A 52,500-nucleotide genomic window follows, 5' to 3' on the forward strand; every position below is an offset into this window, starting at 1 on the left:
AACTATATCTATATATATATATAAATAAAAATATATATATATTATAGATATATGAATATCTATATAACATATATCTCTATGTATATATAAAAAATATATTGACTATTATATATATAAATATTCTCTCGAATATATATATATATCTATTTTTTATATATATATGAATCTATATCCCAACATATATCATATATGACTCTATCCTATCTGAATCTCGCTCCCCATCTCATCATATAATCATATCTTCTCACTCCCCAAGCTCTCTCTATCCGACTTCATCATATCTCTCTCTCTCTCTCCCTCTCTCTCTCTCTATCACCCTCTCTCTCATGAATCTCTCTCACCCTCTCTCTCTCTCTCTGTCTCTCTCCCCCTCTCTCTGACTCGCTCTCTCTCTCTCTGACTCTCTCTCTCTCTGACTCTCTCTCTCTCACCCTCTCTCTCTCGTTCTCTCTCTCCCATTCTCTCTCTCTCTCACCCTCTCTCTCTCATTAGCTCATTAATTTGATATTGATCTTCTCTGAGTTTCATGGCACACAAGATGCTTTTCCCAAACTGGCACATTAATTGGAAACAGGTTTCTGTGACAAACGGATCAATGAGTCCATGTGACCGTTCTTATGCAGAAGAAATCAACCTAACAGCAACCGCACAACACAACAGAGCTTTCCATTGCATGATGTTAGATGTGATAAAGGATGCAGGTTCGTCACAACACAGAACGACACTAAGTAACACGAGCAGCCATTCCTGTTGTTCACATTCTCTTAAGTAGAACATTTACCAGAGAAGAAGTTCTTGGCTCGCAGGTAGCTGACACTCAGGCGGAGGATGGAGAGCTTGTCCAGACTGGCGGTGACCTCCTCGGGAAAAGGCAGCAGGCTGGCCAACCGCTCCAGCTCCCCGTTCAGCCTGTCTCGATGTCGTTTGGACGGGTTGGACTTGGCTCCTTCAGTAGGCGCCTGCTTCACCCTGACAAACAGAATAAATGGAGAAAGAGCGTTCATTCAGAGCCCATTTAGGGCCCTCGGCCACCAGGGGACCAACAAACAGACTTAAAATGTGAATTCAGTTTGGGTTCCTTTCGTTCTTGTGCTGGGAGGATTGCGATTGTGAACTATTAAGATTTCTTACTCCGAATAAACATCCTAATGATCCAATTAAGAGTTGGAATAAGAAGATTTTGGGAAAGGGAAATTTATATTTCTACAAAAACATAATTTTATAACGATATTTTCAAAAATACAACACAAGTACTGCAGGAGGAGGCGGATTATCTTCAGTATTTAAATGAGTATTGTTTAGTTCTGTAATACAGCAGTTATACAATATTTACTAATGAATACATAAGAGTGTGCCTCACTATGAGAACTCACTTTTTCTGAAATAATTTCTGAAATAATTTGATACAAAAATTATTATTTTTTAAACTTGTATATATTAATAATGAAATGAGGTTTTATTGATATTTTGGAACAATAATTCCTCCATAATGTTAAAATGTTACGGTGTCAGAATACAGAAAACAATAATCTCTTCCCCTTGGGAGGGCGGTTTTGCCAAATTGACCAAATATGTTTATTCTCTGACGCTGCACATTATAGTCTGTTTAATGCAGCAAGAATGAAAGACAAACTGGTTCTGGTGTGTGTGTGTGTGTGTGTGTGTGTGTGTGTGTGTGTGTGTGTGACTGCATCCCATCTTTTCTACAGAGCAGCCTGAATTCACTCGGTTTGTTTTAGGTAAAATAATGTTTGTGTGTGAAAAGGTACAGACAGGAGCACCTACAGTATGTTAATTGTTAATTGTTAATTATAATAAGACATTATTTTAAAAGGTCACAGCTGATGTTATTTTTCATTTTGCAGTGAATTGAAGATGCTATAGTGCTGCCAACATGTAAACTAACTCTTTAGTTATATAACATATTATAGTTATAATTACATAGCTTTTTTATTTTTAAATCATGTTTATAATTCTGTTCTCATTCCTTTAAGGTCCATTATAACTGATAATACAAATACTGATAAATAATATTGATGATATAACAATAATAATATTAATATTGATTGGACTATCTCTGCAGATCAATACACATTATTGTTTGAGAGCGGATGCCAGAATTGTTGTTTCTTTTACACTTAGCTGTTTATTTATATTATCTTAACCCACTTTTCATTATTGTTGTTTGATAATAATATCCATTCATTATTTTGACCATTCTCCTGTTTTTATTCATCATTTCATTCTTATTTTTTGGTTTCTAAAAAGGTGTTAATTTTACCTTTAATAAGTTTCAAGTTACTGATCATTATGAAATGAGTCATCTTCTATTACAATGAGAATATGTATTGACAGTAGTCTATAGCAACATCTCCCAACTGAGGTCTGGGATCCTGCAGGAGAGCTCAACATGAACTGGATCAATAACAAGAAGAAAGAAAACACATATTTCTGCTTCGGCATAAACAGTGAAGAGCTTTGACTCTTCAGGCCTGTGAGAAGAAACTCCAGTGAAGAACCTGGAAGGAGTCTGTAATCACAAAACCAGTCACAAGCCGAAACGTTTGAGTGTCCACTGGTCCACGTCGCCTCTTCACGGCAACACACAGATGTGGACAAAACACACAGGACACACTTTGACTTGTGACAATAGAGAAAGTAAATAATGAGAATAATGATGGCTGACGGGGTCGTGCATGCTGGCGTACAGAAAGGAGTCATCGTTAGTGTTATTAGTAACACCTGTGCTGTGAGAAAGGCCTGGCGTGTGTGTGTGTGTGTAACCTTCTTTACAGTCAGTTTGTGTTGCTTCATATAATAAAGAGAATAAAAAAAGGGACATCAATAATAAGTAATATTAATAAATGTGCTGTTTAAAAGCATTACTTATATCGGGAAACATGTAACATAATCAGACGAGATTAAGAACGTGGATTTAGTTGCCATCTTTTTTCTTTTTTCACACACACACACACACACACACACACACACACACACACACACACACACACACACACTACTGTTCCTAACTCATACACACTGACACTGTCACATTTCATCACTGGACATATATGGAGATCTGGTCACTGTGTGTGTGGCTATATATATAAATAAATAAATGTTTTAATCATGATTAATCCAGTGATTTTATATATTGTTTCTGTTCAGTCTGTCATGAAATCAAATTAAATATTATAAATTGTCAGAACAAAGTAACGTCTGCAATCTCATCAACAATCCAAAAACTCAACAGTTTCCCAATCTGGAGATTTCAGAGCTCATGGGACATCTCCAAACTTCGGGTCAGTACTCAGGGGGCAGACCAAGCTTTCCACCACATTTGATTATTATGGGATCATTGTGATTTTAATGTTTTTAAGGATGAATGAATTGAAGCTTGATTCACAATATGAAACACAGTGAGCGCAGAAAAGCTATACATCTTCAGATTAGGAAACGTGCAACCAGCAAACCATAAAATCAATCAAGTATCAGTCATTGGTCGATCATGTCTTTACATGAAAAAGCCTCGTCATAAGCTACAACTCTCCTCAGCAAAATAAAAAAATAGATTCAAATGTCAGCTTCTTATAACCAAACGTGTTTCACATCCAGTTTTAGTCTTCCATGAATCCGTCTCATCACAAAGGAGGATTATGGGGATTCTTACATTAGCAGACTGAGTTTCCCTTTTATGAATGATCATGCACTCGATAACTTTCTGCTTTAAATTTCTCCCAGATTAAAACATTAAAAATGGATCAAGCTCCACTGCCGTAGCATGTCTCACTCGCAGGCTGATTTATTAATTTCTTATATCGAAAATGAGTTCACTAGTAGAGCAGAAACTACGGCAGCCAGGTGCAGTCATGTTAGCAGCAGGTCACTAACGTCCTCATCAGGCAGCAGAAGCTGTCAGACTGACTGCTGAGTCTCACTGTGCAGTTTGGAGCTTTTCCAAACTCAGTCACATATGATCACATCACAGAACAAAGACGACCCAAGGGCCGACTTTGGATTCATTGTCTGGGTTTGCATTTTAATAAAATGTTTGGACATTATTTTATATTTTAATATTGGCAGGGAAATGGCGTCAGTTTGACTCTGCCCGAATATGACGTCACACCAAAACACACTGCTACTGACTTTATAATAACAAACTGTTCCCTCTTTATTTACTTTCTATCATCAATACTGAGGAGTTAATCAAATGCAGGCTGCAAAAAAAACGTTTGTGGGTGTTTCAGTGAAGTCAAAGCTCTAAACGGGTCAATCTAATAAAATAAGAGTCAAGATGTGTAACATATTAAGCCTAATAAATACATGGTTTTATTAAGAAACGATGGATCGTTTAATTGCCTAAACCAATCAAAAACAACCTGACGAGAGAGAGAAACAGAAAAGGTCCCTCTGATCCTCCGAAGGGCGTTTTGACAGAAAATGGCGCAACACCGCGCGCGAGGGTCCCGGTGACTCAGTGACGTTTTGCAGAAAAAAACAACGAAAAAGAAAAAAGTTGAATTGTGTGTCGTTTTTGTTCATTTGCAGGATTATGTTACAAATAGCACATTAAATAAATATCAGAAAGAAGCATTGAATGTTAAAATCAGGCCGCAGTTGCAGGCCTGCAATAATCCGCAGGCATTAAAGCAACGCACAGAACATGTCCACCGTATTATATTTAGGTATAGAACATAACTAAATATCCTATACAATATGTAGAAATGTGTATCACCTCGCAGGTGCATTGAAATTAATGTAGGTTAAGAAGCAAACGAAATCTTGACTACAATCTATTTTCTAAATCGATTAAGAAACGGGTTTCTTTCCAATGTATGGCTTGTAGCAGGTTTGTGCATTTGGAAACTAACATCACAATTCTACATGATCTTCAACTCGATTTTACATTTCAATACGAGGCTGATTTTAAAATCAATATTCTATCATTGGAATTAACAATAAAAACAAACACAATAAAATAAACTTACGCTCTCTGGACTGGTTTTCTCCTCTTGCGTCCTGCATACATGACGGCTTCTTCTTATATAAGCCTCTGATGAATCCCTCAGAAATACACACTCTTTCTCCGCTACATGTAAGCCACCGACAATATCGTGCCGTAATCCTCCAGATCAAGAATGTAAACACATTCCTCAGAAAAATATCAGAGAAAACGAATAAAAAACACCGAGCGAAATAAGTTCGGTCGCGCAGGACAGGACGCCTTTCGCCTGGTTTGTGTTATGGGCCGCTCCACTTAGGAGTTCAATGTAAATGTGCAGGAAAACAACAAACAGGAGATTCAGCACAATCAGATTCGCTATAAAAGGACCGCACGAAAAAATAACGAAACGGGTTGCTGTCCCATTAGCCCTCACAGAAAGATGAAGTTGTTCCAAGTAAAAAGGCGATGTTGAGTTGTCATCATGAAGAAGAAAAAGGATGAAATGATGTGAGATGAGACTCCGTCTGCAGAGAAATCCTCCTCATCCTCCCTCCTGTTTGTAAATACAACAAAACAACTTCAAATAAAAGTAGAGAAAGCTTCAGATATTTTACATTTTATAATCTACATCAGTGGTGCACTCCACTTAGCGTCGGACATGAGCTGCAAGGGGGGCTGGGAAGGGGGGGGGGGGTGGGGGGGTGTTAGCGGGTGCGCGCATTCCACTGGCGGGCACGCGAAGCTTCTTATAAATTACAGCACAGGGGCAGGAGGCTCGCGCGGGCACGTAGAAGAGTCTCCTGGAAACACAGGCAGCGTGTCCACGCCGGCGCGTTCACGAGCAAGTCCCACCGTCCAATCAGCGCTCAGATGGAGAGCTGGAGGTTTATGTTGAGCCTGCGGTGGCCCGTGCTGAATGTGGGTCAGGGGTTAGACTTTTAAATAATGTAACTGAATTAATTTCAACATTTAGAGGAACTCTGTGTGGGTGTTACCTGCAGTGAGCTTTGCTGCAGATGCTGGGAAATAAGAAGAACCTGCAGTCAGTAATTAGGAAAAGAAACATGCTAATTGATCTGCGACAGACTTATTAAAAGGATTAGGATTTACAGCGACCACAATTGATATTTGTGTAACAATGCAAACCAACAGAGCATTATCACGCGAATATGAAGCTCCACTCGGCTTAACAGAGCTTTGTAGTGAGTTTTAGCTTATGGTTTAGCTGTCAACCTACAATACTGGCTCACTCTCATTGCTCTCAGTGTCTTTTGGCTGCAGCAGGCAGCTGTTTTCAGTTTAAGAAAAGCTCTAAAAAGCCACTCTACACTACCTGCTCAGAAGCAAATAGACAGACGGACACAGCAAGAGATGGTGAACTTATGCCTAGTGGAGCATTTAGCAGCTAAAGAGCCAGAAGTTTCCCTCAGGAGTGGATAAGAGACCAAAAACAGAGCTAAAAGAGAGTGAATATTGGATTTACATTCTCCAGGTAGCCATCACGTCTTCAGGAAATATTAATGTTCTTCTTAAGAAGGTCCAGTCATCATGCAAATTAAAAGAACAACATTAATTGGACGTCCTAGGTATTTTCACAGGAGAGTTTGACATGTCAGGAGGTGGAAATAACATTACAGAAGGCTCTGTTGCATTTAGAAATTCTTGGAATAGTGCATGCTGGCTCACCGTCATGGCTTACTGGGACAATGATGGACCAGAGACATCATTATTTGTTATTCATTTCACCCTTGCTTTTCCTGTTATTGCCGGTCTATTGTTAGAGAATTTGCTGCATCACAATAGACAGAAAGTGAACGTACCTGCAAATCCAGTCCTCACTCGTCACACACTGTCCGTGCCTTGTGAACAGTAAAAGTGTGTTTACTTTGCCTGCCAGCTGCTGTCAATCAAACACAAACACACCCCTGAGACCAAAAAGAGCATTTCTGACATTTCCCAAAATACACTTTTTTTTCACCTTCCTTTTAAACAGTAGAAATGATTTCAGTTGGACAAAGAACAAATAAATATGCCAACAATGTGATCAAGCATTCAGCACAACGTTTGATACACACTGTATACAAGTGTGTGTGTGTGTGTGAATCTTTCAGTTTTGTCGTGATTAGATTTCAATTCTTGGCGTCACGATTCAATTCAAAATCAATTATTGAAGCAAAACTGATTCTGGATTCAGTACAAAGGGTGCCGCTTCAGGATCTACTCCAGTCCGCTGTGCGCTAATAAAGGAGGTGTGGCCAATTACGACATGAAAGCAAAGCGAGTGTAATATTATGGAGTTTTTATATTTGAAACAGTTTATCAACTGCATTAATGCAAACACACCCACACATACACATACACACACACACACTGGATATACATACTTTACATACATAATTTGCCTCGGGGAGATTTGGACTTTGGAGTCTAATCTTGACACATTGTGTGTTGACAGCAGACAAAGACAGATGTGTCTAGATGTTCAGCTATGGAGCCGCATACATTGAGTCACATGACCACATCAGACCCCCTCAGGGTGCTGAAGACCCCCACAACACATATAGGAAGAAAACTAGGCCAACATGCTCTCCTCTTTTTCAGTGACTTAAGATTTTTATTTTTATTTTGTAGCTTAAAGTTACCGAGGACGGGGATTTTGGTCAAAGATTTTCTTCCAGAGCAAGATATCTGGACAATAAATTCAAGGTTTTCAGAGGATTAACGATTTTACATTCGACACTCTGTGGCCTTTTCCCCTCGGTCTCATCCTCTTAAACAACAGTTTCGGTTCATGTGGATGTGAGCACTTAAGTTCAGTTTCTTTCATCCCCTTTAAAACTATTAGTCAAATGTGGACATCAAAATGACTCTGACAATATAATATTTAATACATTTGAGGTTAATCATTTGGCTGATGTGTGATACCTATTTGCGTTTGCCTGTTCAGGCACTTCGTTGTCGAGTCCGAGATATCAGACGATTGCAATTTGTAAAACCTTTCAAATAGTTTTGAGGGGAAAAAAACTTTCCCTTTCTGGAGGTAGCAGTGTTGTAATGTATGTACAGCAAACCAGGTAAGTATGATCATAGTATTTGTATTGGATAATGATGTCACTTGAAAAACAAACGCCTGTTAACCCTCTTTTTAAAGTCTTAACCAGCGACGCTCTTGGCTTGGTGAACTCTTTGTTACAAATTGGATGCTTGAAGAATATTTGCTTCAAGTCTACTACCGGTACTATTTTTTAAATACATTTTATATTTTTTTTGTAGAGCAAACACACATACTGTCTGTCCAGTGTTATTCCTATGGATATATATTCATGACCTAATGCATTAACATGGAACATGCATGCTACTATGTTAGCATGAAGCTAACTCTCTTTTTGGCCACTTCCTCCTCGTTCCCCAATTTGTGATTAGTTGGGAATGACACAACCTTCGACACATCCATACTTTACAACAGATACAACTTTTATTATTATTATTATTCATGGTCCGATAAGCAGTATTGGCCAGACAAGCCTCAGTCCAATCCTTGTGTCTTATCACGTTTAACCATAGTGGTCTTCTTCTTGTCCTTCCATTCTGACACCCAACATCACAGCAAGATGACGTTTTAGATGTGTAACTTTAGTCTGCTGCTTTCAGGTGATTCGTGTTTGCCTCCGGTCTCTCTTTTGTTTTGCATCCAGCTAACACCATGACGTAATCATGACATCGTCCAAGTTTTAGGACACTGAAAGGGTTAAGCTAAATAAATCCAGTTGGACCTTCCTGCGATTATTCTTACAATATTATGAACTCTAATTCTTCTTTTTCACCCCCCATCTATAATATACCATTGTAAATATGCAATATCTAGCATGCATTGATGGAGTCAAAAATGGGTAACTATTACAGCCCACTGTCCTGAACTCATTCAAACACATGGGGCAAATACAAACACAACCTCAAGCCTTCAACCTTTTGTGCCCACATGTTGCCTGCACTCATTCTTCAGTCAACAGTTTTAAATTAAAAGGAAAGGCTATCAAAGAGAACTGGGAAATCAAATCATACAATAAACTGTATAATATTAGATTACCACGCAGGCTCTTTGTCCTCAAATCCTACATAGAATGTGCCTTTGCAGTGGAAAAAAAAATTAACTACTGAAAGATGTATGAGGGTTGTGGCTTTGTAAGTCATCATTTAAATTGTGGCTTGGGGTCCACTTCAGTTTTGGGAAAGAAAAAAAAACGGCCTGTTATTTTACAGCTTTCAATAAAAATACAAACTATTAACTTTGGCTAGTGTGCTTTTGGCATTAAGAGCATTGTGACTCACTTTACAGAAGTTAAACTAAGATACATGTAGACTCAATAAGTACACGGGCCACACATGTGTATTTTCCTTTTCTTCTGAATAGAAAACCAAAACCAAAAATCAGGCTTGAACGACTGATATATTGCAAACGTATAGCCTAGTTGTTTTTGAAATAAATAAAAAGGTATTCTTCATGGGGGGGAAATGAGTTAGCAATGACAGAATGATATCGGGTGCCTCAATAACAAGCATCAAGGCCAACATGTGTTACTATAGTACAGTATGCAATACTGTGTAAAGAAAACAGAGTCCTCCATTTGTTGGGCAACAACAGCAAAGTAAAGTAAAGTTTGACATGTTTAAAATCTACAGCTGACATATTATTCAATAACATATTCTCAGTTTAGCTCAAATGTCACATAGGCAGCACACAAGAAGTGAAATACATTTTTAAAATGCTGAATTCACACAGTTTGTGATTTAAATGTATTTTAATACAGGGACTAACGTTACGTAATGTTTTCCAAACGCAATTAAAAGCCCGTTTTAAATCAGTATTCTTTGTAAACGCAGCTAAAACAAACTAACAAACATATAAAAGTATATTCTGCATCTTTCAACTCCTTCATTATACATGCATATGCTCACGGAATCTTAACCCTGGTCACCAATGTGTTTTAAGAAGCAAGTAAAGTAACCACAACTCAGGGAAGCTAGCTAAATAAATACTTTGGACAGATGCAAAACCAGCAAATGACACCATTTTATTTCACATTCCCCACACAGCCGGACTGGGCACGTACCTGTCCTCCTCAGTTAGCCGTTACTGCTCAAATGCCCGTATGTAACGTCAGGCTAGCGTTGTCAGTTTGGGTAGCCATGTTTGTCCAATTTTACAGTCCATCTTTTTTCATGTTTTGGAAATCCTTTCAGAAAGATGTTTGAAGAGGATGAAAGCCTCTTCTTGACCAGGTACCATCTCCTCCGATTTAAACACACACCGGAAGCAAAAAAAAAAAAAAACGAACAATGAAAAAAAAGCGTCTTCGCTAACAAGCTAACAAGCTAGCAGTTAGCCATTGTGTTCCTGGCGAACCACTCCCGAGTTAAATCTGATTTTTTTTTTTTTACCAGAGGTTTGGTTTATAACAATATCCCTCGGCTGGTGGACATGGAGGTGCTTAATCTCAAAAGGTAATTTTAATATGTGTGCCGTAGAAGATAATCCACATCGTTCACGGTGAGACCAGCAGTAACTTTCTTATTTAAAAGAAACGCTAACGTCTGACAACTGTTTTGAGCCAATGACAACAACAGTAGGCTACTTGGAAACAGCCAATCAGATTGCAGCTGGGCAACAGGTAATAGCCCCCACGTGGCCTCCTCTCTTTATACATCCACAATACCCTCCCACACTCAGTGCACTTGACATTGTGAGCCTGCGGTTATCAATTAAAACACCATTTTGAAATTATTATATCAGCCACTGTAGGATATTGACAACATATTATTGTTTATGGCATGCATTAATCCAGAATTATATTAATTTCCAAGTTACTGAGTGAATAACACCAAAACCAAATGTTTGTTTCTGTTGCCAGCAGGTGGGGCTATGCTCCTGCCCGGGCTGAGTCCAACCTGCAGACCGCCGGCGCCTGAGCCCCTCAGAAGTGCCTTAATACCTGTTCATACAGTGGCAGCTGATTTATAAGCTCTTACTTCAAATGTAGAGTGGCTGCAATATTTCTATAAAAGATGTGTTGCCATAAAACGTGGCAGATGCTAGTTTTCTTTATTCTAATATGTGGCTTTTTAATTATGTTGGCAATTCAGTCAGATTACAGGATAGGATACATTGTTTAAAATATAGCTTTGTTTATTTTATGTTAAAGGAGGCAAGAGCTGCTTTATTATCCTCAACATATTATCTAATAATAATTGTTTATTCATATAGTAACTATTTATTTTGGCAATATTTATGGACCCTAGAACCACCTCTGGGATAGTTGCTGTTTACATGAGATACTGGTGGGGAGGAGAGGGAGAGTGAGCCCTCTGGAGGACAAACTGCCTAGAATCCTTCTCTAAACCATCCCTTGTTTTTGTCCTTCTATAATTGCTCCTTCTACTTCTCATTTGGGAGCTTTCCATTCAGCTAATGTGCCTCCTGGCCTCCCTCGTCTGCATCACTTGCTCACATCTTATGAGGAACTATATTTACCAAATGGGACATCCTCACTCACTCTTAGTCATTTACATCTAATAATATTTGCTTAGTGAATAAAACAGAAAATGTTATAGATGCTATTGATGCTGTAGGCACAAGACTAGTCCCTCAGCAGCAGTGTACCGTTGTGGAACCACCCATTGAAATGAATGGGTCGAAGAGTTTAAGCATATCTAACTATCTCACTGCTTATAGAAATTCATGAAGCAGTTCTTCTCAGCAGTGAAGTACAGATAAGTGACACACTTTGAACTCTGCACTTTCCATATACCCTTACAAACAGGGTATTTGTACCGGCTCCTTTTCCCCCACCCACAGAGGCCTAAGGTCAGGGTTGACCTCAGCCAGGTCTCAACATTCTGTGATGGTCTCCCCTCTTCTTCAAGACTTTCCTCTCGTTGCAAAGGCAACTTGCAACTTCAGCTTTGAATTTCAGGAAGCTGTACACTTTTTTCTTCGGGCTGCCAAAGTCTTGCAGTCCCTGCGGTACAGGAGCCACGCTGGAGTTAAATCCATCATTTATCCAATTTACCTTAATGGTACGGTGTTGCCTTTAAAGTACATTAAACTATTAGAAATGAAGCTTTACTCATCTATTATTGTGAAAATTTCTTTTTCCAGATTGAAGAAGGAAATGACGTTTTCAGACCATTTTTGTGCAGAGAAATGGCTGAGCTGATCCTTGTGCAACAGACTGCAAAAGAAGTCTTCAGCATGGCCCCCAGAGACTCATGTGAGACATTTAAACACTGCAATTGGTTCCTTATGGTCCTGCCTCTTATTAAAAGTATTGCATTATACCTAGGGATGTATTGTGTGAATGTAAAAGGCCATAAATGGTTATGTTGCCTCGAGGCAACGAGGCACCATAGAGGGTTAAGAGTACAGGCCATTTATGCTCACTTATGCTTTCCTCTCTTGAGGACTCACTTTAGATGCTTCTCTGCTGTTTCAAATACAATTAAAATACGGATGAATAGCATCTTAACAATGTTGCTTAAGTTTGTGATCAAACCACTTCATCTATAATGGACACAGCCGCACAACATAAGCAAACAACTGACCCAATTCTGTTCCCGTCTGTCCCTTTCCTCCTTCCTCTCGCTTCCCACAAAATCCCCTCGTAACATGACACAAGTGGACACAAGGGAGGGACTAGTCTTGCTACAGCATCTCCACATTCCCCTTCATGGTTTGATAAAAGTTTCATCCGATCTTACATTTAACATCGACTTTTATAAAGAAATGAGCCAATCACAGTTTTGATCATTGCACACATATATTTATGAAAAAAGCATTTAACAGTAGACAAAAGCTGTTGTTTTAATACATACATTATGATATAGATACTATAACTACTTGGCTAAAGTGGATTACATGAAACTGAACAGTTGTGATTTTTTTTCAAAAATTTTTTTATGAATAACAGAAATATGGCAAGGCACATGTTAGCATAAAAACATCAACACCGCTGTGAATAAAACATTTGGCTCCAGGTTTTTTCATAGTGGCTACAGTCACGACGCGTCTGTATTAAAGTTCAATATCCAAGGCGATTTATAGGCTGTCCTTATAGCCTCCAGTCCGCTCTGAGATCCTCAACAGGAGGAAGAGTCCACGACAACAAACAACGATAAGTAAAAAAAAAACAGGACACAGGAAAGGAGGCCATATTCATCTGTGCCCTCAGACTTTTAGGATTTCAAGATGTCACCAAACATACACAATAGAATTCTCAAGCAAAGCTAAAATACTGAGTGATTTCCCACAGTGCAGCAGGAATACGGTAAAGCTGCCAGGTTAATGATGTTAATCCAAATCATTAATGCTGTTTATTTTTTTGTAGTGTGGAGATTACAAACACCTGGTAACAAACAAAAGCTGATAAAAAAAAAGGAGCCAAAACAAAAGACAAAAGTGAATATGAATGAATTGTTCGACTAGTTTAAATCTCCAGTCTTGATGCTAAATACGCTGCTCATCGATGAAGGAAATCTCACCATCTCTATGGCGATAGGTCAAGTTAAGCGTGTTCCCTTGTGTCCATTGTGAAGGATGGGACTTTAAGAAATTCCTCAGAGCCTTGAAATGCACAATGCAGGATCATTGACAGTAAAGATACTGGACATGGCTTCCCTTAAGTTAGTGAAGTTCTACAGGTTTGCCTTAGAAAAACTAGTGAAGGAAATATTATATTAAGATGCTTCATACATCGAGGCACAGATATATGGACTGTATATGAAGATATTTCTAAGCTGCCGATCCGGCATGAAGGCACGAGAAAGTGTATATGGTCACGCTGTATGCTATCGTATAAATTAATGTTTGGGTTTAAGCAATATATATATTTTAGGCTGTTCCTATGTAGGGCCACAGACTGTGGGGGTGAGGGCTGCTGCAGAGTTGTAGCTATGAGCTGCATCCAAATGTAGCGACTGCATCCGTTCCTTCTCAAAAGGCTTTGAAGACGTCCGACAATCGTTTAAAACGTGGATTCAGGTCGTCCGTCAGCTGATTGCATGTTGTATGGATGTTAAAACATTAACGTTATAGTAACACGTTATCTGTTGTTTCTTTCTTGCAATCACTGAACCTTTCGTTGAGTAGTTTGGGGGGGGGGGGCGTGGCGTGTTGGAGAAGAGTCGAGACATTTTTGATGGACTGATTTCGTTGGCTCAGGACTTGCAGTTTCCTTTTAGTTCCATTTGCTTTGTAGACATGAGTGAGATGCTTCCTAAAGTTACCCACAAGTAAAGGTCTTAGTTAGCAGCAGTGCATTTGAAATAACTGCAGCGTTGCTTATTTTCACTTTAAAAGACGTCACTGAGATGGAAACAAAGCGACCCTCAGATTGGTAGTTCTTCCTGATTGTCGGACCTACATTTTGGGTCCATGCGTCCCAGACTGACAAATCACTCTCCAGAAAAGCACATTTATACGGCACGGATTAACACATGTATGACATGAGGCATTCTGTACATTTGTGGGATCTTTTGGTGAAACAAATAACTAACAGTCTAGTTACAGATTGTATTCATACACTTAAATCGACCACATTTAAGGTTTGATTGATCCGTAATAATATTAATTTGAAGGTACAGATGTGCTTTCAGGTAGCGATCACTTTCAGTGATTCTTTACACTGATGACAAAGTCTCCACTTTGTCAGCGAAGTTTAGAATGATTATATATATATATATATATATATATATATATATATATATATTTACATATGTATTTTATTAAGGCATGTATACTGGGTGGATAGATGAATGTCCCTGGCTGAAAACAAGGACTTAACAACACCTGGTTTCCCTTATAAAAACCTATTTCTTTGGCTATTTGGATTTTCTTGACCAATCCTCTTAGCTGGCTCAAGCTCCATCCTGGTAAACGCACTTGTGGCTTTATACTTCATTATTACTATAGTGTATCTTCACTAAAAACTGAAAAGCAAAACGTTTAAACATTACAGACTGGACAAAATATAAATGTTACAGAGTTATATAAAACATATGGCAATACGGGTAAGCATGAGAGTGGGTAAGCACTGATACAGGCGAACTATACTGAGTTTTTGTCTTTCTCCGGGATTTCTTGGCTACAGAAATAAGAAGATGGCGTGACTCGACTCTGTCGGGCACACGGACGCATCGCCAGCAGGAGTGGCAAACATCCCTTTGCATTCAGCGGAGACTCTTTCATCCTGCTGAATAGAGAGAGGACACACGGTGTTATTTATAAATCATGATAATTAAGCCCGAATATTTTCTTTATAAGAATGATCCGTGCTTAATGCAGCACACAATGAAATAACATTTTCCGTCACTGTTTTTAGGTCATTTTGGTGAACTGACCCTTTAAGCTTGTTACATTTTTACCTTTAATATTACCGTTTTTCAATTTTCTCTACTTTATTATATTCAATTAGTCCCAGAATAATTAGTTAAGTGAATTATATATGTGAATTAAATATATATATATTAAAGAATTATCAGTAATATGCTCTGATTGCAGCTTCTAAAATGAGGAGAATGTGTCAATCTTCTTTGTTTCACATCATGATAAATACATTTCTAGGTTTACAACTGTGAGACAAAACAAGCAACTTGAATTTCCCCCTTTGTGTTCATGGAATCTGTAAATGGCATGTGTCACTATATTCTCACATTGTATAGACTTAACAACATATTGGTTAATTTAAATAGTAAATCAACAGATTTGACAATACAAATAATGTTATTTGAGGCACTAAAAGTGGTCCAACAGTATTTATTTATCATGAATGATCTTGTTTTAGTTTACCTGTGTCTGTCTGTGGCATCACAGGTAGTGCTGAATGTTGAGTGTGTGCTCTGAAGTGGACAAGTTGGGCGGAGCAGTCAGAGGACTGATGTTGGCGTTCTCCTGGTTGATGGCTGATGTTCCCACCACAGACTCGCTGTGGCTCCACTGGAAGTAGCAGGAACCTTGAGGAGGACTCTGATCCAGAGACGTGTTCGCCCCCCTCAGGCCTGACAACCCAGAGAGAGCCAGGACGTCGCCTCCTGCTGGACTGGAAGAAAAGTGCTGGTCGAACATGCAGCTGCTGTGAGTAGCTGTCTGGCCACATGTCAGCCCTCCCTGCTGAGGATGGTTCATGCCGGTGACACTCCTTGGCCAAAGGCCAGCACGCGGGAATGTTTGGCTTTCTGACGTTTGGCTGTGACATGCTGGCATCAGCTCGTGTCCGTTCTGCATGATGCCAGCATGAGGCAGCTTCTGCTGGCTCTGCGGCCACTGCTGAACCTGGTGGTTGTGCGTTTCAAAAGTTGTGCTCCCTTGCAGGGAAGTTGTGGCAAAGGGAACGGTAATATTAGGTGTGCTGGCGGAATTAAAGTCCCTGCAAGGAATCAGGGGTGGCAAAATGTCCATCACACCGGGTGCTACATTGTTTGGTTGTTGAACAAGGCTCTGCAGTAACAGTCCATTTGCTGCCACAGCTGGAGCTTGCAAATTGTTTTGAGGGCACCGCAGAAGTGGGTTGGACTGCGTCTGCGCAGAAATCCCACGAGCTCGGCCCATGTGGCTGATAGACGCCTGCCTACAGGATTGAAAAGGGGCTGAGGCGGCACCAGCTGAGGCGCCAGGGACAGTGAGCTCTGGGAGCTCTATAGACGGGCTGAAAATGTCGTGGAGCTGCAGCTGTTGAAGAGGGCGCAGGTTGGTGTCAGCCTGAGGAATCAGGCAGCCATTGTGGGAGAGTTTCTGGGTGCTGCTGAATATCTGAGCAGACTCTGCTAAGCTTTGGCCTGCAATCACTGGGCCATTCATTGTATTGTGCTGGGGAGCGTAGAGTCCATTCATTGGAGAGTAAGTAAGATCAGAGCTGTGTGTCTGAAACAACTGCGGTTGAGCAAGTCCAGCAGCTGAGAGCTGGGCAGCCTGAGTGAAGGGGTCTTGCTGATTGTTGTTGACTGCTGTGAGGCAGCTGGGAGGGCTGGCGTTAAGACAATCTTTTTCCTTCTCTTTGAACAAAACGGTATCAATGTAGTCAAATATGTCATTCGTGAGGATGTTGTCCAGCTCGGACCCGACATTGTTTTGCTGCTGCTCATCCTGACTTAATCTCTTGAGGGCATTTTCCCACTCCACCAGCTCTGAATCGCCGACCTCCAGGCTCTGCAACGCTGCACAAAAGTCACCATCTTGAGTCAATTTCCCCAGGTTGTCAAACACAGCCATCACTGACTGCTTGGCTTCCTCTTTCACTACGACAGGTTCTGATGTGAATGTAGCTCCACCTTCCTGCCACGAGTCGCTGCCGATGCTGACCAGGGCCTCGCTTTCCATGAACACCTGATCCACAGATACAGAGGTGTCCACTGTTTGCATGTAGGCCGCCTCGTCCTGTTTCAGGAAGCAGTCCACCAAAGAGCCGGGGAGCACGTCCTCCATGTCATTCATGCTGCCAAACATTTTATTGAATTGAAAGTGTGCGACGTCCACGATGGGGCCGGTGTTGTAGAGGACGCCCTCTCCTGTGGTGCAGCTGAAGGGAAGCTGCAGCCTCCTCTGACGCAGATACTCCTCACCCTCAGCGTTGCTGAAACAGACCAGAGAGCACACGTTGCATTACTGAACCCAAGATCAGAGTGTTATCAGCTCAGTAAGGAACGCGGTTCGAGAAGGTGTCTTTTTTGCCCTTTTTAGCAGGACATCTACAGGACTGTCTCAGAAAATTTGAATATTGTGATAAAGTTCTTTATTTTCTGTAATGCAATTAAAAAAACAAAAATGTCATGCATTCTGGATTCATTACAAATCAACTGAAATATTGCAAGCCATTATTTTAATATTGCTGATTATGGCTTACAGCTTAAGAAAACTCAAAAATCCTATCTCAAAAAATTAGAATAGTTCCTCAGACCAAGTAAAAAAAAAAGATTTATAACAGCAAAACAAAATCAAACATTTGAAAATGTCCATTAATGCACTCAGTACTTGGTTGGGAATCCTTTTGCACGGATTACTGCATCAATGCGGCGTGGCATGGAGGCAATCAGCCTGTGGCATTGCTGAGGTGTTATGGATGCCCAGGATGCTTCAATAGCGGCCTTTAGCTCATTAGCATTGTTGGGTCTGGTGTCTTTCAGCTTCTTCTTCACAATACCCCACATATTCTCTATGGGGTTCAGGTCAGGGGAATTGGCAGGCCAATCGAGGACAGTAATGCCATGGTCAGTACACCAGTTACTGGTGGTTTTGGCACTGTGGGCAGGTGCCAGATCATGCTGGAAAATGAATTCCTCATCTCCATAGAGCTTTTCAGCAGACGGAAGCATGTAGTGCTCTAAAATCTCTTGGTACACAGCTGCATTTACTCTGGGCTTGATGAAACACAGTGGACCAACACCAGCAGCTGACATGGCTCCCCAAACCATCGCTGACTGTGGGAACTTCACACTGGATTTCAAGCAACTTGGATTTTCCTCCTCTCCAGCCTTTCTCCAGACTCTGGCGCCTTGACTTCCAAATGAAATACAAAACTTGCTTTCGTCTGAAAAGAGGACTTTGGACCACTCTGCAACTGTCCAGTGCTTCTTTTCCATAGCCCAAGTCAGACGCTTCTTCCGTTGTCTTGAGTTCAGAAGTGGCTTGACCATGGGAATACGGCTATTGTAGCCCATTTCCCGGACACGTCTGTGAACAGTGGCTTTTGATACCTGGACTCCAGCTTCAGTCCACTGTCTTTGAAGCTCCCCCAAATTCTGGAAGCGACTCTTCTTCACAATGCTGTTAAGGCTGCACTCATCTCTCTTGGTTGTGCAGCGTTTCCTGCCAGATTTCCCCCTTCCAACAGACTTTTTGTGGATGTGCTTTGAAACTGCACTCTGTGAACAGCTTGCTCTTTGAGACATTTCTTTTTGTGTCTTACCCTCCTGATGGAGGGTGTCAATGATGGTCCTCTGGACAGCAGTCAGATCAGCAGTCTTCCCCATACTTGTGATTTAGTTTACTGAACCAAGCTGAGTGTTTTTCAAGGCTCAGGAAACCCTTGCAGGTGTTTCGAGTTAATTAGACGATTCAAGTGATTCGTTGAACACCCTACTAGTATACTTTTTCATGATATTCTAATATTTAGAGATAGGATTTTTGAGTTTTCTTAAGCTGTATGCCATAATCAGCAATATTAAAATAATAAAAGGCTTGCAATATTTCAGTTGATTTGTAATGAATCCAGAATGTATGACATTTTTGTTTTTTTAATTGCATTACAGAAAATAAAGAACTTTATCACAATATTCTAATTTTCTGAGACAGTCCTGTAATTCCAGAATTGTAGCAACCAATGCACTGACAGTGAAGGTCTTGAAGGATCAAACACTCACACTAAAGCTCTCTGATATGCGATGATGAATTCAGGTCGGCCTCCTTTGTAGATCAGCTTGGCGTTGGCCTTCACCCACACCCAACCAGAAGACTTACTGAGGAGCCTGAAAACAGTCAGACCGCTCTCTCCTGTTTTAATCACTGTGACAAAAACACAACAAGAGGTGATCAGTCAGGTGGCAGAACATGTCTGTTGGAACTATTCTTAAAAAGGTGAGTTTAACATGTTATTGGGTGCAAATGTATTTCATTTGTTTAGTCGTTTTATACATTTTAATGCGGACATGTTGTTGCTAACATACTGCGGATGTGGTTGTTGGCGCAGTACATCATGTCAGCTGCGTGGATGAATTGATAGCCGGATCCTTTCATACACAGTTCAGTCTCTGAATAGCCCAGAACAATCTTCCCCCTGGAGGGAGAGACAAGAAGAAACATTACGTTTCTTGAACTGGAATAAACTTTAGTTAACAAGCAACAGATCTTTTTTGAGAGGTAAAAATGGAAGGATTTGTACTACCTGCTGTCGACGCCCATGGGTGTGAAGTCCAGCTTGTGTTTGGTTTGAAAGAGCAGCATTTTAGATCTGATCTCCACAATGGTCGGAGGCTTGACGGGCATAGCGATGGTGAAGAGTGCCAGCTGAGGTTTGTTACAGGTCCCGTTCTCTTTTAAAACCCTCTGGCCATGGAGGTACTTAAGTCGCCCCTGGAACTTGAGAGCCTGGTTTAGGTCAAAGAAAAATGAGATGAGTAACTGGTGGCAGCCTGGTATTGAACTCCCGACCTTCTAGTGTTTTGTTTGGAAGGCGTACCACTAGGCCATCACCACCCGGTGATATTGTACTCACCAGAAAGCCAGAGGAGTTGTCCAGGAGGCAGCGGAAGCGACACACAAAGCTCCTCTCCAGGAAGGACGAGTTCTCCGGGGGAAGCTGCTCGGGGTTGTACATCACTGTACTGCCATAACTCTGCAAGCCTAAAGATCAAACATCACACGTCACAACCAATTTACCTGAAACATTGATTTATGTCAGCGAGTCATTCACGGTTCTTACCATCTCCTCCCGCGCCAGCAGAGCCGGGGGGGTTCAGAGCGAAGTGAAGCTGCTGTCTGAACAAGGCTCGGTCATCAGTATGGATGAGCTCGAACACGCTCTGGTGAACCACATCGGACTGAGGAGCGGAGATAGCACACGACACTTCATCAACAGTTCACAATATTTAGACATGAGATGTGCCCAGCTCCTCTGAAAGTGTTTTTCTTGCTCAACCATGTTTAGAACATATGACTGACAGCTCCAGAGTGGTTTCTACTGCAGGAGTAATGTATATGTCCATGCAGGACACGAGGGGGTCTCTACATGGTTTGAGGAATAACAGCCACCTTTCAAGTCTATAAGGGATGACTATTTAATACTCAGGGTTCACACTTTTTCCAAGACTTTCCAGGCCCTATTTCACCTCAAACTCATGAACCCAACACGGCGTAGTTTGAGTCGTTACTACACAGAAGCTCCCAGACACCAAGAGAGAGGCTTTAAAATGTGAACACTACTCAATTGTGCTGTACACCGCACCGAAAAACAATGTGTTGTATATAAAGACTTGTATACGAGTTGAAGAGAACTTCAATTACTATTCTTGCACAAAATATATCAATTCTAATTTTTTCGCCTATAATTCCCAAACTTTCAAGGATTTCAAGGATTTCATAGGAAGCATGAATAATACTGCATTTAATATAACATTAGCCAGAATCTCACCTGATGAAAGCCCAGGTAGTCCTTGACTGTGGCAGAGACATAAAACACCGATCCGTCTGACGTGACCACGATCACAAACCCGTTCAGCGCCTGCAGAGAGAACTCACTCAGTCAGTCAGCACTCACAGAGGTTTCTTAAAGTAGCTTTAAAGCACATACATGTCACACACACACACACACACACGCAATATGGATTTGTGATTTTGGGGTGAACTGTCCCTTTAAGTCGTAGTGTTTGCTGTTACCACAGGGCAGTTCGGCCAGTTTACGGTAAACAGACAGAGGACAGCTCAGAATATATTCAGTCCCCAAAAAACTAAGTATCTTTGTATAATTCAACTTTTGTTTCTAAAAAAATGTAAATAAATTCAATTTAAATCTGAAATCCTGCTGCCAAAACAACACCAACAGCTGCGGATGCTCAAAGGCTCTTTGTATCAGAAACAATCACTCCCTGTGGTGATCACTCTGCAGTCCAAAGTGTGGAAATGTACCTGACAGGTGAGCGTCAATAAACAAGACGTAGGGTACTTGACAAAGCGCTGGTTGTGTGAGGAGCCACAGAGCGTGATCAAGCTTTGGCAAGAGACACTAAGACGAGAAGCTCCACCTGTCAAAACTTCCTCCTACATAGATAGACCTGGATTAGTTTTACTCAGCGCCACAAACTCACAAATAAACAAAGTCTAGTTCTGCACCTGCGGGCCTCAGGCTGTTCATCAGTTCATCACACTATGTTTTAATCTAGTGTGTGTGAGCTTGTGCTCTTTGTGCTTTCAGACTGACAGTTACATAGATCAGAGCGGGTAAATGCGTGTCCTCTGACCTTTGCTTCGTGACCCTGCTCCTCCTGATCGTGTGTTAAATTGGTTCGCTGTAGGCGAATTCCTCCATTACTTTTTACATTGTAAGTGTCATTTAGTGTATGCAACTGCTACAGGACAAACACAGCGAGAGAAAGAGTAGTGAGTTCAAGCATGTTGGAGATAGAAACCAAACCAAGATAAAGCACCAAATGACTTGATTTCATGTGTTCTGTGTAATATTGTGGTGTGTATGGAAGTACAGTTGCAGAGTGCAGTCTCTGTACACAGTCAGTGACCGCAGCGTGACATGAACAGATCAAATAAGCATTTACGAGCTGGACTCTGGGACTTGGCTGACGCTTGCTTTGTTACAAGGGTGCATGTTACCGAAGATCTGTGTGGAAATCTAGTTCATATCCCTCTAAAAGTTACAGTATTTTTGCTGCTTGCTGTACAAATAAAAGCCATAAGTAACAAGCATTACGATAAATAATAAGCATATGATAAAATATGAACTTTAAAGACACATTTATGTCTGAACGTTTGTTTTCCCCCAGAGGTTAACTTGTACCTGGAGCAGTAGGTCCCCCTCAGAGAAGCCTGCGGTGTCCATGTTGTTCCCAGGAAACATCAGACTGCCGTTACTGTTCTTTATGGTCGCTGCGCAGAAGGTGACAAAAAAAGAAAATTCAGCAAGGTTATGCATTATATCCTTCAGCGATGTCAAGGATTGTGTGGGGAACCTGGGAACACAGTAACATCCCCCCATTATCTAAGAAACTATGGTAAGCACAGTAGGTCAAAGTAAATGTCTTACAACGGACAGTTTGGGTTACACACTTAGGATTCCCTTTCACTTGGTTTGAATAATTTGGTTTAGATAATTGCAGTGTTTCCCCTTGGTTTACTGCTTTGGGGGGGTGCTGACCGTACCCTAAATGACCCCCAAACAATGTTAGAACATGGCTCACATGGGTGATTCCTCTGCTTTTTACCTGAAAACTTTATTTTATTATTTTTCCAAAGTCAGTTTTTCTTCCGGAAAGGTTGAAAAAGGCCAGTTCACAGATCTGCAGTTTCGTCTTTAATATAAATAAGAAACAATCTCTTGATAAAATGTCAAATCAGAGGGTGCGCAGGCCACTACAGTTCTTTTTAAAAACAGCTGATTCAAAGAGATTTCAAAAAAGTGACTCTTCTCTTAATCTGTACTTTCTTATCACTCATCGCTGACTTTAATAAAGTAGAGAGCCATAATCACATTCAGACAGCACTACCAACAGTAATGCCTGACATGTAGCTTTCTTCCACTGAAATAAATGACATGTTATTAAAGTCGTACAGTACTGCGGCAAACTTCTGGAAGTTCTCATTTGACGGGTGTAAAAGCACAAACGCAGCAGGCAAGTTGTGATAAACGGTAGTAGCCTGTTCCCCTACACATGCAGCACGGTGGAACAGATAATGACTCTTTCATATAGTCTTTGCAAACTATCACATGGCAGCAGCATCTAATCTTACATCTTGCCTGAAGAAATACTGCTTGTAGTCTCTTTTCCTGATGCACAGTATGTGGCTTTGCTTAATTACTCCTTCAGAAGTCAAATCTGATTGCCGAGAACTCGTTTCATATGCCTCGGCATGTTTGAGGCGGAGATCGGCAAAACAGGTTTGTTCTCTAAGGCTATAAATACAAACTCCTCTGTTAAGTTAAGAGGCCTGTCCATCACACACACACGTTACTGTAGTCAAACGTTATCTGTGCCATTCGAGAGGTCCTGTGACTGACAGAACCTGAAGTAACAGGACACTACGAGCGCTCGTATGAGCCGCTGGATGTCGAGAGCATGTCATCCAGAGATCAAAGCCAGTTTAGACAACCACTTCCAGGTATGAGGTTACGAAAAACAACAACTTGGCAACGTCTCTGTCGTGGTTTCATATTGGGGAGATGTGTGAGGCGCTTGGTTGCAAACACACAGGCTCACCAAGCGTGCAATGTCGGCAGAAGTTGCATCACTTTGTTAACGCCGATCAGTCAGCGCAGCCTGCACCGAGTACAACAGCGACTCAGCTCCACTGTTGGTTTTCTCTTTACTTTGGCATCCTGGTTAAGTCGCTCAGCCTCTCTGCTGAAATCCTTCTCACTGCTCAGCATTGTTCTCTGGGCAGCCTCACCGTGTCATGTCATGTTTCCACTGCTTCTCAAATTCAGAAGAGTCATGCTCTGAAAGACGTTGGCATCGGAAACAGTTTGCATGTTTGTGGTTGAAAATGCTCGTGCTGCAAGTCTTAAGGCTGGATACGATGCAGAAATAAGCAAATACAGACTTATTATGACTTATGACCAACCACAATAAGTGACATACTTTATAGTAAACTGTTTCCTTTCGCTGTCACAACCATGTGAAGAAACTCAGCTTCACAGATTTGAGTGTCGAGTGTCAGTCCACTAAGAATTTCTTTAGTTTGGGAACCCCGTAGGCCACGTTTGGACAAAACTCTTCTGCACTTAAACAAATCCTTTGAATGGAAGATCATGAGTGTGTAGCAGCAGCAGCAGCAGCAGAAGAAAGAAGTAAAGCAGGCTATCTGGTCGCGCTTTAATTGTTGGCCCCCTGCCAGAAGGTTTTCTCATTGCTGGTACACTGATCTGGCAGCCTGCATATTTGCACACACGTACGCAGACATAACACACACACACACACACACACACACACACACACACACACACACACACACACACACACACACACACACACACACACTCTGACCCTGAGGTTTTTATTGTAAGCAATAGCCGACAAGAGCGCTTTCCTTTATCTGGACGGCGACTACAGGAAAATCCCAGGATATGGCCTCTCCCAACCCGTCCTTCCAGTCCTGTCACGCAACTTCTTTAAGGAGGTAAGGGGCCCCTGAACACTCCCCCGCAAACACAGACACACAGACACTCCCCACCCTTCAGCTAGAACTCACACAGTGTTTACACAAACACTCAGACCTGCACAGCCTGACACGTCTACGCCGCACCAAGCTACAGGCCTGACACACAATGCGATCCATGCATACAACTCCTCTCAGCATCTAATGTGAGCTACACGTGCAGCCAGTGCGGGATAAAAAACCATCAAACAGATAGAAATGAACATGCACGCATTCACACACACACAAAAAGTGTTTCAGCCAAACGTAGACCACGCCACTTTAAGTCGAACTGTTCTTCCTTTCTCTATGCAGTGTTTGCGTGAGTACGTGGGCCTCTCTGTGGCAGTCTGCTTGTTTTCATTCGAACTCTGCATGATGTTCACCCTCCACTTCTTTTTCCGCTGCTCAAAGCTCAACAGTTTGTGGCTCTGTAGAGTGGTGCACTCACAGTTCTCCATGCGGTTGCAGGAGAAATATGTTTATTGATACTTTGCCAGAGCTTGACCAGAAGTTGGAAAGACATAAACTGTAAGTTTGTGGGAGGCAGTGAAGGAAGAAAAGCACAGATTCCCACTAACATCAAACACACACACACACACACACTCACTCACACACACACACACACACACACACACACACACACACACACACACCGCCTCCACAGAGCAGGGAAGCGTTTGTTCATGTGTGACCAAAATACCGTTGCACAATCATTGTTTTCAATGCTGTTTGATATCTTTTGATGGAATCGGACGGTGTTCGAGTCTGAAGAGAGTTTAGAAGCCGTCTTCCTCGCTGTGGTCGCCGTGGATAGCTCGAGAACTGATATACGGTTCAGCGTGGGACTTTCCCAGCACCACTGCGATACTAGATAGATGAGCGTCACGGCTACTTAACTGATTAGTGGATCGACAGAAAACTGACCACAATGTCCGTTCACATTTTCCGTTATTTATCACGCAAATATGCTTTCGACATTCTCAGACACAGCTTCTGCGTTGTTTTATGGAAAACCCCGGTTCTCTGTGGTGGGGTTTAATCCAGGAACAAACATGAACCCCTCAAGAGAAGTACGTTTTGCATTTGACGTCCGATGACTAACAGCAAAAGAAGTCTGATGGGAAATTTACAACGTGTAGCTCTTTGCTAAAACAGCCCGTAGAACAGGGGGGTCAAACTCAGTTTAGTTCAGGGGCCACGTGCAGCACAATGTGATCTCAAGTGGGCCGGACCAGTAACATCACAGCATAATAACCTATAAATAACCACAACTCCACATGTTTCCCTTTGTTTTAGTGCAAAAGAGTACATTCTGAAAATGTTCAAACTTAATCTTTTTACAAAACATTATGAACAACATTTCTTAAGAAACAAAATGTGCAATTTCAACAATATTATTAGTTTATCATTTTCACATGTGTGTTACAACTTACCGATCACAGTGTGTCTACAAAGGCTTTTACTTTATGATCAAAACAACTCATTTTTACACTTTGCAAAGTCATCCCGCCGGCCGGATCGGACCCTCTTGCAGGCCGGTTTTGGCCCGCGGGCCACATGTTTGGCACCCCCGCCGTAGACCATATTTCACAGCGGTAATACACTCTCATACAAAACACAGCCGCCCTAAAAGCTTCTTCTAATACTTTCAAAAGGTGTAATTGGACACCGAGAGAGGTCACTTTTAAGCTTCTAACTGCAGCTTCCTGTTTCAGAAAACAAGCCATTATAGGATTGATGAAATGCAGAGCATGCCTTTGATGCAAGATTCACTCCAGGCAAACATCGCTGTCACTCAGGCAATGAGGTAGCCTTTTCATCATGGGGTAATTAAGTGAAATCCAAAGAACTGTGAGGAGCCGAGGAGTTTTTCTACATGCAATCAAGTCTGACTATTCGGGGGGGAAACATGTTAAAGCAGAGTATAAAGTGGTGCCACTGAAGCGTGAAGCGCTGGATGGTAAGAATAAAACACAGACATGACTGGCTTAAGCTTTTTGGAAATGCTTAAAATAAACAAAACTATGTGCACACTCTTCTTTATAGTATTAGCATGTGAATGTGGGAGACACTTAAAATAAGGAGGGGGGAACAAAAAGGAAACGCTGTCACGGCCTGGAAGTCTGCCAGGTTGAGAGAGTATAAAGCATGCCAGCAATGCATAGGGGAATATTATCTTGATTTGAAAACATTTAGTTCCAGTAGATCCTGTACAGAGATCTCTGTTCTCACGCAGATGTGCAGGAAAGGGCAGTGCCTGCGACAAATAACAACCAATGAGCTGGGTGACTCCGTCCACAGGCTCAACCTCCCATTAGTCTTCTGATTAATGTCCCCGCTTACGTCCATGGCTTAAAGGAAAGGAAGGAAACAGCCCAGAACTTTTTTATGATCTGACAAGAGCGTCATGTCAAGGGAAGAGAAGGTCAGAGCAGCTTTGGATGGAAAACAGAGGTTTGCACTATTATAGATATGGAGGCAGTATTTTGGGAATGTACATTGCAAATTGTTGCATTTCAAAATGTTATTACCACATTAGGGGCGAGGGGGGGGGGGGGGGGTTGCATGTTAAATGGTTTTGTTTAGAGCATCCAAAGTCTCTTGAGCCAGCCGGTGGGTTTAAATAGGTTTGTGTGCTGCAGCACAGAACCCACAAGCAAAACCTTGATGATTAAAATAAACACTGATTATATACTATTCAAGACACAATGTCTGTTTTGGTGTTGGCGGTGGTGGAGTCTGGGGGCATCTGTTTTTTTAAATCAACACTTTAAGCTATTTTTGGCTCTCTGGGCTCCTTTTATCTGCTTGAGAAGTAATGTCATCGCGTTTGGACTTGGCACAGACGAGAAAACAAAGTCAAATTCAAGATGCTGTGTTCGGCATGCCGTGCGTATCATATCACTGAAAGGATTCTTATCAGTCTCCAGGCGGTCGTCAAAGCTCTCGGGGGGGGGGAAGGATTCAGGTACGGCAACAGGCACAAATTCCAACGTTACGTTTGGCCCGATGTTGAAACCGCCGGTTGTCTGGAAATATATGCAAATTACAATCAGCGCTAGAAGCTAATTAACGCTCCAGGATTTAAAAAAAAAAAAGCAGTGTTTATAATTTTAAATCCCTTCCAGACTGGTTTGAATCACAACCCTTAAATAAATGAAATAATATCTTCTGATCCATCTTCCAAAATCTCTGAGTGGGACGACGGCTGATTTTGTTTCGGCACAAAAACAAACACAAGCATTTGTTTTTGGAAGACTCTAAATGTCACAGAAAGCCTCGGTGGGCGCGCACGGCTCCGGCCAACAGAGGGCCGGGGAGGGGGGGTGCTGTGGTTTGAGAGCTGCAGAGAGACTGAGAAGAGAAGCTTCCAGAGAGGGAATTGAAGAAATGATACAATATACTGAGACGTGAATCTCCCCCCGGAGAGTTGACAGGTGAATTACGCCGAGGTTTTCAGGACATGTAGGTAAAACAAACGTCTTCCAAAGAAACAATCCTCACAATGAGCCCATCGGGATTCAATACCGAACAACCCTGGGCTCTCCTCCCAAGCTGCATGCGGTCGCCAGGACTCTAAATGTTGCTCTTACCTCTTTATTCCTTCTGTTACACTTTGTGTCATGTGTACGGCTTTGTGCGTACATGGGTCAGATATCCCAAATACCAAATTATATGACATTATAGCACATGATACGGTGTCACCACATCAACTGTGATTGCTAACAGGCCCTGGATGTTTTCAATAAACTTGGAGAGCAAATCCACATTTTTCAGCAGCAGCGAGCCACAAGCCTTTCAAAATATCCAGTATTGCCTCATAAAGTCACGCAATGAGGCGAACAGTGCAGCTTTCTCTCAAAGATCTGCCATTTCAAGGCAGCCATATATAGCTTTCTTTTGAGTTATCAGGTCTTTAATCTCACTCGTGTCCCCTGAAATGTCTGATGTTTGTTCTTTTCTTTTACCTAATGATATGTGGGATCTTACATTCTAGGCAGGCCCACACTTGAACACCCATCATAGGCCTACGTTTAGACTGGGATAACCCCGGATCAATCAACCATGGGGATTTCGGTTAGACATATACTGTAGCAAACTCACCGGTAAACATGCAGTGAGTGGCACATGTCCGTATCAGGACATCTGTACCTGCTGTACCACCAGAAGGCAACATGAGACACTTATGTGTTCCTCCCCGTCTCATTGTCTTTCCAGATTTCCCTCTCTGGATTAATTTAAGCTCATTTAATTTGGACTCCATACGGAGCAGCTGCAGCAGTTTGTGCTCAATATGCTTTTTTTTAAAGCTCTCGTTAATAACTTCTGCAGCAGACTCCATAGTTCTCCACCAACAAAGGGACGAATGAAGTCTCGACACACAAAGACTCTTTGTGAAACAGAACAACGAACCTCCAACACCTTTATGCTAATTTACACACGACTAATAGCATGAAATCATCTCTGTGTTGGATGTGTTGGATGTTGGATGTGTTTCTTTTTATCATATTAAAGTGAAAACACAAGACGTATAAAGACGTCCCCTTGGACTGGAAGCTGATATCAACATCGTTCACTATTTTATTGAGCAAACTAATAATCGATGAATCCAGAAACCAAGTGAGTTGCAGCCATAATGCAAATCACAATAATCTGGCAATAAGGAATATAATATCTGAACGACTTCTGATCAAGCGTCTGTTATATAATCAGATAGTAATCTGTCCTACTAAAGACTTTATTGACAGGATATATATTACACCGGATCCTGCGATCAAATAACCCATCTAATAATGAATTTTTATGGCTTCCATTGTGTACTCATCAAACAGCTGGCACTGCATATTGTATCACATGTCACATCCATGCCAACAGGTGTCTGAAAGTGTTTGATGCCTGTTAAAGCATCCAGGTGCTTTCTGATCACTTTCACACAGGAGACAGGCGTTGGAGCTTTTCTTTGGGGGACGACGTGGGTTAATGTCTGACTGTGACTGTTAGTAGAGACTCCAGTCTGCAGTGTTGTCAGATAGCTATAGTGTACTGCTAAACCATGTAATTATGCACAATTACAAGTTAAATGTCCTTTTCTCTCCCACACATGGACTATTTCTCTCTCTCTCTCTCTCTCTCTCTCTCTAACTTTTTTCAAGGAGTTAAAATGACTTTTAAAGATCAATATCATTACCTTAATAGAGATCCCACGGTAGACAGACAGGGTCCCAGAAACTTTCAACCCAGGTCGGGAGGAGTGTCATGAGGAAGGGTCGACCCAGATTTGACCCTAATTACTGTCAAACTGGCATCCTTCACATACATAATGATGCAATTAAAAGTGTAGTATATTTATTTATTTCCATAAAGTTAGGGTGCTCACAAGAGACCTACATTTCTCATGTTACTAATAGCAAGAAAGAAAACATCTTTGTAACTCAATGTTCCCAGTTAGTAACTAAATTGTTCTATTAAAGCTGAGATCTTAAGACTTAGAGGGTATTATACAACGGTTACATGCATAAGGCAGTAATGTGGGGAAAGAGCAGCCCACATTCTACATATGTCCATGTGATGATGCTCATGATTGCAGTACGCACAATGTGCAGAACTCAGATGTCAGAGTCATGAAAGGGCCAGTGAACACACTGAACCATTTATGACTCTCAGTTTTCTCACGTAAATATACCAAAGATGTTCCGCCTGCTTCAAACTTATCTCAGTCATTGTTTAAATGCTCTGAAGGCTACAACACACTTCCTGTTCTTCCAGCTAACACACTGCAAATAGCTATTTACTGAGTGGTGCGTCTTTCTTTCAGAAAACAATGAATATCTTCAAGTGGGGGCCAATGACCCGCAGGCTCGCCAGCACTGAAACATCACTCGATAAACAACCAATTTTACCCAGAGTACTGCTGTCTGATTATTAGCCATGACTGGCTGATTTGATGTGTATTTACACAAACTAATGAGTAACAGACCATTTAAATGAATAACGTAGGTCAAAGATGATTTCTTTCTTACTTCTGAGACAGCAAAATAAACGAAACTTGTGAAAGGGTCTACGGTGAGCTGAGATCGGCAGTGAGAAGCAGCAGTGTTTACGGGGTGATGTGTTGCACGTGGGCTGTGTGATGTGACATGTGATTTTGATCCTGCCCTGCGTCGCTACAGGACACAGACCGTCTTCTCAGTGTGTGTTTCTGCTGGTGTCAAGTGAAGTGAAGGAGAGGGGTGAGCAGTGAGGCACTGAGAAACTGCAGGACGATGTCTGCCATGTGTAAAGTGCTTTTTATCCAGGTGTGGGGAATAACTGTGTTGATTGCAAAAGAAAAGTTAATGTTCTACAATTTGTGCTTAAAACACCAGACTCAGCGAGCAGCATTCACAACCTAAATTTAAATTCCATGTTGTCCATGTGACGTATAAAGAAATACTTTTGGGTTGCCCAATATTGGAAACACAGTTAGTGGTGCACAGAGCTGGTGGAATATAAAAATAAAAACAGAAAAATGCATTGTCCATTTGTTGCATCAGATATATAAAGCCACACGCACATTGTTCTCGTTTACACTTTTAGGCTGCAACATGCACTCAACTCAACTTTAGATGTTAGATCTTCACTTCTTTTTATAGCGCTTGTCTGGCACCGTCTCGAGTACACGTGATGTGCACACATTATGACTGCGTGTTCCTCATTTATCAACATGTTAGTTTACGTGTGAAATATTGCACGTGCATAGTTTTAGTGTTTAAGCGTCGATGCAACATCTGGCTCCAGGTGTTTAATAGGACTCCACTGATATTTCACATGTGCTGTCTGTCCATATATAAACAGTAAGAACCATGTAGACGCTTTCTTGCACGGAGAACTCCTTTTTTTTTTAATGGTTTTAAACATTTGAATGAGTCACAAACTCTGTACCTGATTCTGAACAGAGAGGAATATGCTCTTGATAAAACACATACTGTACTCCAGGGGTGTCAAACATGCGGCCCGGGGGCCAAAACCGGCCCGCCAGAGGGTCCAAGTTGTTCAGAATGTTTTGTAAAAAGATCAAATTTGAACATTTTCAGAATGTATTTGTACTTTCTTGCACTAAAACGAAGGGAAACATTTGGAGTTGTGGTTATTTAAAGGTTATTATGCTGTGATGTTACTGGTCCGGCCCACTTGAGATCATATTGTGCTGCATGTGGCCCCTGAACTAAAATGTAGAAATCCAAACTACATTGTATTTAAAATAAATCTCTGAAACATCTACGATACATTCTTGGGAAGTAAATTCCGCATATTCATCCCAACTGTCTATTAATAGAGAAACACATATACCACTGCAAAATGACTTAAAGGCAGTTTATCAAAGGTTAGAAAGGTCAAGCAGTAAATGCACTTGTGCAAAGCTTATGGAAACTATTGTGTGAAACGCTCGCATTGCAATCAAGTAGGCGAAAGGGTGTGAGAACAAGCAGCGCTGGAATGTCACAACTCCTCTGACAGCATGTAGCGCGTCCATTCATACTGGATGTTCACGCTGCAAACAACTTGGCTAATTATAGTCTGCCGCTACAAACGTTCTGATTTATTTTGGCTTTCTTAGGTTTGTGTTTCATCGCTAGCTATGTCAAACTGGCTGTGTGATAACAGTACATGTTGCACAAAATACATTTCTGCTAATATGAACTAGCAACAGCTGCACATGACAATGAGAAAAGTGAAGATGAATAGGGCCAGAAAGATGTCTAATCATGATACGATCATGGTGTTGTAATAGATTCTGTGCACATTGAGGCCACTGCTTCACTGGCGTGCGATCTAGTCTCTAATCCATTCGGGATTCAGTGGGTTTTGTTGATGGAGAAAGCAGAGATTCAGTCCAACTACAAGATGACACAGGCGAAACAATGCACAAAAAATGTATGAAAAAGCAGACAGACATACATTCTAACAGCGTCAGTGAAGCCTGAGGCAACACGCTCAGCAGTCTGCCAGCACCTTGGCTACAATGTCTGTGAAACTCAACAACAGCAAACTCATGTGCGGGTGGTAGAGATGTCATATGCTTGACTCACACATGACTCATCAGCTTTTTCAAAGCCAGGGATCTTGCTAGTTTAATCAACTTACAGTGTACACTTCATAATTCATCATTTGTGTTTATAGTAACTATTGTAGGTGTTGCTGACAAAGAGGGTGGCTTAAGGTTGCAAGAGTGAGGATGTGGTTTTCCTAAAACCAGATTCCTGCATGCCTCTCATTCCTGAAGTGTCTGTCGAACGCACTGCCGGTTCATTTGCATTATGTTACTTTCAAATCAGTACCGGTTCCAACGATTGTTTGTGCTGCTATTTGCCCCGGGCTGGTCCTCACCTTTGAAGTAGCCCTTGACCCTCAGGTAGCCCACGCTGAGGCGAAGGACCGACAGTTTGTCCAGACGAGAGCGAATCTCCTCGGAAAAGGGAAGGAGGCCCGTCAGCCGGTCCAACTCCCCATTCAGCCGATCCCGGTGGCGCTTCGAAGGGTTCGATTTAACGACTTCATTGCCTTCAGAATGCTTCTTTCTGCGGAGTAAAAAGAAAAACATACAGTTGGTTAATGAGGAGTTAAATATGCTGATTGATAAAGTCTGTGATAAAGACTGGGAACCGTCTCTGAGTCCTTCAGGCTTGGCTAACCGGCCCTCCCAGAGCATGCCATCTGTTGTGCAGGGTGACACATGCCAATTAAACATGAGCCATGTGTACTTGTAGCAATGCTTCAAACCTACTCAGGGAATAAAGATGTGACTAATAAACAGTGCAGGTGATTCAACAGTGCCTTTGATGACTTCAGATGCAGGAATACTCTCGAAGCCTCATGAGAGCCGGAGAATGTTGAATGCCAGCAAAATAATCGTTTAATTTGAACTACAATACACGATCCTTATTTAGCTCGGAACAAGACAACAGTGTCATGTTTCATCTTTTCAAGTTAGCTTGGCTCTCTATAAATACCAGGTAGAAACTCACTGGCAGAGAAACAGGAAGTAGCTCTGTGTTGGATTGACCTACACAGTGTGTAAACTCTTTTGACAGATGAAGCAGGGGCCCAAAGCACGAGCTACTTAATAGCGTGAAATACGAGCAATAAGGCGATAACAATGAAATCTTCTGTTTAAATATTCAACTGGTGGATTGTCCACTCAACAACGGAAGATAAAATGAGGCGAGGTTGTTTATCTTGAGAAAGATTGACCATTATGTTATATCGCTCCACTCTCTATCTGTACAAACAGTTTCTTTTTCTCAAGGACAGACTCTTCAGCACAAAGTAAACAGCACAGATACCAGCGTGCACAAGTACGTGACACCACGAGTCATTGCATTGGAAACCATCTTTTGACATGACAGCGGCTTTATTGTTGATTCTGCTTGCCGCTCACTTTAAGGGCGACAGGGTTTGAGACCACCCATGCTCAAGTGCAAAATACAAACTCACGTGGCTCGAGGAGTCATTACACACAAATCAGACACACATGCTACACTGGGAGTGAAACCAAGTGTCAGTGAGGGGGTGCAACGGGGACGACACATAACACCCCTGTTGTCACTCCTTCACTGCAAACACTTACAGCTTATAATACATATGGAAGCTCATTTCTGACAAAGTAGACCAAAGCTATGACAGCATGAACACATATAGAGTATTAAATAGTGTCTCCTACTTATGACTTATTAGGTCAAAATGAGTATTTCAGAATTTAACTTCATCATTCTTAACTTTTTAATGTCTTTATTTATCAGGGACAGTGCACATTTATCCTGTAAATATGCCAGAGTACGCTAATACGCACATTTTCTATCTGTAGTCAGCTTCTTTTGTATAAAGCAGAAGGAGTGGGGGAGGGGGGGGAGTCTAACAAGGGTATTCACCAAATGAGACGAATGTGAAGTTAATAAGCATGAGCCAATCTGTAGTGTAGTTTAACCACGTTTAATGAACAAATCCTGTCAAACCGTCTGCCAAAAACATGTATTTAATCTACGTACTGACAATAGCTTCCTTGTGTACACTGAGAAAGCAATTAATATTATGAAATGTGAATTATCAAGGCCAATAAATTGAATTGGCAACTGTTGGTCTGACCAATAATTTACTACGCCGCCATTTACGAGCTGAGCATGAGACCGATAGTGGACTCTAGTCCCCGTTTAATTATTCAAGCAGGCGTCTCCAGCTGTTTAAACTGACTGACACCCAGCTGACAGCAACAGGCTGCTGACTGTTGTCAAATCCGTGTGATCGAGACGCAGCAAGAATATATGTTTAATTTGATCTGTTTACATTAAAAACTCCTGGGCCGTAAAATCATTGTTGATGGTGTTGGATGTATGCATGCTTGATTTTTTATCAATCTGTAAGTGTTGCAGTCGTCTGCACTCGCAAATAACTTTTATTTGACAGTTATTTGCATTTTCTACTTGTGTGATTTTCGGGTCAGTATCCATTAAAGTTTAAAGACATTTGAGTCGAGCACACTAGTGTCTTTGTTTGTGCTATCAATGTGTTGCAAAGCCTCATGAGTAACTCTTAAACATGAGGCCGTAGCTCTTAGAGATGTCCTTAAGCAAGAGTCATCTGTCTCAGACTGACCACATATAATCACATTAAAACAATTGGTTCCAGCCCTAAAACGCATCCTTAGCATCAACAACTCATCCAGGTCTAGAACTACCAAAGCATAGCTGCAGTTTCAGATTGCAAATTCCTCCCTAAATTTCTCTCTTTACCGAAACTTTGGTTAATGACAGGCTATAAAATTTCCTCCTCTGCCACTGAATAGTCTGCAGGGAATGTAGCCTGAACTTGATTGCCGGCTTCAGACCCGAGCTGTACCTTCTCAGAAATGGAGCGGGACTGATCTCACTCTGAAGAAATGCCTCACGGAGACAAAAGCCAGCATTCAGAACAATTTTTTCCACCTTGATTTGCTATGGATCACGGCATTGAGCAGCAGACATCAGGACGTCCATTGTAGGGAAAGGCAGATGTTTTACCTCATCCCTCGATTTCTATTTGGTTTTCTTATCTCAAGATCAAAAGAGTAGAGCTCTGAACCCATTCACCTCTGTGTCAGAGTCATGGCAGCCCATGTTGCACTCAGTTTGCTGTAATGACACTGACACACATTCGCCTGCTAAAGGCGGACGGAGCGTCTGCCTGATCCAGAGGGATGACTAATTGGCTCAAAAGTAGGAAAAGTGTGCTTTATATAAACGTTTGACTGCTGGGAAGAAAACAAAGTAGGATAGTTTACAAAAGCCGGCCGAAGCTTACAAAGAGCTTTCAGGATAGAGAGGTAAAACAATAGAATCAAGAACTCACACAAAGTAACATGTTGTACAAAGATGATGAGTGGGTTTCAACAAAAGCAGTTCTATTTAAGTTTATGTTACGCTCATGCCGAGAGAAAAAACACTCGTGCTCACACCGCAGACTATGTGGTGCGCTGCTCTCCAGTTGCATCATACAGCACAAAACTAAATTAAGCAGCAGAAAGAATGCATAGAAAAAGGACAGATATGATCACTTCGCCAATAAATTGATCCCGTCGAAGGAGCTTCAGAGATATGCAGAGGCAATAGTGTGGCAGAAATAATCTATTCAGCGATGACTAAAGAGAGTTTTCATGTTTGTTTTTTTGCCGTGACTCTGGGGGACACCATGGGAGTCCATTTAAACCACCGTCATCTGGGAGGGAGCGAGCTCCAAACTCTTCAGAGACGACTTTCAAACACTGGCTTCAGCTCAGGTTTGCACCAAACGTTTTTTTTCAAAGCTCTTGGACTGGGACTGGTTTTGGGCTGAACTTTCTGGCCAGAGTTGTGCTTTGGGAAAGAGCCTATTCTGTTTTCCAATAGGGACGGGAGGGAGGCCCGCTGGCTGCTTCTATCTTAGTGTCACGCATGCACTTTTAGAGATACTGCTTCACAGTACTCGGACAGTACTCGTGTCTGGGAAAGAAATCCCAAAGTTCCCAGTCTGAGCCATTATGTAGATTACATTCATTTGGCAGACACTTCTGTACAAAGCCACATTTTCTTCTACACCTACACACTTCAAGTGCAATTGTGGGTTATGTGTCTTCCTTTAGGGCTCTTCAGCATGTGGACAGGAATAGCCGGGGATCAAACCTCCAACACTACTGTTAATGTCATACCAGCTTTACCACTTGAGCAACAGCTGCCCTCGTCTGCTTTGCCCGACTCGACCATGTAGATAGAAATAACGAAATATTAGACCGATTGAGAAACATTACACCTTTCAATATTGTTCTATTGTTAGCTGGCCCACAGGTTTTATTTCAAGCTCTGCCATAAATTGAGACATTTTTCCAGTATAAGTGTTTGACAATGATACAAGTATTTAAAATGGTATTTGTGAAGACGTGTCTTTGGAAATGAAACAAAGGGCATAGAACAAAGGCCGACTTTGTTGCTGTTCACCGGGAGTGTTTTGGCGCACTGCCAAACCTCTTATCAGCACTTCGGCCTGTGTGTGCGTTTCTCACAATCCCTTTAGATTACCGTGCAAAAAAACATTTGCACTGGTGAAAGCATATTATCCCTTCTTATTAAGGATACCATTGTTTGCTAAAGTAAATGCTTAGTCACACTACAAAGCATATAACTTATAATGCACTTACCCAGTGATGAGTACACATTACCATTGTACCATGTGTGTGTGTGTGTGCGGGCGGGGGGGGGCTTTAATGAGCCATATACACTATAATTAACTCATATTTTCACAGCAACCTGTAGGAGTGCTGCTACTGTTGAAAAACAATAATGTCGAGGGCTGAGAAAAAGACAAAGCATCTTCCATACGAGTATTATTCAGCGGTTCTGCACTGCAGGTACATACAGACAATATGGCTAAGGCAATACATCAGTCAGCTCTTGTACTTTAGTTGTCAATTTGGGAGACGACAGTTTCGGTAGAGTTTTGGCCATTGTCATCTTGATTTTTTTGCAACCAGAAGTGACAAATGTCAAGCGATCAAAATGTTATTATTAACTTTCATGAACTGAAAACACAACGTGAAAGGGTTAAAGTTGTAAGACAAAAACCTGGACATCACCCAGACCGTACAAAGCCTGTCGATCACATAGTCCTGTCCTAAAGCATACTTTGCTTTATCGTCGAGTTTACTGCACGTGGGAACATCACTTACAAAATGAATACCATGCTGTATTGAAGAACACTTGAAACTAGCAATTGAGACCATAAACTTGTCAGGAAAATGATTACTGAGGTAATAAATCAAGTGGGAGTGAGGGTAATTGTGTCATAGACTTCTATACACTCTTACTTCTAGAGTTGCCCCTTGCTGGATATTAGAGAGAAAGCAAGTTTAAGACACTTCCGTGTTGGCTTCGCTTTTTTTTTAGACCCGGAGGTTGCTGCCTGGTGATGACATGAGGAAGTTGTAAGTTTATGTGGAAGTTGTGAGTTTGCATTTTTACCATGGGAAGTACAAGACTCAGGGTTCAAGCAGTTAAATGCACAAGAACAATGTGGCTTGCAAGTTGACTAAAATGGAGAACTTTTTCCTCTGGTGGCACGTAGAATACATTACATTTTAATAATGTAGTAGGATGCATGGCGAAGGACACTGGCAACATACACAAAAGCCGTCTATGGTAATAAAAGAGAGAATTTGGATGGCCAGATCGACCATGGAATGCCCCTGTGTAGTGACCACAGCTTTTTACAGTCAGGCTCAATGGTGCCTTTGTGCAGCTGAGCCCAGCTGGCTGTCCAGGAAACCTCGGTCCTCACTGAACAGAAACACAAGCGTCTGCACACAGGCCACCTTTTTATTTTAGGAGTTACACTGGGAGCAGCCAATACCCAAATTGCCATATCACTATAAGCATATATATCTATACTGCGCTTTGTTAACTCATAGTGCATCTGTGTTTAGCAATAGGATTTAAAATCACTTGTTAAAATTGTACTCTTATTCGTTTAAAAACTTTACACATTTATAAACATGCTTTTAATTAACAGAAGTACCGTGTAACTATATACTATTGCTAGAAGTTTCGCATTTAAGTATGAAACTTTGGGTCAGCTGACGAATGTCCAATATTCACCTGGACAAGCTCCAACATTAAAACTAATATTTGAATTAATTTGATAATGAAGTACAAACTAAAACCCAGACTTGTATATGTATTGCAGTTTCTCTAGTGTATTGATACTTTTATTAAAGTACAGCTTTTGTGTAGTTGTACATACATGTAGTGTCACGGTTTGCTGTGAAATAAACTTTTAAAAGAGTAAGAAACAAGAGTTGTAAAAAGAAAAGAGAGGAACAGGCACTACAGCGCGCACACACACACACACAGCCAGCAATGATCCCACAACGATGGAGCGCGAGGCCGTATCAGATTACAATAACATACTCAGAACCCGCGAGCCCTCTCCTTCCTCCGCCCTCCTCGGAGCATCGCGTGAGAGCAGCAGCCGACTCTCCAACTTGATTGTGATTAATGCGCGAGGGCAAGATATCCATGCCAGGTCCATGCGAGCTCGACACATTCTTAAGGTAGTCCACGAGAGTGGAGAAACAAAGCCAGAAGAGACCGTAATCGCCAACACAAAACACAGGACCACACTTTACCAGGCGGTGCTCGTTATTCTGAAACAACTTTTCTTTTAGAGTTATAGATATATAATTAACATAAAGATGATAAAAGTTTACAGAAGGATGCGGTCGACCTTAACTCGGTTTCTATGCATTTTCGCAAATATGTCTAATAATTTACCGAATATGACCTAATCTAATGTATAAATCACAAATTAATTGTAATGCCCATCTTTCTAAATAACCTACTTAATATAGGAAAGTGTATGTGGTGCGTCTACGGACTTTACTTTACCTTTAACTTCTAAATGTATGCCTATAGGTGCACATACTCTCGGAATAGCCATAACAACTGAATGCATAAAGCACATTTTAAGTCACACAACAACAGTTTCTGACAAGTCTTACTGTTTGAGAACAGGCTTCTTCCTCTTCTTGTTAGCATAAGACCCTGGGTTTCCCAACATGGTGTCACTTCGTTTATCGCTCATAAACTTGACGTTATGTGTTTCCAGCTAATTCACTCCTTTGTCACCGAGGCTTCCTCCATCCGTCCAGCTACAGTATGTAGTGGGACCGTCGTTTTCCTGTGACTCCAAAAAAAAAAAAAAAAAACCTGCCGGGGTCCACGGAGGTTTGGTGCCGCGTTGCCAGTTCCCGTGGGCGGTCACTGACGCTGACCTTGGTCGGCGGTGCGGTGAGGTGATACTGAGGCAGTAGCGTGATTATAAAGTGGGGAAGTTTTGTGAGGGGGGAGAAAGGGGAAATTTTGAAAAGTTTGGCAGAAATCAGCCTATGCCCAACCCCCCTTTCTTTGGATAAACAAGGCAGCCTTATTATTATTATTATTCAGAGTCACTTGAGTTTTCCTTTTTTCTCTCTCCTTGCACGGGGCGTTTTCAGGAAATGTGTATGAACAGTCTGCAAGAGCTGTGTTTTAAGGTGGACTGGACTCTTTGTGACTGTCAAGCATGTTTAGCTTCTGCTTTTGTAATATCCAGAGTGTGCAGTGATTTCTTTGACTTAGTTGGGGAAATATGTTCTTTGGCTGAGTTTTCTCACATACCAGGAAATGTTATAGAAATATTTCCCTAAGTATCTTGTTTTTGTAACTCACTACAATCTGACTTAAGTGTCATTTTTCCCACTAGCTTGTATCACTGTATGCATAACAGATTTATTTAAACTAATAAAAGAAGACAAACAACTTATTAGAGAGAGGTTTAAAAGCGTTTCTTGGCATGTTAATGATTTACATTTCCAGATCCAGGATGGCCACTTAGCTGCTGCAGATTGTATACAAGAGTCAAAAAGTTTTGTTTGTTTGTTGTGAGTTAGGGGTAAAAAAGCTATATGTTAAAGGGGGCTTTCAACTTGTAAATGATGCCCCTATTCTATACTACGTTCTACTTTATTAGATGGTCAAACACAAAATATGTGTACACCCAAACATTACATATTTTTTAGCATCTCATTCTAAAACAAAAAGCATAAAATCAGCCTCCACTCTTCTGGAAAAGCCTTCCACGAGATTTTTTTGGTCTGCTCCCATTCAGCCGCACGAGCATTAGTGAGATTGAACACTGGTGTCGGGCGATGTTACCTCCCCACTGGGCTGGAATCTCTTCCACTCCAAACTGGAAACCCATTTCTTTATGGACCTGACTTTGTTCATAGGGGCATTGTCATGTTGAAACAGGAAAGGGCCTTACCCAAACTGCTGCCACAACATTGGAAGCACACTATTGTCTAACAACTACCATTGTATGCTGAAGCATTAAGACTTCCCTGTTAAATTCCTTTGAACTAAGGAGCCAACCCCAAACCATGGAGTACAGCCCTAGACCAAAAGTACTCACAGATGTGTCCACATACATTTGGCCATATGCAATTTCCAATGCATTTCTAAGCAGATTTTGAGTACAGTAGCCTATGTAGTGCATTCACACTGGCAAAGCAGGAACATTTATTAGTATGCATACACAATATTATGGATTGTTGAGTATATGTTAAAGGATAATAGTACTTTAAGCATTCATAAGCAGTATTTAAACATCTCATAAATGGTTTGGAAGACACTATAATGTGGTTTGAATCAGCTATAATGACAAGCGTCATAATAAATCTATAACCTTTTCTATGAGGACACTCTATATAAGTGCATTTATTATCTGTTTATGCAGCAGCCTATGGGTGTACCATGTGGGCTATACAGAATGATAAAAGGTGTCCATAGGGTTATACATTAATAAACACATTGACTTACAACAACAGGATTGTGCCATTCTGTGTCAAATCAGATGGAGGTTTTTGTTTACATTTTAGATTTAGATCAAACCTTATGTAATGCTATTTGTGACAAAATGTTTTTTTTTTTAAAAGGCATGATTTTGAGAATTGCATAGTTTCTTTCCACCAGTAACGTTCTCATTTTTGCCCCCTAAAAAAACCGAAAACGTTTTATACAGGAAGCCATTTTAAGGGCACATAACTCCAACAGCCATGAACTTTGGTAAGGACACAGACAGAATGGTGTTCAGCAAATCTAAAGGATTTCAGATATTTTAGAGAGGAGTTAAATTTAAATTTAGTTTTGGAGGGCTGTAAGGTACTGAAAGATGTTTCTATTATTTTGTCCACCCCATTTATATCAATGGCGGCGGACTAAATAAACAAACGCCCCACTGTATAATTGTTTGATATTTTGAGTTACTTAGTTATTTGAAGAGCAGCTTTCTACCTCACCTCGCCACTTTCTATTCAGCTCGCCACTTTTTATTCAGCTCGACAGCTAGCGACATGCTGCCAACGGATGCCAAGACTGTCCCCATCTAAACTGTCCCCATCTAAACTGTCCCCATCTGAACTGTCCCCATCGCTCCTCTGTAAACAGCAGTGTGTATCTTGGGCACACTGCACTTCCTCATAACAGCCATCTGTCATGTTCACATTCCCTGCTTGATGTTTGTCCCTGGTTCAAATAATAAACTCTGTTTCCTTGATGGCACCAAATAAAGCACTTTTACTTTGTATGGATAATTGAAGCATCCCATCAAATAGGAACAAACCCTCTGCATGCACAGTGCAGTCTCCCATCACATGCCCACACTACTGCACTGTCTGAGCCAAAAGCCGGACAGTTTGACTGCTGGATGACTGAGTAATAGCTGAATTCTCCTGATGTTGAGGTCTGGCCCTGTGAAGGCATTACATTTTTGCATCGAGCAAACATCCAAAATATGTTGAATTGAAGGAATAGTTTTTAGATTTTTTGTTTATTGACAAGCCGGTAAACCAGTAACCAGACAGGTTTAAAGATAAAATCTGTTGAACTCCTTTGTAAAGCCTCTAAGATCTCATTTCACATCATTGTTTCATATCACATTACCACTTGTTTCAGTGACGTAGAGGTGTTTGATTTCCAGTAATTACACTCATTTACCGCCACATACCTGTGTTAACGTCACCAAAGGAAATACATTTTTGGTTATTGTCCACTGTGAGACATCGCTGCGCAAGAAGCCTCTGCAGGAAGTAGGTTTATGAAAAAAGCAGAAAAAGGAAAATCCGATCGTTATTTTGAATTTACATTTAACTTCAGAATATCGGCACACAATAAATAATATAATATTATTCAACACAATTGTGTCCAAGTCTCCAATAATATTCCCACGGCTGCAAACTCCACAAGCCCCTGATCAGTAAAACATGCTCACAGCAAGGTGTTGGAAAAAGAGCCACTTCCTGCCAGCATAATGGTGAGAACTGCCAGCTCCGCTTACACAAACATATTTCAGACCTTTCTGAAGAGTCAGACCTTCCTAATGTTGCTCTGAGATCAGTCTTAGATGTAAACTGCAACTTAAACTTTCACAAAAATGAAGACCAGCTTTTTTTTAAGCTTAAAAATGTTTCTCATACCACACCCGCAGGCTAACTCAGCCATGTTTCCATGGTAACAATCAGTGGTACAAAATGTGTTGTTTACAATATTGTGCAGCAAGCAAAGACAAAGGAGAGAGACTGTTGGAGATGAACAGCAGTGAGCACATTGTGAGACGTTTTTGTCTTTAAGTTTCAAGTCTTTATTGTTACATGCACAACAATTACTGAGCAGTCATTGGCTTTATAATTCTTGTTCTCCCTCCAACAATGTTACTACAAAATAAAAACATGGATATAAAAACACACAAGTAAAAAATGAGAATCCAAGACATACAACTTAAAATAGTGCTGAAGTTAAAATATAGAACATTTATAAAATAAAATAAAATAAAATGAAATGAAATGAAATGAAATGAAATGAAATGAAATGAAATGAAATGAATGAAATGAAATGAAATAAAATAAAATAAAATATAATAAATAGCCAATAAATCAAATCAAATAAATCAACCTCTCTGGGAACCATCACCTTATCGTGGTGGAGAGGTTTGTGTGTCCCTATGAACCTGAGAGCTGTGTTGTCTGGAGCCTAGTGCTCCTGGTAGGGTCTCCCAAGGCAAAGGGGCGAGGGGCCAGACTAAGAATGGTTCAAAAATGACTTCATGAAAAAAAGGGAAAGGAAAGGAGAGACCCTGCCCGGAGGAAGCCCGGGGCCCCCGTCTGGAGCCAGGCCCAGAGGGAGGGCCCGACAGCAAGCGCCTGGTGGCCGGGTTTGCCACGGAGCCCGGTCGGGCACAGCCCGAAGAAGCTATGTGGTGCCTCCCATCCATCCATCCTGTGGGCCCACCACTCATGGGAAAAACTGCTGGGGTCGGGTGCGCTGTCACACGGGTGGCAGTGATGGTCAGGGACCTCGACGGACCAGACCCGGGCAGCAGAGGCTGGCTCTGGAGACGTGGAGCATCACCTCTCTGTGGGGGAAGGAGCCGGAACTAGTGCGGGAGGTGGATTGCTACCAGTTGGATCTGGTGGGGCTTACCTCTACGCACAGTCTTGGCTCTGGAACCGTACTCCTGGATAGGGGTTGGACTCTATTCTTCTCCGGAGTTGCCCAAGGTGTGAGGCGTCAGGCCGGGGTGGGGATACTCACAAGGCCCCGGCTGAGCGCCGCTACGTTGGAGTTTACCCCGGTGGATGAGAGGGTCTACGCCTTCGGGTTATGGGGGGGAAAACTCTGACTTATTGTTTGTGCCTATGCCCCAAACCGCAGTTCGGAGTATTAGGCCTTCTTGGAGACCCTGAATGGAGCCCTGCAGGGGGCTCCAGTAGGGGACTCCGTAGTCTTGCTGGGAGACTTCAACGCACACGTGGGAAACAATGGAGACACCTGGAGAGGCGTGATTGGGAGGAAGGGCCTCCCTGATCTAAACCCGAACGGTCGTTTGTTGTTGGACTTCTGTGCTAGTCATGGAATGGCCATAACAAACACCATGTTCGAACATAAGGATGCTCATAAGTGCACGTGGTACCAGAGCACCCTAGGCCAAAGGTCAATAATCGATTTTGTAATCGTATCATCTGATCTGAGGCCACATGTTTTGGACACTCAGGTGAAGAGAGGGGCGGAGCTGTTGACTGATCACCATCTGGTGGTGAGTTGGATCAAGGGGTGGGGGAAGACTCTGGACAGACCTGGTAAACCCAAACAGGTAGTGCGGGTGAACTGGGAACATCTGGTGGAAGCCCCTGTCCTGGGGATCTTTAACTCACACCTCTGGCGGAGTTTCTTAGACATCCCTGTGGAGGTTGGGGGCATTGAACCTGAGTGGGCGATGTTCAAAACCTCTATTGATGAAGCTGCGGTGATGAGCTGTGGTCTCAAGGTCTTAGGTGCCTCAAGGGGCGGTAACCCTCGAACACCGTGGTGGACCCCAGTGGTCAGGGAAGCCGTCCGACTGAAGAAGGAGTCCTTCCGGGTTATGTTATCTGGGAGGACTCCGGAAACAGTTGCAGGGTACCGAAGGACTAGAAGGGCGGCAGCCTCTGTCGTGTCTGAGGCAAAGCAGCGGGTGTGGGAGAAGTTCGGAGAAGCTATGGAGAAGGACTTTCGGTCGGCACCAAGGTGCTTCTGGAAAACCATCCGGCACCTCAGGAGGGGGAAGCGAGGAACCATCCAAGCTGTGTACAGCAAGGGTGGGACCCTGCTGACTTCGACTGAGAAGGTTATCGGCCGGTGGAAGGAGCACTCTGAGGAACTCCTGAATCCGACTAACACGCCCTCTATGGTAGAGGCAGAGCTGGAAGCTGATGGGGGATCATCGTCAATTTCCCTGATGGAAGTCACTGAGGTAGTCAAACAACTCCACAGTGGCAAAGCCGCAGGGGTTGATGAGATCCGTCCAGAAATGCTGAAGGCTGCGCTTTATCACCAATCCTGTTCGTGATTTTCATGGATAGGATATCGCGGCGTAGTCGTGGAGGAGAGGGGTTGCAGTTCGGTGACCTGAGGATCTCATCGCTGCTCTTTGCAGAATATGTGGTCCTTATGGCATCATCGGTCTGTGACCTTCAACAGTCACTGGATCGGTTCGCAGCCGAGTGTGACGCGGTTGGGATGAGGATCAGCACCTCAAAATCTGAGGCCATGGCTCTCAGCAGGAAACCGGTGGATTGCCTACTCCGGGTAGGGAATGAGCCTTTACCCGAAGTGAAGGAGTTCAAGTACCTCGGGGTCTTGTTCGCGAGTGATGGGACGATGGAGCGAGAGATTGGCTGGAGAATCTTAGAGATACATGGAATCGCAGTTTCGGGCTTACGATTGCAAAAATTGCGACTGCAAGCCCCCGTTCTAACTATTTCCATTACCAACCGCACTAAAGAACAAAGACAGAAGGCTAGCATGGACCAAAGCCGTAAAGAGACAGGATTACAATGGGAAGTCTTGGAAGCCCAAGAAATTTTTGCGGATTTGCAGTGAGCATTTCATGCAAGGAAAACCAACAAATGAATTCCCTGATCCTGAACTCGACCTGGGGTATGTAGTCTATCTACTTGATTTACCTTATTTAGCTTACCCTGCAACACAACTGCAATAAGCACTTATGATATCGCCAGTTTTCTTGACTGCGCAGATCCATGCCGAATGTGGCGTATGGGAAACTTTCATTGAATGAGTACATTTTGCTTTACTCAGAATCTGCGAGAGGATTGAAAGATATTTGTTTCAACCAGCCAGAGTCAAACAGTCTAAATGCTTTGCCTTCTTTGTATTCGTTCAATGTTCGTTTATGAAACTCGACATCGTTCCCTGGCATTAAAAATAATGTTATATCGCTGAGGTTTATCGGCGGCCAAGAAGTCATGCTGTTGTTTTCATTGACCCAGCCATCCTGCAATGTCAAGGGATCAGGCACTGAAACGCCACTCGGCATAACCAAAAGCTTCGTCTTTTCTTTTTCTGTGATTGAAAGTCTTTCGTTAGCTGTTGGTTGCTCCTCAATGCCCATCTCTGATGCAGCAAACACCCTGGCAATAAGCTCGAGTTTTGTTCCTGAAACCTTTAAATTCCGCTTGCGGTAAAATACTTTCAAAGCTTCGACTTTCCACATCTGAACCTCATCATAAGAAAGGAGTTCAGAACTCATTGTAGAGTAGTAGGTTTGTTTACAACACACTTGAAGAATAAGTTTGCAGTCGCAATTTTTGCAATCGTGAAGCTCACAATTTAGTTAGCTTTTTCCCACTGCTCGAAAGTCCTTTCACCACACAATTCCGGTGTCCAAATCCCATAACTAGAAGAGCGATGCTTACACACTAAAAACTAGCCAAATATAATGTAAATACGCTTGAAGAATAAGCTAAGTAAAATGTAAACATGTAGAGAATAAATTCAATATGGCGGCGCTTGTGGAGTTGGTGCTCACTTTTCTAGTCTTGCCACCCCAGAATGCATTGCGATTCCACCGGAAGCCCGAAACTGCGATTCCATGTATAGGGTGAGAAGCTCAGCCATATTAAAATAAAATAAAATAGAATAGAATAGAATAGAATAGAATAGAATAGAATAGAATAGAATAGAATAGAATAGAATAAAATAAAATAAAATAGAATAGAATAGAATAGAATAGAATAGAATAAAATACACAGAATACAAACAGATGACAGGTATACAGGTGCACACACTGCGGGGATCAGGCTTAGATTTAGACTTAGATCTGAAGTCTGAGTTGGATTTAAATCAAAGTCTGTATTTGAAACCTGCACCTGCTGAACAAGCTATGGTTAGATTTGGAGGGGCATGTGCAGGAGGAACATTGGGATAAATGAGTCAGGCTGGATAATGCAGAAGCTGTAAGGGATGTTCTGTGTAGCTTAAGAGTGATCAATAACTTGCTTGTATTTTCTGAAATATCTCGTGTCCCTACATTTCTAACACTGCATCTGCAAAAAGCAATAAATCAAGAGGTGAGGTTATTTGCAGCACCATCAATTCAGCTTGACATCGCTACAGTATCTCTATCCCGGCCGCTTCCCCTGAGAGCTAGTTAAAGCTCACCTACCTGCCAACAGGCTGAGGCGGAGACCCCCACGTTTAGCACAGCAGCCGAGCACTCAGGAAAATGGGAAATGTGAACATGGCAGCTGCCGTGCCACAGACTTTGGCGTGTGGTTGCTGGTAAACGCTGTGCAACTGTTCCCATGCGTTTAATCTGCTCTGTGTGCTTATTTATTTGGCCCCGGTGCATTCCTGTGTGACAGCCACCGGTGCACAGCCTTCAACACCAGGCTCAATGTCTTTATTTCACACTAACTATAGAGCAATGTTTTATTCAGCCAGCCCAGCAGTGGTTTCCAGCTACCTCACTGCCTTTTATTGTTCTCCACCCTCTGCATAACTTCCCTCAAACCTATTACAACACTTTTCTTTTACAGGTTTTGATCATTTGGGCAGTTCAATCTTGTCCTGGGGTCTGTTGCACTCAGAGACGAAGTATTTAAAGCTGAGGCAATGAGCCTTGCACACTTTAAGGGAAGAATTAGAAGCTTCTGTGATTAATTATTTCCATTGCTTTTTCCAGGTAAATGCTTTAGACTCAAACACGAATACTCATTCCAGTCATAATTAGGGGTTATCCTGTGATTGTGACTTATTAGGGAGAATCTATGTAATACCATCTCATAGTTTTGACTCACTGCGTCATATTTAGTGTGTGTTGAGTAGCATATTGTTAAATAGGTCAGCAAACGTGCCCATGAGAGTTTACTTTTCAGCCTTTCAAACTTTATTAAAGTATTTGTTTTGATGGGAATGGGTTTCTGAAGTAACGGGGGGGAGAAGTAGATGATCCTGCGTGGAGCATCAGCACTCTGTGATCTGCAGAGTCCTTTTCAAACAGGCGGAGGCTTGACAAGAAGCAGGACTGCTGCCCTCTGGGAAGGGAAGAATCGCGTGTGAAGGACAGGAGGGCAGTTTTTAGCACAGCGAGATGTAACTGAGATCCATTATACCCTCAAGCACAGCGCTGTAAAAATCAACAGAAGGTCGTATATAAAGCACCCTGTTGTCCAGTGTCAGGATTTCTGTTCATTTGCACTTGTGTGGTCAATTAGTTTTATATGTGATGTTATTAGTTAGGTATGGAAGTTACTGTGTTGTTGGTCGGCAGCCAGAGGCAACAAGCTCACAGTCGGAAAGAAGTAGAGCAGAAATGTGCTTTTTTTTTGAGAATGAAATCTTTGTATGTTCACAAGTAAACATACAGAAGTCATAGGTTTTCATCCTGAGTCCTGTGTAGGGCTGCTTAACCTTAACACGTGCCAGAGCATTAACTTTATAAATGCCTCAATAATTCCCTCATTCTAAATGCTGGACCTAAAATAGCTGTTATTATGCGCCAGTAGCCAGGAGAGGATTTAATGGGAAACAAATGAAAGACGTTTACAGATATCGTTTTGTTGCACCGTGATGATAAAAACTAAAAATCTGGACGGCATTTTGTTTAATCTGCACGTTGTATACTTTTAGGAGACATGCTTCCTCTAATTGACATCGAATCACCTGCTGCTTCTTTAATGTGTCAGAGAGGAGTGTTACACAGAGGCTCACACTGCCCCCGAACTGCGTCACTTCCCTTAAACATATTTGACGCTACAGATGTACATGCAATAAGTGCAAACAACATTCAGGCATATTTTGGTCTTTGGGGTCGATATTAAAGCTGCATTCATTGTATTTAAAGTTTGCTGTAAAGACAACAGCTGATCTGCACATTTGAGAAGCTGGACTGTAGAATGTTTGACATTTCTGCTGGATAAATGACTTAAACCAGGGGGGTCAAACATACGGACCGCGGGCCAAAACCGGCCGAGGGATGACTTTGCAAAGTGTAAAAAAAGATTAAAAGATGAATCGAGACGGTTAACCATTATTTCTTGTTAGTTTATTAATAGATTCATCGCCTAATTGTTTCAGCTCTAGTCAAAATAACTTGCATGTCAAAGACTGTTGCAAACTGCTGTGAACTTCAGTTCAATACAACTTTATTAAACCACAAGAGAAATGTAATATTTGGCAGGTAAAAGAAAACCAACAGCGACAACATTCCAGGTGAATATTTTTGCATTGAACAGCTTGCAAACTGTCCTCAGTGTTGTTCGCTCCAACACAAAGACTTTATGTAACTTGTTCTAACATTGACGGTGCACTATTTTGGCAGTGAGTATAAAAGAAATGACTACAACAGGAAATGATACAAGGCGTGAGCCAGTAGGTGTCAATCAAACTGTAACTTTGAAATGTTGCTGCCAATTTCAGATTTAAAAACTTCCACAAATAGTCGGCAAAACGTGTTTCAAAGAATGAATAACGCAGCAGAGTCCACAATGTGAAACTGTTACCTTTAATGTGTCCATCAACAGCACATTATAAATCCTGTTTATTTCTATGTTAATTAGTCTGTTTTTAGTTTGAGATGCGATACAGATGCAAAACTTAATTAGACGCACTCGAACAAAGTTTATTTGATAAAGTCAAGATGAAGCATGACGCTGCTGCTGTTGCTTTCCTTGTTGGGTGTAAGGCAGGTGTAGAGTAGAGCTGAAAATGTCAGCTACCATTTTGGTTGCCATGCTTTGCAGTTGTTTTAATGATAAACAATTCAGGCAGACCTCCTCCCTGCTGGCACCGTTAAAGCCGGTCCACACTGCAGAGGAGTGAAATAAAACCTGCTGTAAAACCAGCGGAAATTTGGCAGAGCTAGATGTGCCATACCCCTCAGCTGGCCTCACAGGGCTTCAGCCGTGAGACCTGAATGTGGAGTATTGTTGTTTTACTGTTGACTAATTACTCTGGTTCCTATGGGGGGGCTGAGGAGGAGGGGGCTCTGTGTGTGAGGATATGAACACAGGAAAGTGTTGGTACTGTACCTGTGTGTACTGTTGAATAAATCTCTCAACGTTGGCTGCAAAGATCTATCGCTCGCACACATTTCCTTTCCCCCCCTCTTTTTCTCTGCACTCTTTTGATTACGATGCGCCGACTAAAATTCACGTTTTCTTTATATACAATTAAATAGTTTAGCCGAGTTGCCACGTTTTGCCAAAGTGTTTTTCCAGTCCACTCACTGCTTTGTTCTTGTTCTGTTTACAGACGTCACACGAGGGGGTTGGGGTGGATGGTACAAAGTGCAGGGCTTTGGCAAACGGAAACACTTTGGTCAGAGAAATATTATGATTTTGGTAAAATGTGGAAAAAGTAAACACATCCTGTTCGACCAACACCACAAACTTTCCCAAAACCTTAAACAGGCGCTTTGAGTTTCTTAAACAAAACCTTAAAAAAGTGACGCATGCATTTAGTTGCCACAAGTTGTAGGAAAAAACTAACATTTTGCAGATAAATTCTGTAAGACTTTGCAGAGAATTATTATATTGAAATTTTTTTTAATTGTATTTTAGGAGACAGGGTTGCCCCATGTACTCATCTTTTGCTCTTTCCTCCAAAAGAACTGTTGAACCCACTGATGTTACCGCTTTAGAAGAGCTAAATAATCAATTTGCTGTCATGTTGTGAGGTGCAATAAACACTGTAGCCTCTAGTGGCAACTATTCAGGCTTCAGGCTTCAGTTCAGAGGGTGCAAGTTGCACACATTTCAAAGATAAAACAAATGTTGCAGCTAGAACATAATGCAGCATCAAAGGTGTGTGTTTGACCAAATCTAGAGAGGAAGAGGAAAAATGCTGGGAAAGAGAAATAGATGCAAAAAAAAAGAAGTAATTGTTGGTGTTGTTGTGGCGGCTGTGTCCTACTTAACTGAATTGAATTTAGATCTGCCGCTGGGTTTTGTATGAACAGAAACACGAGTGCTCAAACTGAATGGCCTATGAAATATGAAGCTGTGTAGTTAACTGTCAGCCGTGTTTACATTGGTGGTTTCCTAGCCTACAGAGGAAACAGCCAGTGAGTCACACTTGTATGCTGACAGACTGGAGGTGTTATTGTAAAGTCTTGAGAACTCAGGTGTGAATGCAGTGAGCTCGTAGCTGTAAGGGGAAAGTGCAGAAAGAGATGAGCCACGCTAAATCAGAAGTTGGTTTAATATGTGTGAAGTCATAGTGAAATGAAAGCTTTTTTTGGTATCGTTCTCCGTAGACTAGTGTTACAATAACATCTTGCTATCATGAGCTGATCCCCAGTATCCCCTAGCAATGAATCATCACTGTGCTACAAAGACACCATGAGATGTCTGGCATGTTTTTCAGGTCAGATGGTGTAGTGTTATGACCGTCCACATTATGTAAATTCCAGTTCTATCATAAAGATTGAAAACACGTTTTCACGCTGAACCAGAAACATTTGTAAAATGACTTGCAGGGCAGTTTTATGTGATGCTGAGTTCAGGGTCTTAGTGACATAAGAAGAAACTGAGATCATATCACTTCAGGCTACACAAAGGGGGCCTTGAGGGGGGCATTACCTCCCCTAGATACACACTGCTGTATCTGGCAGGGTAATGTGGTTTAAATCCAGCTGTTCACACCATCTCATACAAAACCTCAGAGATATTTTTTTCCGTAAGCTGGTGTGGTGTTATGACCGTTTGTATTTCTTGTGGGAAAACAGACCGAGCTAAATT

At 41.8% G+C, this 52,500-nt stretch overlaps 1 protein-coding gene and 1 long non-coding RNA gene across 4 annotated transcripts; both read right to left on the minus strand.

Annotated features, from left to right (window-relative positions):
• Nucleotides 1-5,550: 5,550 nt before the first annotated feature.
• On the minus strand, nucleotides 5,551-10,246 carry LOC115026419 (uncharacterized). Of its 2 annotated transcripts, none has more exons than XR_003834298.1 (5): nucleotides 10,057-10,246; nucleotides 6,766-6,845; nucleotides 6,429-6,470; nucleotides 5,941-5,964; nucleotides 5,551-5,857 (listed from the first exon to the last, which is right to left on the minus strand). It is a non-coding gene; the product is annotated as an uncharacterized LOC115026419 (long non-coding RNA). The 2 variants fall into 2 exon arrangements; XR_003834297.1 differs by having other exon boundaries at nucleotides 6,429-6,473.
• Nucleotides 10,247-12,740: 2,494 nt separating this feature from the next.
• LOC115026164 (aryl hydrocarbon receptor-like) lies at nucleotides 12,741-40,049 on the minus strand. 2 transcript variants are annotated; one of them, XM_029458831.1, is made up of 11 exons: nucleotides 39,889-40,049; nucleotides 33,219-33,409; nucleotides 22,495-22,583; nucleotides 21,118-21,207; nucleotides 20,410-20,527; nucleotides 20,203-20,330; nucleotides 19,873-20,075; nucleotides 19,655-19,764; nucleotides 19,352-19,493; nucleotides 15,786-17,565; nucleotides 12,741-15,186 (listed from the first exon to the last, which is right to left on the minus strand). In XM_029458831.1, exons 1-10 carry the CDS (start codon nucleotides 39,969-39,971, stop codon nucleotides 15,804-15,806), a joined length of 2,916 nt encoding a protein of 971 aa, XP_029314691.1. In that variant the 5' UTR covers nucleotides 39,972-40,049; the 3' UTR covers nucleotides 12,741-15,186; nucleotides 15,786-15,803. The 2 variants fall into 2 exon arrangements, with proteins under 2 accessions (XP_029314691.1, XP_029314689.1); XM_029458829.1 differs by having other exon boundaries at nucleotides 12,741-15,189.
• Nucleotides 40,050-52,500: the final 12,451 nt, after the last annotated feature.

This window comes from Cottoperca gobio, chromosome 21, assembly GCF_900634415.1.
Source record: "Cottoperca gobio chromosome 21, fCotGob3.1, whole genome shotgun sequence".
Classification (NCBI taxonomy): Eukaryota; Metazoa; Chordata; class Actinopteri; order Perciformes; family Bovichtidae; genus Cottoperca; species Cottoperca gobio.

Excerpts from the sequence above, each read along its gene's own strand:
- LOC115026164 (XM_029458831.1), bottom strand. The coding sequence starts at position 39,971 with ATGAGCGATAAACGAAGTGACACCATGTTGGGAAACCCAGGGTCTTAT. Across the intron at positions 20,528-21,117 it reads ACTACCTGGGCTTTCATCAG|TCCGATGTGGTTCACCAGAG; the intron begins GTGAGATTCTGG and ends TCCGCTCCTCAG. Across the intron at positions 20,331-20,409 it reads TGCTGGCGCGGGAGGAGATG|GCTTGCAGAGTTATGGCAGT; the intron begins GTAAGAACCGTG and ends TTTGATCTTTAG.